General features: G+C 45.0%; 1 protein-coding gene and 2 long non-coding RNA genes across 4 annotated transcripts; 2 read left to right on the top strand and 1 right to left on the bottom strand.

Moving 5' to 3' along the window:
• Positions 1-17,373: 17,373 nt before the first annotated feature.
• LOC140185215 (uncharacterized) lies at positions 17,374-18,603 on the bottom strand. Its single transcript, XR_011882530.1, has 2 exons — positions 18,469-18,603; positions 17,374-17,531 (listed from the first exon to the last, which is right to left on the bottom strand). It is a non-coding gene; the product is annotated as an uncharacterized lncRNA (long non-coding RNA).
• A 15,623-nt stretch (positions 18,604-34,226) lies between these two features.
• On the top strand, positions 34,227-41,119 carry LOC140185218 (uncharacterized). The gene is made up of 3 exons (XR_011882533.1): positions 34,227-34,302; positions 36,673-37,107; positions 40,805-41,119. It is a non-coding gene; the product is annotated as an uncharacterized lncRNA (long non-coding RNA).
• A 13,589-nt stretch (positions 41,120-54,708) lies between these two features.
• On the top strand, positions 54,709-62,292 carry LOC140185183 (zinc-binding protein A33-like). 2 transcript variants are annotated; one of them, XM_072238581.1, is made up of 6 exons: positions 54,709-55,124; positions 55,804-55,899; positions 56,317-56,550; positions 57,905-57,927; positions 58,015-58,133; positions 61,654-62,292. In XM_072238581.1, the coding sequence occupies exons 1-6, from the start codon at positions 54,714-54,716 to the stop codon at positions 62,205-62,207; spliced, it is 1,437 nt and encodes a 478-aa protein (XP_072094682.1). In that variant the 5' UTR covers positions 54,709-54,713; the 3' UTR covers positions 62,208-62,292. The 2 variants fall into 2 exon arrangements, with proteins under 2 accessions (XP_072094682.1, XP_072094684.1); XM_072238583.1 differs by lacking the exon at positions 55,804-55,899.
• The last annotated feature ends 9,797 nt before the right edge of the window (positions 62,293-72,089 follow it).

The raw sequence follows: 72,089 nt of genomic DNA, 5'->3' as shown, positions 1-72,089 counted from the left end.
CCCAAACATCGACTCCATTCCCCTCAATAGATGCTGCCAGACTTGCCAAAGTTCTTGAAAAGTTGCATTCAGTTCCGTTTAGCATTCTGTATGAAGGATGTTTTGTGCTGGAAGACTGCAGAGGAGATTCATCATGATTGACGGGGTTTGTGTCCATAAGACCATAAAACATAGGAGCAGAATTAGGCCATTCAGCCCATCGAGTCTGCTGCCTTTCTGTCATGGCTGATCCCGGATCACACTCAATTCCATATACCTGACCTCTCGCCATATCCTTTGATGCCCTGACCGATCAGGAAACGATCAACTTCCGCCTTAAATATACCCACAGACTTGGCCTCTACCGCAGTCTGTGCAGATCATTCCACAGATCCAATACTCCCTGGCTGATAAAAAAAAAAAATCCTTAACTCTGTTTGGAAAGGTGGCCGCTCATTTTTGTGGATGTGCCCTCTAGATCTTGATAGGCCCACCGTCAGAAACATCCTCTCCACATCCACCCTATTTGTTCCTTTCAACATTCAGCAGGTTTTAATGAGATCCCCTCTGTGTTCTTCAGAATCCCTGTGAGTACAGGGTCAAAGCTGCAAATGCTTCTCATATGTTAACCCCTTCATTCCCAAAATCATCCTTCTGAGCCTCCATTCGACTCTCTCGAATGACAACACATCCTTTCTGAGATATAGGACACAACACTGTTGACAATACTCCTAGTGTGGCCTGACTATAAAGGCTCAGCATTATCCCCTTGCGGTTATATTCATGGGTCGGGATTGGACAGTATTGATCTACAGAGGGAGCTTGGAATCCGAGTTCACAACTCCAGATACTGGTTCCAGTGTCAGGCAGTTATGTTGCATCTGGAGAATTGCATTCTAATATAGCAATAATGCGGTGGTTTTGGGTGGTGATTAGAAGAGGCTTAACAGGATGCTGCCTGGATAAAGGGGACTGGTCAATCTCGGGTAATCTCCGGCAGAGGCTGAGGGAGGTCTGCCAGACGTTTACAGAATCGTGGGAGGCACAGACTGAGCGGACAACCGGTACTTTTTTTCCCTAAGGAGGAAATGTCCAATAGCAGAGGGCATGCACTTCAGGAGAAAGGGGAAAAACTACCTCATTGGTCCTTTTTGCACTATTTAAGTATTTTGTAATTTAGTGTAATTTTGTATCTTGTCTCTGCATAGCTGCTGTTAAAAAAAGCAGTTACAAAAGACAATGATTTTAAAAACCTGACTCAGAATGTTGGAAGGAGATTTGCGTTTCAAGTTTTGTTTTTCATACCCATCGTGGTGAGTGTCTGGAGTGAATGCCAGGGGTGGTGGTGGAGGCAGATGTGATAGAGGCTATTAGATACCACATGAATGTGAGGAGAATGGAGTGATGTGGACTTTGTGTAGGCAGAGGGATTGGTTTAGTAAGCCATGAAATGTCCGGTTCATTTGGTTCAGAACAACACAAGGAGCAGAAGGGCCTGTTATGGACAAGTATAGCAAGCAGAGCAGGTAAACTGGATAAAGTGTTCCCAGTCAGAGCACAGACTGTGACGTCAGTGGATATGCCAGCATCACAGTTCTCCCACCAAAGAGACTTTACTGCCGGATAAAATGAAGTTTGTGATGTTTATAACCGATGTGGTGAATTGTACTGCTCAGGCATCTCATCCTACTGAGTAAATTAAAATTATTGTGAAAGCTGCAGAAAGGTATCTTGGTCTAACTGGTGTTTTGTGGGAAGCCTTAAAAACTGAAGTTTTGTTGGGTGGGGTGTCTGTATCCCAGTCTACTTGTGAACGTACATAACAGGATTAAAATATTGCAATGAAATGCGAGAACTCTGATTTATAGTGGTCAAGACTTTAAGAAGTTTACTTGTGATTTGTCAAATTTTTCCGATGTTATATCTGTTCAGGAAACCTGCACATTTTAAGTTTTTATTCCTATGTAGGACTATATTGTCGTTCGGCTTGACAGGTTAGTTGGCAGAGGGGTGGGGTTGCCAGTTTTATAAGGAAAAGGGCAGGGTATAGAGTTGTGAATGGGAACAAAATGTGTGAGGAACTTTTAGAAGAAATTCTTGATTCAACAGGTATGTACCAAATTTCCTTTTTTTGAAAATATTAACATTTTGAATCGTATTTTGAGGTTTGGCCATCTACTTTTCTCATGGAAAATGGTTATAGTAGTGCCCATTCTAATACCTGGAGCTCCCCGTCTGATCCTCCCTGTTATAGGCCAATATCAATAACGTCTCCTTTGTGTAAACATGTGGAATGTATGGTATTCGAGTGTTTAAAAACATAGAAACTTAGAAAACCTACAGCACAATACAGGCCTTTCCACCCTCAAAGTTGTGCCGAAAATGTCTCTACCTTGAAATTACCAGGCTTACCCATAGCCCTCTATTTTCTAAGCTCCATGTACCATTATGTTTTCGATAGGAGAGGTGACTTCACGTTTTATCAGACGGGAATTGGGAAGATTAGAATAACATTGCAATCAGTTTTAGGTTTGGAAGATCACATTAGGCAAGCACAGCTAAATAAAGGTGTTGTAATAGCAATATTTTTTAATCTTGAAAAAAATGATATTTATTGAAGGACGGACTTTTGATTAATATTTGGAAATGCAATTGAGGGGGCTATTGTACATTTTTTTTTCTAATAGTTTTTATTTGGACATCTTACATAGAAACACTGAAAACCTACCGCACAATACAGGCCCTTCGGCCCACAAAGTTGTGCCGAACAAGTCTCTACCTTAGAAATTACTAGACTTCCCCATAGCCCTCTATTTTTCACAACTCCATGTACCTATCCAAAAGTCTCTTAAAAGACCCTATCATATCCGCATCCACCACCGTTGCCGGCAGCCCATTCCACGCACACGCCATTCTCTGCGTAAAAAACTTACCCCTGACATCTCCTCTGTACCTACTCCCCAGCACATTAAACCTGTGCCCTCTTGTGGCAACAATTTGAGCCCTGGGAAAAAGCCTCTGACTAGCCACACAATCAATGCCTCTCATCATCTTACACACCTCTATCAGGTCACTTCTCATCCTCCGTCGCTCCAAGGAGAAAAGGCTGAGTTCACTTAACCTGTTTTCATGAGGCACGCTCCCCAATGCAGGCAACATCATTGTAAATCTACTCCGCAACCTTTCTATGGTTTCCACATCCTTTCTGTAGTGAGGCGACCAGAACTGAGCACGGTACTCCAAGTGAGGTCTGACCAGTGTCCTATAGAGCTGCAACATTACCTCTCGGCTCCTAAGTTCTGTTGATGAAGGAGAATACACCGTATACCTTCTTAACAGCAGAGTCAACCTGCGCAGCTGCCTTGTGTGTCCTATGGATTCGGACCCCAAGATCCCAATGATCCTCCACACTGCCAAGAGTCTTTCCATTAATACTATATTCTGCCATCATATTTGACCTACCAAAATGAACCACCTCACACTTATCTGAGTTCAACTCCATCTTCCACTTCTCAGCCCAGTTTTACATCCTATCAATGTCCCGCTATAACCTCTGATAGTCTTGTAAAGGTATGGGTGGGCAAGTACGACATTGAATTTGTTTTTATGTTTGGAAGATGATATTAGGAAAACACAGTTAAATATAGATGATGTAACAGCTGTATTTTTACTATTCAAAAGGAAGATGGTATTTATGGAAGGAAAGACTTTTTATGAAATTGTGGAAATGAGGATTATCTAACTTTTTCTAAGTTTTTTTTTAATTGTATGTCTTGTGTCAGGTACGGGTGTGCAAGTTATATTCAGGTTGTTATGAGATAGAAATTGGGATCCCACAAGGCAGTATTTATTATTTCATGTTTCAATTAATAATATTTTTTATGAGATAGGTTTAGAGTGCGTAAATCACTATATGCAGATGATGGAGGTTTATGGATTCGAGGTAGCAATTTCAATTTTACTGTATATAGGATGCACTAGCAATTAATAAGGTTTAAAAGTCGGCAAATAGATGGGATTTAAGTTTTCGGTAGCTACAAGACAATTTATGTGTTTAACAAACAGGATGAATGGACCTCCACTTGATTTGAAATGATATGGTCAAACTCCTTAAAATGCTTTTGTGGTAAGATATCCAGGTATGTGGATGGATAATAACCTGACATGGAAGCACCGGATCAGAAAATAATTGAGAAATATAAAGAAACATTAAATACTCTCAGTTATCTCTGTGGGTATTCTGGAGCGTTACATGAAAATAGTTTTTGACCAATTTCTTTCTTTCTTTCTTTTTAAATCTTTTTTATTGAATTAGTACACAAAAGGTAAAACATATAGCAACCAATACATTGTTAAGATATAAATATACAAGTAATATTAATACAAAAAAATGCAAACAATGTAAGTTAGTTATAAAATAACAAGGTAATATCGCTGTATACTAATTTTCCATATATATCAATAGAACGAGAAAAAAAAGCCAAAAAAAAAACCTACCGTGCAACTAACCTACAAAGCAAAGCAATGGGCTAACTAGGTAAATAGTAGACTTGAACAAATTAAACAATCACGTCCTCAAACCCGACCTCCGCTAATAACAGATAAATCCGCGAAGGGAATGTATGTATGATCAGAGAGAGAAAAAAAAGTTACATTAAATGAAAATATTGAATAAAAGATCTCCAGGTCTGTTCAAATTTAACTGAAGTATCATAAAGATTACTTCTGATTTTTTCCAAATTTAGACACAGTATCGTTTGAGAGAACTGAAAAAACGTAGTCGAGGCATTAATCTCCTTCCAATGTTGTAGAATAAATCTTTTCGCCATTAAAGTAAGAAATGCAATCATTCTGCGCGCTGAGGGGGATAAATTACTAGAAGTTTTAGGTAATCCAAAGATAGCAGTAATAGGATGGGGAGAAATATAACTATTCAAAACCTTTGAGATAATATTAAAAATGTCTTTCCAAAACGTTTCCAGAGTAGGACAAGCCCAAAACAAGTGGGTCAAGGAAGCTATCTCCCCATGACATCTATCACAAAGAGGGTTAATATGAGAGTAAAAACCAGCTAATTTATCTTTAGACATGTGTGCTCTATGGACAACTTTAAATTGAATTAAGGAGTGTTTGGGACAGATAGTGGAAGCATTAACAAGTTGTAAAATATGAGCCCGGTCATCAGTCGGGATAGTAAGGTCCAATTACTTTTCCCAGTCAGTCCTAATCTTATCGAATGGAGCTTTCCTAAGTTTCATGATAGTATTATAAAGGAATGATAGTGTTATGGAGGTAAAGGAATCCCTTGGAAGTAGTGATCATAATATGATTGCGTTCAGTTTCAAATTTGAAAAGGAGAAGCTGGTATCAGGTGTATGGATATTTCAGTGGAACAGGGGGAATTACAGTGGTATGAGAGAGGAACTGGCCCAAGTCGATTGGAAAAGTCAGCTAAATGGAGGGACGGCAGAGCAGAATTGGATGAAATTCCTACAAGAAATAAGGAAAATGCAGGAAAAATATATTCCAAGAAAAAAGAAAATCATGAATGGAAAAGTGGCGCAAATGTGGCTAACGAGAGAGGTTAAAGCAAAAATAAAAGCAAAAGAAACGGCGTACAAGGAAGCAAAAATTAGTGGGGTTATATGTGGTGACTTATATGTACTCTGATAATTAAATTTACTTTTAACTTTTAGCTTCGGGGAACTTGCATTGATTCTGAGAACAAACTGTGACTGACAGCTCCAGCTCCCCGCAGCAGCCCGCCCTCAGACACACACACAGCCAATCAGCGAGTCCCGCTGGGAGAATGTTGCTCCCATTGGCTGAGGAGTGTCAGTGGGCGGGACGGTGTGCGCTCGGAGCAGACTGGGGAGAAGCCGGAGATAGGGAGCTGCAGCTCGGGTAAAGGCTGCAACACCGGCCGGGGCCTTGAACCCTTCCGATGGCAGAGGTGAACAGACTGGCGGGAATTCAGTGAGATGTTTCAGCCACACAGAGGGTTCCCGGCCGTTCCCGCCGTGGATCAGGGCCTGTTGTCTGGAGCTGCCTCCCAGACCCGACCCCTGCTGCTGGGAGACGGGAGCTGCCCCGCAGCGGCTGCCGATGGATGTCCGGTGCTCTCAGCGCTCCGCTGTGCAATCCGACTGGCTCTTTGAATTCAGAAACCTTGTGGAGCAAATTCCAAAGATTCACTGCACTCTGGGTGAGGAAATTTCTCCTCATCTCAGTCCTGCTGAGCTGATCTCAGATTTTGTGACCCCTGGTTCCTCACCCCAGCCAGGGGAAACATCATTCCTGCCTCTACCCTATCAATAATCTGTGAGACTCTGTCTGTCTCAGTCAGACCACCTTTTATTTCTCTAATTTTGAGACAGGCCCAGTCAGTGTAATCTCTCTGAGGATGCTACCTCAGCCCCCAAATCAATCTGGGAAACGTTGTCTTCATTCCCTTCATCCCACAGGCTGAGTCTGGGAGGGAGACCAGACCTGTGCACAGTGTTCCATGTACACTCTCACCAGGACCCCATATACCTTCAGAGGAGATCTTTATTCTGTTTGAGATCCTTAATATCGATCTAAAACAGTGAACAGATACAACACTCCCTCAGTCATGAATTTAAAGGGCAGGTGTTGCAACAGTTTGAGCTTCATACCGGGGGCCACGGAGCAAGCAAGGAGTCACAAAGGGAGGAATGTGGGAGTGTTGTGTGTCTGAGCCCAGCTGTGTGTGTTTGTGTATCAGAATCAGGTTTCATATCACCGGCATATGTGGTGAAATTTGTTGTTTTGTGACAGCAGTACATTGCAACACATAGTAATAAAAACTATAAATTACAATCAGTATTTATAAAATTAGATTTAAAAAGTAGTGCAAAAAGAGGGGGAGAATGCTGGGGAAGTGTTCATGGGTTGATTGTCCATTCAGAAATCTGATGGCGGAGGGGAAGAAGCTGTTTCTGAAATGCTGAGTGTGTTTCCAGGGTCCTGTACATCCTCCTTGATGTTATCAATGAGAAGACGGCCTGTCCTGGGTGATGGGGTCCTTAATGATGGATGCCACCTTTTTGTGGCATCATCTTTTGACTGTGTCCTGGATGCTGTGGAGTCCAGTGTCCATGAAGGAGCTGGCTGAGTTTACAACTTTCTGCAGCATTTTCCGATCCTGTGCAGTGGCCTCTCCACACCAGGCAGTGATGCAACCAGTTTGAATGCTCTCCACAGTACATCTGTAGAAATTTGCAAGTGTCTTTAGTGACAGACCGATTCCCCTCAATCTCTGAATGAAATATAGCTGATGTTGTGCCTTCATTGTAACTGCAACAATATGTTGGGCCCAGGATAGTTCCTCAGAGATGTTGACAGGCAGGAAATGGAAACTGATCACCCTTTTCACTTCTGATCCCACAATGAGGACTGACTTCCCCTCGACTTCCCCTTCCTGAATCCACAATCAATTCCTTTGTCTTAATGATGTTGAGTGCAAGATTGTTGCTGTGACACCACTCAACTTGCTGATCAACCTCACTCCTGTCCTCCTCCTCGTCATCATCTGAAATTCCACCAACAATAGTTGTGTCATCGGCAAGTTTATAGATGAGCCTAGCCACACAGACGTGGGTGTAGAGAGAGCAGAGCAGTGGGCTGAGCACGCATCGTTGAGGTGTGCCAGTGTTGATTGTCAGCAAGGAGGAGATGTTATTTCTGATCCACACAGACTGTGGTCTCCTGGTGAGGATCCAGTTGCAGAAGGAGGTACAGAGGCCCAGGATTTGGAGCTTGTTGATTACAATTGAGGGTCTGATTGTGTTGAACGCTGAGCTGTAATCAGCAGCCTGACTTGTGTATTGCTATTGTCCTGGTGATCTTAGGCTGAGTGGAGAGACAGTGAGATTGCATCTGCTGTAGACAGATTGTGGCGATCGGCAAATTGCAGTGGGTTCAGGTCCATGCACAGACAGGAGTTGATTCTAGTCATGACCAACCCCTCAAAGCACTTCATCACAGTAGATGTGAGCAGCACTGGGCGATAGTCGTTGAGGCAGTTCACTGTGCCTTTGTTGATCACTGGTGAGATTGTCACCCATTTGAAACAGCTGTGTGTGTGTGTGTTTGCGTGCTTGAAACAGTGAGATGGAGAATCTGAGGCTTCCCAGTTTGATTCACGATTCTATCCAGTAACTGGGGTGCCTCGAAAGAGGGGTCACTGTTGTCAACGGTGATCAACCTGATGTAATGAAACAAGTACTTGCCACCTTTTCCACCTTTATTAGTAGCAGCTCTGAGTGAGAACCTGCCTTCTGCACTCAAACCGAGTCAGCCACGGAAATCTCTCTGTCAAAACACAGAGATACAGGCTATTCCACACTACGCCGGATAATTTTTAAAATGCTGGTTTCGAGTAAAAACGACAGGCGTCCACACTAAGCATTTTTCAATATATCTCTGTCCGCATTAGAATGGATATTTGGGTGAATCTCCTCCTACTGGGCATGCACAGGACACACAGAAAACAAGCGAAGAGGAAACGGTATACTTGGTGTGCATTTGTCCAGTTGCAGAGTAGAAAAACTTACAAGGAATTGCTCTTGGCTCTTGCGCAGGAGGACTTAAAACTAATAAAAAAAACAAATACTGGAGCGTATGGAGGCAACCGACAGGGAGTTCAGGGACAGTGTGACCCGGCTGACGACGAACATTGAAAAACTGACTGACTCTGTTGCATTAATAAAGCACCTTGTTAAATGTATAAAATATGACTGCGTCAGTGTTATCTTGTGTTTCCATACAATGTTACCTTCGGCTGGTACACATCTATTGTCAGAGAAGTACTTACATAAATAGGTAAATCACCTTCATACAAGCAAGGATAGAAAACGGCACAGTGAGTATACTTATTTATTCAGTAAGCTATGGGTCAAAGAATTTGGTGAGTACATTTCTAACTCTCCTGGTCAGTCTCGTTGCTGTCTGTTCTGAAATTGTTCGGATCTGTGAAGCGCAGAATCAAATATCGCTGTGATGATTGTACACTCTAGTATCAATTGTTTGGCGGCAATAAAGTAATAATAAGAAGAAGAAGAAGGAGAAAACAATGAAACACCACGCTGCCGCGATCTGTTCCGGCACATCATGACAGGGGTTTTAAAAACCTCCGGTTACCATGTCCACACTGCAACCGATATTCAGGATTTTCAGATTTATTAACTCTGGAGACTATTTCTGAAAATCTCCATTTTCAGGGGATGAAAACGCCGTTTTAGTGTAGACAGAGGGTCAAAACAAAGAGAAAAGGCTTTGTTTTCAAAATTATCCAGCGTATTGTGGACAGAGCCACAGTTTTTTTATATTATCCTTGTCATGAAAGCCTAACAAAAGTGATAGTCTAAAACAAATGCCACTTAATCACTTAAAACAGAGGTAAACGTATTTGACCAGGAATATTTAATCACATCAGGCGGAGGTAAACAGAGAACAGAGTGTAATTAATTCTCACATCCTGCATGCCCTTGTCTGGACACTCAGCATTTACATGTTAGCAGGACAGATTGATCCTTTAACATCTCAATACAAAAAAAACAGTCTGATCAATGGATAATCCAGTTACTCCAATACAGCAGAAGTTAATAATTTTGAGAAGAGACTCTACCGGAATTAGGAAAGGAATGGCAGGAAGGTCCTGCCTTATCTCCACCCTTTGTCAAAACCAAAATGTGTGAAAACCCGGAGATGTCTTTTGTGGGTCTGTATGAGTTCTAACCCCTATCTTGCTCCACAGAAGCAGCTGTGAGACATTATTTAAATTATGTGAGACATTATCTATACTGCAGTTAGAGACATAGTTGGTACTTAACCCAAAGTTGAAATTTAAACACGAAACCAAAAGGTGTGAAAAGTCAGGAGACAACAGCTGCTCAAACTGCAGCCGTTCTCAAACCAGAATACACAGACTCAACCTTACCCATTATTTACAGGAATCTGAGAATCCCCCAATTCCCTTAAAACTTTATCACAGTGATGGGACGACCATTCAGATCAGAACAAAATAATTCACCTAGCAGGTGGTGAACCTTCAGAGCTCACAACCCATTCCAGTGTTTGAGAGAGACATTCACAAATTCAAATGTACAATTTAAAATCTACAAAGTGAAGTTATTATCGAAGTATATGGACGTCGCCATGTACAATCCTGAGATTCTTTTTTCTCTCTGTGGGTGAACTCCATAAATCCAAGAACAATAACAGTGTCAGTGAAAGACCGCACCCAACAGGATGGGTAAAAAATGTGCAAATTACAACAAACTGCAAATACAAAAGAGGGAAACTAAACAAATAAGAAATAAGTATCAAGGACATGAAATAAAGAGTCCTTGAAAGTGATTCCATGAAGGTGTGGGAACAGTTCAGTGACAGTGCGAGAGAATTTGTGTAAAATTATCGCATCTGGTTGAAGGGTTTGATGGCTGAGGGGTAATAACTGTTCATGAACTTGGTGGTGTGAGTCCTGAGGATCAGACAGCTTCTTCCTGACGGTAGCAGTGAAAGTAGAGGATGTCTTGTGTGGTGACGGTCCTTGATGATGGATGCTGCTTTCCTGTGACAGCCCTCCAGAGAGATCAGAATCAGAATCAGGTTTATTATCACCAGCACGTGACGCGAGATTTGTTAACGTAGCAGCAGCAGTTCAATAAAATGCATAATCTAGCACAGAGAGAATAATAATAATAAATAAAATAAAATATAGTCATAAATGACGTATTACGTATATTGAATAGATTTTTTTTAATGTGGAAAAACAGAAACACTGTATATTTAAAATAGTGAGGTAGTGTTCACAGGTTCAATGTCCACTTAGGAATCGGATGGCAGAGCGGAAGAAGCTGTTTGAGAATCACTCAGTGTGTGTCTTCAGGCCCCTACCTGATGGTAACAATGAGAAAATGGCATGTCCTGGGTGCTGGAGATCCTTAATAATAGGCACTGCCTTTCTGAGACACTGCTTCCTAAAGATGTCTTGAGTACTTTGTAGGCTAGTGTCCAAGATGGAGCTGACTAGATTTACAACCTCTGCAGCTTCTTTCGATCCTGTGCAGTAGTCCCTCCATACCAGACAGTGATGCAGCCTGTCAGAGTGCTCACCACAGTACATCTGTAGAAGTTTTTGAGTATATTTGTTGACATGCCTAATCTCTTCAAGCTCCTAATAAAGTATAGCCGTTGTCTTGACTTCTTTATGACTACATCAATATGTTGGGACCAGGTTAGATCCTCAGAGATCTTGACACCCAGAAACTTGAAGCCGCTCACTATCTCAACTTCTGATCCCTCTCTGAGGGATGTGCTCCTTCGTCTTACCCTTCCTGAAGTCCAATCAGCTCTTCCGTCTTTCTGATGTTGAGTGCCAGGTTATTGCTGTGGCACCATTCCACTAGTTGGCATATCTCACTCCTTGAATACTCCCGCTAGTTGGTTAGCTCAGCTTTTCAGAGCCTTTACAGGTAATCCATCAGGAACTTCTGCCCTGCGAGGGTTCACTCTCCTTAAAGACAGTTTAAACTCAGCCTCTGAGACGGAGATCACAGGGTCATCAGGTGCACCAGGGATCTTCACAGCTGTAGTTGTGTTCTCCCGTTCAAAGCATGCATAGAAGGCATTGAGTTCATCTGGTAGCGAAGCATCGCTGCCATTCATACTGTTGGTTTTTGCTTTGTGGGACGTAATGTCTGACAGTCCATGCCAGAGTAGTCGTGCATCTGATATCACCTCCAACCACGTTGAAAATTGCCTTTTTTGCCCTTGAAATGTGCTCAGTGCCTAACCCCTCCCTGCTTCCACTCCCCCACCCCTTTATCTTTCCCCTTACCGGTTTTTCACCTGGAACCTTCCAGCCTTCTCCTTCGCACCCTCCCCCCACCTTCTTTATAGGGCCTCCGCCCCTTCCCTCTTCAGTCCTGATGAAGGGTTCCGGCCGGAAACTTTGACTGATCGTTTCCACGGATGATGCCTGACCTGCTGAGTTCCTCCAGCTTGATGTGAGTGTTGCCTCTGTTGGTAAACAAGCTACCTCATCTCAGCACTATCACTCCGGTTCCCATCCCTCTGCCAAATGATTCTAAACCCACTGAGCAACACTATCCAACCTGCCCTGTTGCATCAGGCAGATACGGTCACAGCGGGGTTATGAGTTTTCCCAGATTTATGACATCTAAAAGTGAAGAGTGCTCCTTAAGATCAAAACTAATACAATGGGTAAAGCTGAGAGAGAAACTTTAACTGGAATTTTAATCGCTTACGTAAGCGATGCAGATAAAGTTGATACATTTAACCTTGACGCAGTTGGTAAAGAACTACGGAGGGACTGTACTGTCGATGCTCAGTCTGATGAGAACAGGCTTGTCAGTGATGTTGAAGCGCTGTGTTGTAAAATCAAAAAGATGTGATGGGGAACTAAAACGACAGCTTGGACACGGGTGACTTTAACGGAGCTACGAAGCCGCAAGCGTATTGAGTTACAGATGCTGATCGATACTTTGAACCGTGAGCTCGCTGATTTAGAAAAAAAACACATAGCGTGGTAAAAGAGCAGGATGAAAAAGGATAATAAGTCAGGAATAAACACAGATCCGGGCATTGACGGAACAGGTTAAAAGGCAGCATGCAAATGATGTCCGCACTCAAAACCTCGATCCGATGTTGCAGCAGATCTGGTTCTGTCCACTGATTGCTCCTCATCCATTCAGAGAGGAATTAGAATGGCTGGTCGGGCTGTTGTGCCGGAAAATAAACAGGAAACATGGGCCCGGGTACCTCGGCTCAACAGGCTTGAAAGCTTTATTTCAAGCCTGCAGCTCAGCAGAAGGAAGGTCGGCTAATACCTACACGGAGCTTCGATAAGCTCTCCAAGTGGTTCATGACTTTGGAAATTTATGGAGACAAAGAGGATTTCTTACAGCTGTAGGAACTCCAATCAAGAATGGCGAACGGACACGATAACTTATGGAAATCAAGCCACTACCATCAGAAGCCGCAGTGTTAAATTGTAAATGTCACTCTAAAATACGCACCGTGAAAATCCGTGGAAATGCATTTGCGGACAAAACTGTGAAAACGGCAGCAGAGAAGGAATAAAGAGAAACGCAGAAATGGAAGAAAACCCGATAACTGAGACCAAGTAAACACCGTGTCACAGATGAACGTGTGAGATATTCAAGAAATGCAGGATCAGTGCTCAACTGAAGAGAAGTGATACTGGATGGAAAATGGTGGGTTATTAAATGACAATGGGTTTGGAGATGTGGTATACTCATAGTCTGGTAGTTCCAGCTGAGCTGCTTCCTCATCTGGCACAGCTAATACACTCCTGAGGACACAGTCGAGAACAAAAGGTGATTGACAGATTTTCCCAATGGAGGTGAAATCCATAGTTCCTGATGCAAGCCTGACTCACAGTTGAGAGATGTTCCCCGGATTCATGGAGAAGCTACCCCAGGTAAGCGCCCCTGCACCATCTGGTCTATTTTTACATCTACATGGACAACATTACCAAAGTGCCAAGGATATTCATAAGTGTCAGTAATAGTGGACATATTTTCAGGATGGGTGGAAGCCATCCCAGAAAGAAAAACTATTGCCACACACACAGCCAGAAATCTGATTAAGGACTGTATTCCTCGATGGGATGGCCATGTCCCATTGAATTTAAACAAGGAAAACACTTCACTCAAATTGTTTGTTAAGAATTATGTTGGATGTTCAACATTGAATGCATTGAGGGATCTCTGACCATAGGAGATCATGAGACATACGATCAGAATCCGGCCATTTGGCTTGTGATGGAGAGCGCTCGGTAAACACACTCCTTACACACACAGACATTGTCTTGTCATTCTGTTGAATGTATGCATTTCAATGTCCTCCCCGGTGTATTTTCACTGGGTGGATACGCTCGGGTTGGCTTTGTGGTGCCTTTCCCAACAGACATGGCGGAATATTGAATGTCTGGTGATGGCGATGTGTAAATGTGTATATGTTGTTTGTACACTGGATACAGATAGATAATTCTGTTTAGTTTGTAATATGATTGTAGCTACATTGTTGGGTGCATCATATCCTAACGTGTAGTTTCAATTTAACTTTGTGGGTAATTAATGATGGTGTGTCCTGTTGCTCAATAAATGAGGCTTGAAGGTGTTGCATAAATGTGAGAAGCGATTCAGCCTTTTTTTATTAAAATGCTGAAAGGGAAGGTGAGAGGGAGAACCTTCACTCAGGAAGTGAGTGTGTGGAATGAGCTGCCAGGGCAAGTGGTGAAAATGGATTTGATTTCAACATTTTTTTTAATAGAAAATAGGTGCAGGAGTAGGCCATTCAGCCCATCGAGCCTGCACCGCCACTCAGCATGATCATGGCTGATCATCCAACTCAGAACCCTGCACTAGCCTTCCCTCCATACCCCCTGATCCCTTTAGCCACAAGGGCCATTTCTAACTCCCTCTTAAATATAGCCAATGAACTGGCCTCAACTGTTTCCTGTGGCAGAGAATTCCACAGATTCACCACTCTCTGTGTGAAGAAGTTTTCCTAATCTTGGTCCTAAAAGGCTTCCCCTTTATCCTCAAACTGTGACCCCTCATTCTGGACTTCCCCAACATCGGGAACAATCTTCCTGCATCTAGCCTGTCCAATCCCTTTAGGATTTTATACGTTTCAATCAGATCCCCCCTCAATCTTCTAAATTCCAACGAGTATAAGCCTAGTTCATCCAGTCTTTCATCATATGGAAGTCCTGCCATCCCAGGAATCAATCTGGTGAACCTTCTTTGTACTCCCTCTATGGCAAGGATGTCTTTCCTCAGATTAGGGGACCAAAACTGCACACAATACTCCAGGTGTGGTCTCACCAAGGCCTTGTATGACTGCAGTAGTACCTCCCTGCTCCTGTACTCGAATCCTCTTGCTATAAATGCCAGCATACCATTTGCCTTTTTCACCGCCTGCATTACCTGCATGCCCACTTTCAATGACTGGTGTATAATGACACCCAGGTCTCGCTGAACCTCTCCTTTTCCTAATCAGCCACCATTCAGATAATAATCTGTTTTCCTGTTTTTGCCACCAAAGTGGATAACTTCACATTTATCCACATTAAATTTCATCTGCCATGAATTTGACCACTCACCTAACCTATCCAAGTCACCCTGCATCCTCTTAGCATCCTCCTCACAGCTAACACTGTCGCCCAGCTTCGTGTCATCCGCAAACTTGGAGATGCTGCATTTAATTCCCTCATCCAAGTCATTAATATATATTGTAAACAACTGGCGTCCCAGCACTGAGCCTTGCGGTACCCCACTAGTCACTGCTTGCCATTCTGAAAAGGTCCCATTTATCCCCACTCTTTGCTTCCTGTCTGCCAACCAATTCTCTATCCACATCAATACCTTACCCCCAATACCGTGTGATTTAAGTTTGCACACTAATCTCCTGTGTGGGACCTTGTCAAAAGCCTTTTGAAAATCCAAATATACCACATCCACTGGTTCTCCCCTATCCACTCTACTAGTTGCGTCCTCAAAAAATTCTATGAGATTCGTCAGACATGAGTTTCCTTTCACAAGTCCATGCTGACTTTGTCCGATGATTTCACCGCTTTCCAAATGTTCAGTTATCACATCTTTGATAACTGACTCTAGCAGTTTCCCCACCACCGATGTTAGGCTAACCGGTCTATAATTCCCTGGTCTCTCTCTCCCTTTTTTAAAAAGTGGGGTTACATTGGCCACCCTCCAATCCTCAGGAACTAGTCCAGAATCTAAAGAGTTTTGAAAAATTATCACTAATGCATCCACTATTTCTTGGGCTACTTCCTTAAGCACTCTGGGATGCAGACCATCTGGCCCTGGGGATTTATCTGCCTTTAATCCGTTCAATTTACCTAACACCACTTCCCTACTAACATGTATTTCCCTCAGTTCCTCCATCTCACTGGACCCTCTGTCCCCTACTATTTCCGGAAGATTATTTATGTCCTCCTTAGTGAAGACTGAACCAAAGTAATTATTCAATTGGTCTGCCATGTCCTTGCTCCCCATAATCAATTCACCTGTTTCTGTCTGTAGGGGACCTACATTTGTCTTAACCAATCTTTTTCTTTTCACATATCTATAAAAGCTTTTTCAGTCAGTTTTTATGTTCCCCGCCAGTTTTCTCTCATAATCTTTTTTCCCCCTTCCTAATTAAGCCCTTTGTCCTCCTCTGCTGAACACTGAATTTCTCCCAGTCCTCAGGTGAGCCACTTTTTCTGGCTAATCTGTATGCTTCTTCTTTGGAATTGATACTATCCTTAATTTCCTTTGTCAGCCACGGGTGCACTACCTTCCTTGATTTATTCTTTTGCCAAACTGGGATGAACAATTGTTGTAGTTCATCCATGCGATCTTTAAATGCTTGCCATTGCATATCCACCGTCAACCCTTTAAGTGTCATTTGCCAATCTATCTTAGGTAATTCACGTGTCATACCTTCAAAGTTACCCTTCTTTAAGTTCAGAACCTTTGTTTCTGAATTAACTATGTCACTCTCCATTTTAATGAAGAATTCCACCATATTATGGTCACTCTTACCCAAAGGGCCTCTCACGATAAGATTGCTAATTAACCCTTCCTCATTGCTCAATACCCAGTCCAGAATGGCCTGCTCTCTAGTTGGTTCCTCGACATGTTGGTTCAAAAAACCATCCCGCATACATTCCAAGAAATCCTCTTCCTCAGCACCTTTACCAATTTGGTTCACCCAATCTACATGTAGATTGAAGTCACCCATTATAACTGCTGTTCCTTTATTGCACACATTTCTAATTTTCTGTTTAATACCATCCCCAACCTCACTACTACTGTTAGGTGGCCTGTACACAACTCCCACCAGTGTTTTCTGCCCCTTAGTGTTACGCAGCTCTACCCATATCGATTCCACATCTTCCCGGCTTATGTCCTTTCTTTCTATCGCGTTAATCTCCGCTCTAACCAGCAACGCCACCCCACCTACTTTTCTTTCATGTCTATCCCTCCTGAATATTGTATATTTAGGAGTAATCTGCACAGGTACATGGATGGGAGGTGCTTGGAGAGTTACGGATCGGATCATTGGGTCTAGTCAACATGGTAGATTGGCACAAGATAGATGGGCTGAATGGCCTGCTTCAGTTCACAGTCAGCAGCAGCTCTGTAACAGTAGGTCCCACAGTTCTGTCCTCTCTCGGTGATTTGCCCGATGTAAAGCCGACATGAATCAGTGACCAACAGTTGGAATTATTTCAGCTATGTTTATTTACATTTTATTTTGTGGTTTTACCATTTAAACAAGTCATGTGGCTCTTACATCAGGATGGTAGGATGGCTGCTGATGATCAGTCGTCCACGCTGACTGTGCCTAGTCTCACAGGTAACAACAATCAAGCTCATTATCACAGAAGCTTTTGTCCACAGCATCGCTACATGGACAGGGTCCCATGGTACAGAATCATTCAATGTCTTCACATTCAGATGTGTCGGAATCTGCCGAGGGAGAAAGGAGGGTTAATGTAGAGATGGCTCGTCTACGGTGAGGCCTCTTACATTCCAACAGCCTTTCCTGACCGCTTCAACTAAAAATTCCAGTTTACCGTGATTCAGCCGTACACCAGCATACAGCTAAAATGAAACAATATCCTGGTAAATTTCATATCCACCCTGTATGAAACTTCCATATCTTTCCTATCAGGAGGAGACCAGAACTGAACACAAAATTCTCAACATCGTCTATTTAGAGTTTTAGAGAGCTGCAACTGATCTTGTGGCTCTTGAGATAAAAGCCCCGACGAGTGAAGGCCAACACATTAAATGCATTCTTAAAGACCATAAGACAAAGGAGCAGAAGTTGGCCATTCGGCCCATCGAGTCTGCTCCGCCATTTTATCATGAGCTGATCCATTCTCCCATTTAGTCCCACTCCCCCGCTGTCTCACCATAACCTTTGATGCCCTGGATACTCAGATACCTATCAATCTCTGCCTTAAATACACCCAATGACTTGGCCTCCACTGCTGCCCGTGGCAACAAATTCCATAGATTCACCAACCTCTGACTAAAAACAATTCTTCGCATTTCTGTTCTGAATGGGCACCCTTCAATCCTTAAGTCATGCCCTCTCATACTAGACTCCCCCATCATGGGAAACAACTTTACCACATCCACTCTGTCCATGCCTTTCAACATTCGAAATATTTCTATGAGGTCACCCCTTTTCTTGAAGACCCAATCAGCTTCATTGTAAGGATGTAATTATGCAGACAGTGGGAAACATATCACTCAAGTGTTTGTCGATCTATGACTGGAAATTCCCTATCACTTCACCCTGCCACTTTGTTTTGGCCCACGCCTTTATTATCCAGGTACCCCACGCCTTTATTCGGATCTTCCTCCTCGAGAAACTCATTTTAAAGTTGAAAGTTACCTGTACGTTCAGGTGGTGGGGTTATTAATTATGGACTGGGAGAGCCTCCACAGTTTCACCCTGTCCTGAGGCTTTCTCAAGTGAATCTGCTGTTTGACCCTCGGACAGGCTCCGTTTAAAGTTGTGATTCTGTGCCTCCCTCTCCCGGAGTATTCTGCCCAACCCCCAACAGTCCTCAGCATTGTTTTACCAAACCTGTTTGTCTGCCTCGTCTGCAGTCCTTACTGTTGCTAGGATACCGGCCTGCTGTGTTTGCTTAGGCTGCTTAGAGAGATTCTGCTGATATTTGAAATCCAGGCAACCACACAAGATTCTGGAGAAACTCAGGGGGCCAAAAAGCACCTATGGAAAAAAAATACAGTCGACGTTTTGTGCCGACATTTGGCAGGACTGGGGACTCGGAAGGGTATTTCTAAACCCCAATTCCTTTTAGGACACTATTCTGTAAGAGGGTAGGGTTCAGAAATACAATTGGACAGGATGTTAGTGAGGCTGAATTTTAAAATTGATTGTGGTTCAGAACCCCCTTTGTAAGAAAGAGATCAGTACCTTAACATTGAATACGATCCAACAGAGATTAATTCTTTACAAACAAAAAAAAACAATTGACAAACAACTGAGAATCTGTAGATGCTGTAAATCTGGAGGAACTCAGCAGGCCAGGCAACATCTATGGTAAAGAGTACAGCCGACATTTTGGGACTTCATTGCTGGATCAGCTCCCAGTAACACATTCAGAAACACAAAGACAAACAAGGCATGTCCCAGCATTGTCAGAAGTCTATGAAATCACCATGCAAGTATGGCCAGGTCGTCGGTAACCCCATGTTTCCAGAGCTCAGTGAGCTGAGACCAACTGTTGGTATGTCAAAGAACGCTGATGTGTTGATCTCGTAGTTCCCTCGAAACTGTTGATTAGAGTGTTAGAAAATCTGCATGAAAGACACCTGGTACAGTCAAGATGAAGACTCCAGCCTGAGTTTATGTGTGATGGCCGGGAATAGATTGACAAATTGAAGACTTGGCCAAAAGCTCTTTGGGATGCCGTAAAATTCAAAATGTACCCCCTGAGGCACTGTTACACCCGTGGGAATGGCCGTCTTCATCATGGAAAAGTGTACTCATTGACTTCATGAACTCCATATTTCTGATTCCTGTGGATGTTCATTCTAATTGACCAGAGGTCATATCAATGAAGTCGACCATTCTGCTCTGTCTCCGCTCTGAAAACTACCCTCTCCAGAAATAGCTTTTTTGAACAATTTGTTAGTGACAATGGACCACAATACACGTCAGAAGAGTTTAGACTATTCACAAAGGAAACTGGCATAAAATATTTCAAATCATGTTCCCACCACCCAGAAATGAATTGGTTAGTTGAAATGTTTATCCAAACATTCAAGAAGTCAAATAGAAATCTTTTGGGGAAGATTTGGGACCTCCAGATCAGATGGGTTGCACCTGAACTCGAGGGGGAGCAATATCGTTGCAGGTAGGTTTGTTACCATGGTTCGCGAGGGTTTAATCTAATTTGCAAGGGGGATGGGACCCGGAGTGATAGAGCAGGAAAGAAGAGCATGGACTAAAGCTAGATCTAACATATAGAGAGGCTTTGAGGAAAGAGAAGCAGAGTAAAGGTAGTAAGGTAGAAGGGCTAATGTGTGTGTACTTCAATGCAAGAAGCATCAGGAACAAAGGTGATGAACTGAGAGCTTGGTTACATACATGGAATTATGATGTAGTGGCCATTCCGGAGACTTGGCTGGCACCAGGGCAGGAATGGATTCTCAATATTCCTGGATTTCAGTGCATTAAAAGGGATAGAGAGGGGGGAAAAAGGGGAGGAGGGTGGCATTACTAGTCAGGTATACAATTACTGCAACAGAAAGGGTGGGTAATGTAGGAGGATCCTCTTCTGAGTCAGTATGGGTAGAAGTCAGGAACAGGAAGGGAGCAGTTACTCTATTGGGAGTATTCTACAGGCCCTCTGGTAGCAGCAGAGATACCGAGGAGCAGATTGGGATGCGGATTTTGGAAAGGTGCAAAAATAACAGGGTTGTTATCATGGCTGACTTTAACTTCCCTAATATTGATTGCTACGTGATTAGCTCCAAGTGTTTAGACGGGGCAGAGTTTGTTAAGTGTATCCAGGACATATTCCTGTCACAGTATGTTGACACACCGACAAGGGGAAGTGTTATACTAGCTATAGTATTAGGTAACAAACCGGGTCAGGTCACAGATCTCTCAGTGAATGAGCATCTGAGGGATAGTGACCATCGCTCCCTGGCCTTTATCATTATCATGGAAAAGGAGAGAATCAGAGAGGACAGGAAATTTTTTAATTGGGGAAGGGCAAATTACAAGGCTATAAGGCTAGAACTTGCGGGTGTGAATTGGGATGATGTTTTTGCAGGGAAATATACTATGGACATGTGGTCGATGTTTAGGGATCTCTTCCAGGATGTTAAGGATCTCTTCCAGGATGTTAAGGATAAATTTGTCCTGGTAAAGAAGATAAAGAATCGAAGGGTGAAGGAACCATGGGTGACAAGTGAGGTGGAAAATTTAGTCAGGTGGCAGCAGGCAGCATACATGAGGTTTAGGAAGCAAGGATCAGATGGATCTATTGAGGAATATAGGGGAGCAAGAAAGGAGCTTAAGAGCCAGCTGAGGAGAGCAAGAAGGGGGCATGAGAAGGCCTTGGTGAATAGGGTAAAGGAAAACCCCAAGGCATTCTTCAATTATGTGAAGAACAAAAGGATGACAGGAGTGAAGGTAGGACCAATTAGAGATAAAGGTGGGAAGATGTGCCTGGAGGCTGTGGAAGTGAGTGAGGTCCTCAATGAATACTTCTCTTCGTATTCAATAATGAGAGGGCACTTGATGATGATGAGGACAATATGAGTGAGGTTGATGTTCTGGAGCATGTTGATATTAAGGGAGAGGAGGTGTTGGAGTTGTTAAAATACATTACGACGGATAAGTCCCTGGGGCCTGACAAAATATTCCTGAGGCTGCTCCATGAGGTGATGGAAGAGATTGCTGAGCCTCTGGCTAGGATCTTTATGTCCTCGTTGTTGATGGGGATGGTACCGGAGGATTACAGGGAGGCGAATGTTGTCCCCTTGTTCAAAAAAGGTAGTAGCGGTAGTCCGGGTAATTATAGACCAGTGAGCCTCATGTCTGTGCTGGGAAAGCTGTTGGAAAAGATTCTTAGAGATATGATCTATGTGCATTTAGAGAATTGTGGTCTGATCAGGGACAGTCAGCATGGCTTTGTGAAGGACAGATTGTGTCTAACAAGCCTGATAGAGTTCTTTGAGGAGGTGACCAGGCATATAGATGAGGGTAGTGCAGTGGATGTGATCTATATGGATTTTAGTAAGGCATTTGACAAGGTTCCACACGGTAGGCTTATTCAGAAAGTCAGAAGGCATGGGATCCAGGGAAGTTTGGCCAGGTGGATTCAGAATTGGCTTGCCTGCAGAAGGCAGAGGGTCGTGGTGGAGGGAGTACATTCAGATTGGAGGATTGTGACTAGTGGTGTCCCACAAGGATCTGTTCTGGGACCTCTACGTTTTGTGATTTTTATTAATGACCTGGAAGTGGGGGTAGAAGGGTGGGTTGGCAAGTTTGCAGATGACACAAAGGTTGGTGGTGTTGTATGTAGTGTAGAGGATTGTCAAAGGTTGCAGAGAGACATTGATAGGATGCAGAAGTGGGCCGAGAAGTGGCAGATGGAGTTCAACCAGGAGAAGTGTGAGGTGGTACAGTTTGGAAGGACAAACTCCAAGGCAGAGTACAAAGTAAATGGCAGGATACTTGGTAGTGTGGAGGAGCAGAGGGATCTGGGGGTACGTGTCCACAGATCCCTGAAAGTTGCCTCACAGGTGGTTAGGGTAGTTAAGAAAACTTATGGGGTGTTAGCTTTCATAAGTTGAGGGATGGAGTTTAAGAATCACGAGGTAATGATGCAGCTCTATAAAACTCTGGTTAGGCCACACTTGGAGAACTGTGTCCATTTCTGGTCACCTCACTATAGGAATGATGTGGAAATATTGAAAAGAGTACAGAGGAGATTTACCAGGATGCTGCCTGGTTTAGAGAGTATGGATTATGATCAGAGATTAAGTGAGCTAGGGCTTTACTCTTTGGAGAGAAGGAGGATGGGAGGAAACATGATAGAGGTATACGAGATATTAAGAGGAATAGGTAGAGTGGTTAGCCAGCGCCTCTTCCCTCGGGCACCACTGCTCAATACAAGAGGACATGGCTTTCAGGTAAGGGGTGGGAAGTTCAAGGGGGATATTAGAGGAAGGATTTTTACTCAGAGAGTGGTTGGTGCGTGGAATGCACTGCCTGAGTCAGTGGTGGATGCAGATACACTAGTGAAGTTTAAGAGACTACTAAACAGGTATATGGAGGAATTTAAGGTGGGGGGGGTGGTTAAATGAGAGACAGGCTTTGATGGTTGGCACAACAAGGGCCTGTACTTTGCTGAAGAAAAGAAAAAACAACTATCGACAAGAAGGACATTTCTCTGAAGCACACGGTGGAAAGCTTTCTTTTTTGTGCATTCAAGCTCTGTTCATGCGACAACAAATCAAATACCTGCAATGCTGCTCATGAACACGAATCTGTTAACTTGCATAGACCTCCTGAAAACAGATCTATGGAGGGAAGTGCAGAATAAACTGTTCAGCCAGTTTGAAGTAGATTGGCTAGGTACTTTGAGGTTGGACAGGAGGTTCTCGCACGTGATTACTGAGAAGACAACTGACAGTGTGATGCAAGAGGAACTCAGCAGATCAGGCAGATGAATAATGAGTCGATGGTTCTGGTCGAGACAGTTCTTGCAATCTAGAAAGGAAGGGGGCAGAAGCGAGAATAAGAATGGTGTGGGAGGGGATGGATTACAAACGGGCAGGCAGTAGGTGAGGGGAAGGTGAGTGGGTGGACGAAGGGGACTGAAGTAAGAAGCTGAGAGCTGATAGTGTGAAGAGATCATGGAAAGGCTTTTGACAAGGCCCCACACGGGAGATCAGTCTGCACACTTGCAGCACACGGGATTGGGGGTAAGGTATTGATGTGGATAGAGAACTGGCTGGCAGACAGGAAGCAAAGAGTGGGAGTAAACGGGACCTTTTCAGAATGGCAGGCAGTGACTAGTGGGGTACCACAAGGCTCAGTGCTGGGACCCCAGTTGTTTACAATATATATTAATGACTTGGATGAAGGAATTAAATGCTGCATCTCCAAGCTTGCGGATGACAGGAAGCTGGGCGGCAGTGTTAGCTGTGAGGAGGATGCTAAGAGGATGCAGGGTGACTTGGATAGGTTAGGTGAGTGGGCAAATTCATGGCAGATTCAATTCACTGTGGATAAATGTAAGGTTATCCACTTTGGTGGCAAAAATAGGAAAACGGATTATTATCTGAATAGTGGCCATTTAGGAAAAGGGGAGGTGCAATCAGACGTGGGTGTCATTATACACCAGTCATTGAAAGTGGGCATGCAGGTACAGCAGGCGGTGAAAAAGGCAAATGGTATGCTGGCATTCATAGCAAGAGGGATTTGAGTACAGGAGCAGGGAGGTACTACTGCAGTTGTACAAGGCCTTGGTGAGACCACACCTGGAGTATTGTGTGCAGTTTTGGTCCCCTAATCTGAGGAAAGACATCCTTGCCATAGAGGGAGTACAAAGAAGGTTCACCAGATTGATTCCTGGGATGGCAGGACTTTCATATGATGAAAGACTGGATCGACTAGGCTTATACTCTCTGGAATTCAGAAGATTGGGGGTGATCTTATTGAAACATATAAAATCCTAAAAGGATTGGACAGGCTAGATGTAGGAAGATTGTTCCCGATGTTGGGGAAGTCCAGAACGAGGGGTCACAGTTTAAGAATAAAGGGGAAGCCTTTTAGGACAGAGATGAAGGAAAACTTCTTCACACAGAGAGTGGTGAATCTGTGGAATTCTCTGCCACAGGAAACAGTTGAGGCCAGTTCATTGGCTATATTTAAGAGGGAGTTAGATATGGCCCTTGTGGCTACGGGGGTCAGGGGGTATGAAGAGAAGGCAAGTACAGGGTTCTGAGTTGGATGATCAGCCATGATCGTACTGAATGGCGGTGCAGGCTCGAAGGACCGAATGGCATACTCCTGCACCTATTTTCTTTGTTACTATGAAAGATGGTAAGGAGGAGAGGTACCAGAGGAAGGTGATGGAGATGTGAGGAGAAGACAGGAGGTGAGAGGGGAGCCAGAATGGGGAGTGGAAGAAGGGTGGGGGGAAAAAATCCTGAATGTTGGAAACTCAGTGTTCATGCCGTCAGGTTGGGGCTAGGCACCCAGAGTATGATGTTACTCCTCCAACCAAGGAGTAGTTTCATCATGGCAGGAGGGGAGGCCTTGGACAGGCGTGTTGGAAGGGGAATGGGGATTGGAATTACAATGGATAGCCAACAGCAGATCCTGGCCTTAAGACCACAAGACATAGGAACAGAATTAGGCCATTCAGCCCATCGAGACTTCTCTGCCATTCCATCATGGCGGATCCTGGATATCACTCAACACCATACAACTGACTGCTCGCCATATCCCTTGACGTCCTGCCAGTCAGGAAACTATCAAATTCCACTTTAAATCTACCCATAGATTTGGACTCCACCACATTCCACAGAGCATTCCACAGATTCATTACTCTCTGATTGAAAAAAGCCCTCCTTACCTCCGTTCTAGAAGGACTCCCCTAAATTTTGTGGCTGTGTCCTTTAGTTCTGGATACCTGCACCATAGGAAACATCCTCCCATATTCACCTTATTTAATCTTTCAGCATTCGGTAGGTTTCAATGAGATCACCCCGCATTCTTCTAAATTCCAGTGAGCAGATGCCCAAAGCTGCCAAACACTCCTCATATGTAACCCCTTCATTCCCGTTAATATCCCCGTGAACTCGGAATCATCTGTGGTGTTGGATATAGCAAAAGTTCTCAACAACGCAGTTCCCCTGTAATTGACAGGTCTGGTCACTACAGAGGAGACTGGAAACAGTCGGTAGCCCCGACAAACTCACAGGTGAAATGCCGCCTCCCTTGAGGGGGGTGTTTAGGACCTTCAATATTGGTATGTGAGGAGGTGAATGGGCAGGTGTGGCACATGTTGAGACCCAACGCAGATTATAAAGAGAGATTGGACAAACATTTATTTCATTCTCTGGAGCAGTGAAGGTTGAGGGAAGATTTAACAAATGTTAGTAAGACTACAGAGGCACAGATAGAATAGACAATTGGTTTTGTTTTCTCAGAGATTAGAGACTAGGTGGAATGCATTTCCGCTGGGAGGGGTTCAGATGAAAGGGTATATGCAGTATAAGCTTTTGTTGACACATTTTGGTGGGTGCATGAAATGCCTCTCCAGGGGTGATGGTCGAGGCAAATATGACAGAGAGGATCACGAGGCTCTTAAATAGGTACATGAATGTGCAGAAAATGGGCAAGCAGGGATATTACTGGCAGATTATATTAGTTAGGTGGGGCATTAAATGATCAATTAATGACATGTTTCTGGACTGTATTGTTCAGTGCTCGATGTTCATCAGAATGTTGTTCCACCCTTGGACTGGATCCAGCAAATCTGGCTGATTATATCAGTTCTTGTGAAATCTTCATGACCATCCACACCCTTATAGCAATAAATCAAACCTACAATCCTCACTTGACAGTTCCAGGTAAATTTATTTATATATCTGTATTTGTCTCCATCTATCTTTCTGTATCTCGCTGTATCTATTTATCTTTATCTGTCTCTAACTCTGCAGTTCTTGTCCCATTAGAGTCAGTTACGGTCACTACAGCACTGGAACAGCCCTTTGGCCCATCATCACACTGTTCCTCTCCCGGTAGAGACAGACACAGACACCACAGCAAATAGAAAGGCTCTCTGACACATAATCCGGCTGCACCTGTTCTGCCAGAGTCAGTCACGGACATGACAGCACAGAAACAGACCATTCAACACATCATTCTGCTGTTCCTGTCCTGCTGGACTGACTCACAGATGCGATAGTGCAGAAACAATCGCTTCAGCCCATCTCCATGCCATTCCAATCCAGTTAGAGTCTTCACAGACACGGCAGCAGAGGAAATGACCCGTCGGCCCATTATCTCGACGTTCCTCTCCCGCTAGTTATTCCCAGTCATGATTGGAAAGAAAAAGGCTCTTCGGCCCATCACCCTGGCTGACCTGTCCTGTTAGAGTCAGTCACTGACATGGCAGTAGAGGAAAATACCCATCGACCCATCATCTTACATTCCTTTTCCATTAGTCAGTCCCAGACATGACCGGAAAGATAAAGGCTCTTCAGCCCATCATCCAGCTGAACCTGTTCATCTAGAGTGAGTCACAGACACTACAGCACAGAAACAAACTGCTCGGTCCATCATTCTACTGTTCCTGTCCGATTACAGTGAGTCACAGACAGTACATCACATAACCAAACCTTTTGGCCCATCATACTGGATAGTCCTCTCCTGTTAATCAGTCCCAGACACCATTGCAAAGAAAAAAGACTCTTTGGCCCATCATCCTGCCGTTCCTGTCCCATTAGAGTGTGACAGGGACACCACCACACAGGAGCAGGCCTTTCGGCCTATCATCCTGCCGTTCCTGTCCCATTAGAGTGAGACACAGACACCACCACATAGGAACAGGCCGTTCGGCCCAACAGGCTGCTGTTTGCGGCACTTTACAGTCAGTGATAGACAACTGAGCAGAGAAACCGAACCTTTGGCCATCATCCTGCTGTGCTGTTCCTGTAAGAACCAGTCAAAGACACAACACCACAGAAACAGACCCTTCAGCCCATCACCATGCCGTTCCTGTTCCTTCAGAGTTAGTTACAGACACAAGACTACGGAAACAGACCTTTTGCCCCATCATTCTGTTGTACCATAAGACCAAAAGATAAATGAGCAGAAGCTTTTCCTTCTCAAATTGTGGGGTGAATTCCATCATATTTTGATCACATTCCCCTAAAAGTTTCTGTACCTTAAACTCTCTAATAAATTCCGGTTCATTGTACAACGCACAATGCAGGATAATACTATCACTTCTTATCTGGATGGTGTGAGTGTGCACACGTCGCTGTACAAATTATGGTCATTCTTGCACTACCAAATCATCAGTGTGAAATTGGAAGTCTTGTCATCTTTCACCTGGAAGCCTCGTACATCTTATTTTTAAGGGAACATATTTTTTACTCTTCTTTACATCTCTTCTACTATTTGTATATCAGTGCACTGGTAATGCCACTGTGATACTTAAATTGTTTTGGGGATCAATGAAGTATTTCTCTCTCTATCTCCCTTTATTTCTCTCCCCCTCTCTATCTGTCTAATGGTATCTCTCTCCATGTCTCACTATCTCTCTCCCTATCTCCATCTCACCATCTCTCTCTTTTTAAATCTCGCTCTCTCTCTCTCTCCCCTCGCCCCCGCACCTTCACTGTTTACAAACGAATGGCCTCTTCTTCAGCGGGGTCACTCCGGTTCCCACTCTCCTGCCAAAATATTTTAAACCCACCCGAACTCCTGCCGATCTGGCCCGATGTTTCAGACGGATGGATGTTTCTTTGGTTGTAATCTGATATCTTCACCGCTGTGTTGTTAGTTTTCGTAGGTATCTGACGTGTAAAAGAAAGAAATACTCGTTGCGGTCGAAACCAATACAATGGCTAGAGCTGAGAGAGAAACGTTAACTGGAGTTTTAAGCGCTTACTTAAGTGATACATTTAAACTTGACACCGTTGGTAAAGAGACACGGAAGGAATGTGTTATCGATGCTCGGTCTGGTGAGGACGGGCTTATCAGTGATGTTGGAGCGGTATGTTGTAAAATCAGAAGGATGTGGTGGGTAACTAAAACGACAGCTTGGGCCCGGGCGACTTTAGCGGAGCTACGAAGCCGAGAATGAATTGAGTTACTAATCGAAACTTTGAAACGAGAACTTACTGATTTAGAAAAAAACTACTCAGAATATTCCAAAAGAGCAGGATGGAAAACACAACAGGTCAGCAGAAAAACAAATGTTTGTATTGACGGAACATATTAATAGGCAGAAATCAAATTATGTCCGCACGCAATAGCTCTATTCGGAGCGCAAAGTGGAATGAGGCGAATCTGCGCGGCAGATGGTGGGCGGATCAGCCGTCCAGGTGGGAGGGGTTAACGGTGATGTCAATCATGTTGATAGGCAGCAAACACTGACTCGATCCCAGACAATGGTAGGAGATTGATTCGAAGCTGTTAATCAACCTGACCGATTTCTGCCACAGTTATCACGGTTACAATGAATAGCTAACTCAGTGGCTCAACGTACCTGTGAGACAAGTACAAGATCATGGGCTGAACGTGAAAATTGAAATTCTTAAAGGGAATATGAAGGTGACCGTCTTCACTCAGTGGGTGATAGGTGTGTGGAACGAGCTAACAGCACAAGTGGTGGGCGTGGCTTCGGTTTCAACAGGTAACAGTAATGTGGACAGGTACATGGATGGGAGAGGTTCGAATACTTACACACCGGGTCGATGGGACTAGGCAGCATGGTAGGTCAGCACCGAGTAGATGGACCGAATGGCCTGTTTCGTTTCTATGATTCTATGGTCACCACAGCTAGCAGCAGCTCTGTATCAGTGTGTTCGCGTATCTGCCTTCTCTCGGTGATTTGCGCAGGTTAAAGCGGATATAAATCAGTGACCAACATGTAGAGGCGATCTGGCTGTTTTTATTTGCTTTTTACTTTGTGTTTTCGTCATTCAAACATGTCGTGTGGCTCCTACATCAGGATGGTGGGCTGTCTGCTGATGGTCAGTGCCCACCCTGAGTGTGGCCAGTCTCTCTTATTTCCCCCCCTTTCTTTCTTTCTCTTTTTTCTCCCTCTGTCCCTCTCACTATATTTTCCTCTGGACTCCCCTCCCCCTTTCTTTCTCCCCAGGCCTCTCGTCCCATGATCCTCTCCCTTCTCCAGACTGGTATCCCTTTTGCCAATCAACTTTCCAGCTCTTAGCTCCATCCCTCCCCTTCCTGTGTTCTCCTATCATTTCGGATATCCCCCTCCCCCGCCCACTTTCAAATCTCTTACCATCTCTTCTTTCAGTTGAGGAAGGGTCTCTTTGTGAGTGTTGCTTTGACCCCAGCATGTGCAGAGTACTTTGTGTTTACGATTCACTACTCCGCTGCGAAGTCTCTTCAATGTATGCCTACCCTGAAGAAGTTTAAATCTTCCCTTCGACGGGAGTTCAGTGAGACCCTCTCTCACTGCTCACCCTCTGTGATCTCAACTATACCTCTTCCCACCCTGCAACATGCAAAAATGTCATTCCCTATTCCCAGTTCCTCCATCTCCGCTGCATCTGCTCCCAGGATGAGGCTTTCCGTTCCAGGACACCTCAAATGTCCTCTTTCTTTAAGGATTGTGGTTTCCCTTCTGCTGTCATCAATGATGCCCTCACTCGCATCTCCTCCATTTCCCGCACTTCGGCCCTCACCCCATCCTCTTGTCACCACAACAGGGACAGAGTTTCCCTTTTCCTCACCTACCACCCCACCAGCCTCCAGATGCAGTACATTATCCTCTGCAACTTCTGCCTCTTTCAACAGGACCCCACCACTAAGCACATCTTTCCCTCTCCACCCATCTCCGCTTTCCGCAGGGATCATTCCCTCTGCGACTCCCTGGTCCACATGCCCCTCCCCACAAAATCTCCCACCCGGCACTTATCCCTGTAAGCGTAATTGCTACACCTGTCCCTACACCTCCTCTCTTGCCACCATTCAGGGCCCCAAACAGTTCTTCCAGGTGAGCCAACACTTCACTTGTGAGTCTGTTGAGGTCATCTATTGCATCCTGTGCTCCCGGTGTGGCCTCCTCTACATCGGTGAAACCCGACACAGATTGGGGGACCACTTCGTCGAGCACCTCTGCTCTGTCTGCCACAAACAGGATCTCCCGGTCGCCACCCACTTCAACTCTGCTTCCCATTCCCATTCGGTTATGTCCATACATGGCCTCCTCTGCTGCCTTGATGAGGCTAAACTCAGGTTGGAGGAGCAACACCTCATATACCGTCTGGGTAGTCTCCAGCCCCTTGGTATGAACATTGAATTCTCCAACTTCCAGTAATTCCTTCCCCCATCCCAGTTTCGCTCTGCCCCCTCCCCCAGCTGCCTATCACCTCCCTCATGGTTCCGCCTCCTTCTACTACCGACTGGGCTTTCCCCGATTCCTTCTTCACCGTTCCTGCCTATCACCTCCCTGCTTCCCCTCCCCCACCCCTTTGTCTTTCTCTTTACTGGTTTTTCACCTGGAACCTCCCAGCCTTCTCCTTCTCACCCTCCCCCCCCCCACCTTCTTTATTGGACCTCTGCCCCTTCCCGCTTCAGTCCTGATGAAGGGTTCCGGCCCGAAACGTTGACTGATCATTTCCATGGATGCTGCCCGACCTGCTGAGTTCCTCCAGCGTGTTGTGAGTGTTGCTTTGACCCCAGCATCTGCAGATTATTTCAGGTTGAACCTATCACCCCTTGCTTCCATCTCCCCTCACCACCACCCCTCCCCCCACACATATTTTAATTCTACCCCTCAGCTTTTTTTTGTCCTGTCCTGCCGATGGGTTTTGGCCTGATATGTTGAATATACGTTGCACTGTAGATTTCCTCGTTGCTGCCTGGCCTGCTGAGTTCCTCCAGCATTTTGTGTGCGCAGCATGAAGTTCAAGTTCCAGTTTACCGTGATGGAGCCGCACACCAGCACACAGCTGTACCGACACAATACCCTGGTCAATTCGCTACGCACCCGATCCAAAACATCCAGCTCTTTCCCAGCAGGAGGATCTCAGTGTCGTCTAACTAGACTTTTACAAAGCGACAACATTATCTCCATAAAAGCCCCGACCAATGAAGCCAAAACGTTCCACACCTTCTTAAACTCCCGACCAGCTTCATTTTAAGGATGTGATTGTGCAGGCAGCGGGGAAACTTCCCTCCAGTGTTTGTCGATCTCGTACTGCAGATTCCGTATCACTTCACGCTGCCACTTTGTTTTGACCCACGTCTTCATTATGCAGGTTGCCCACATAATGCCTTTATTCAGATCTTCCTCCTCGTGAAACCCACTTTAAAGTTTAAAGTTACTGTACCAGTATGTTCAGGTGTTGTGGTTATTACTTATGGACTGGGAGAGCCCCCACAGTCTTGCCCTGTCCTGAGGCTTTCTCAAGGGAATCTGCTTTTCGACCCTCAGACGGGCTCAGTTTAAAATTAGCATTCTGTGCCTCCCCCTCCCGGAGTGATCTGCCCAACCCCCAACAGTCCTCCGCATTGTTTTACCAAACCTGTTTGTCTGCCTCGGCTGCAAATATTTACTGTTGCTGGGTTACCGGCCTGCTGTGTTTGCTTAGTCCGCTCCAGGTATGTAAGGCGTTCGGGTTTAGAAATACAATTGGACAGGGTGTTGGTGAGGCTGAATCTTAATATTGATTGTGGTTCACGTGTCCGGATCCCCCGTGTAAGAAAGTGAACAGTACATTAACTATAGTCATAGCCATACTTTATTAATCATGGGGGAAATTGGTTTTCGTTACAGTTGCTCCATAAATAATAAATAGTAATAGAACCATAAATAGTTAAATAGTAATATGTAAATTATGCCAGTAAATTATGAAATAAGTCCAGGACCAGCCTATTGGCTCAAGGTGTCTGACCCTCCAAGGGAGGAGTTGTAAAGTTTGATGGCCACAGGCAGGAATGACTTCCTATGACGCTCTGTGTTGCATCTCGGTGGAATGAGTCTCTGGCTGAATGTACTCCTGTGCCCACACAGTACATTATGTAGTGGATAGGAGACATTGACCAAGATGGCAGTTCCATCCCCACAACATCACTGGCCTTATGAATGAGTTTGTTGATTCTGTTGGTGTCTGCTACCCTCAGCCTGCTGCCCCAGCACACAATATCAAACATGATCGCACTGGCCACCACAGACTCATAGAACATCCTCAGCATCGTCTGGCAGATATTAAACGACCTCCGTCTCCTCAGGAAATAGAGATGGCTCTGACCCTTCTTGTAGACAGCCTCAGTGTTCTTTGACCAGTCCAGTTTATTGTCAATTCATATCTCCAGGTATTTGTAATCCTCCACCATGTCCACACTGACCCCCTGGATGGAAACAGGGGTCACCGGTACCTTAGCTCTCCTCAGGTCTACCACCAGCTCCTTAGACTTTTTCACATTAAGCTGCAGATAATTCTGCTCACATCATGTGACAAAGTTTCCTACCGTAGCCCTGTACTCAGCCTCATCTCCCTTGCTGACGCATCCAACTATGGCAGAGTCATCAGAAAACTTCTGAAGATGACAAGACTCTGTGCAGTAGTTGAAGTGCGAGGTGTAAATGGTGAAGAGAAAGGGAGACAAGACAGTCGCCTGTGGAGCCCCAGTGCTGCTGATCGCTCTGTCGGACACACAGTGCCGCAAGCACACGTACTGTGGTCTGCCAGTCAGGTGTCATTCACCACGTGACGGGGATAAAGAACCAGCTGAAATAGAAACCACTCTGGAGTCTCGTATTGCTAACAACTAATAATATTTATTAGTCACTACGCAATACAGTAATATCAAAGTAAATAATTCACACAGGTTAGCAATGAATATATATATATATAAGTACGCAAGTCAGTAAGTGTGGAAATATATATATGAAAACCAAATTTCTTTAAGTCTAGGGGTAAAAAGATACAGTCTTATGATGTTGAGTAAAGTTCAGTTCAGTTCAGTTCAGTTCATGGTATGTTGTTGAGTAGCGGTGGAGAGAGAGAGAGAGAGAGAGAGAGAGAGAGTTGATTCTTCAGGTGAGCTGATGCCGTTGATCTTCTCGTCATCCTCCAAACTCCTTTACAAGTCACCGACTGTGACTTTAACCAGGGGACCGGTTTTCCTGCGGTGGAGTTATCACCCCAGCAAGGGTGGACACATAGACAACTCCCCACCAATGAACCCCTTCTCCTTCACTGGGATAGCAATTTGGAATCGATCCGCCTAATCGATCCTCCAAAACCCACTTTCTCTGTGGGCACAACAACGCTCATTCAGTGTCCAGATCATGTGTCTGAGGTCTGTATCATCTGACCTCCCATTTATCCCACCAGGCTGAACATCACCTGTCATTCAAAGTGTCCCTCCTTCCTTTGTCTGTAAAGGAATGCGAGCAGGCAACAAGTCCTTGGAAGTAACATCAATAATGTCCTGTTAGTCACCATAGCAACCTTCGAGCTGTTCAGTTTTTATCTCCGAAGTAAAACTCCAAAGTTAACTCCCATGTCGATCCAACCGTCAATCTTCGTCTCTCTCTCTCCTTTCCAAACAAACCATCAATGATGAATGTCTCTCTCTGTCTCTCTTCAAACAGTTAATAGGGGCCCTCCTGGATCCCCTCACACTTCCCTTCCTCAGGGAAAAAAAAAATTGTTGAAGAAGATTTTTTAAAAATGTCCATCACAGGTTTTTAAACAATACAGGGAAGAACATCAGATGACAAGGCAAAAAGAGTTACAGTTTCCAGCTTAACATCTGGATAAGCAATCAGCTATGACGTTATCAGTACCTTTTACATGTTTGATTATCAAATCAAATTCCTGCAGTACTAGACTCCAATTTAACAACCTCCTATTTTTATCCTTCATCTTATTTAGAAACATCAACGGATTAAAACCCATGTAAACCACAAGTGGTCTCTGAGCAACAGAAAGGTTTTGAGGTCCCCTCACACAGGTAATCAAGAATCCATGACACCAGGAAAGCATCCACCTGCATCGCTGTCAGCTTCTCCCCCAGCAGAGCAGGGTGGATGTTGTTGAACGCACTGGAGAAGTCAAAAAACATGACCCTCACAGTGCTCGCTGGCTTGTCCAAGTGGACATAGATACGGTTCAGCAAGTAGACGATGGCATCCTCAACTCCTAGTCGGGGCTGGTAGACAAACTGGAGGGGATCTAAGTGTGGCCTGACCATAGGCCGGAGCAGCTCCAGAACAATTTGTTATTTCCTCAACAAATTCCAGCAGATTTGTCAGGCAAGGTTTTCCCTTAAGGAAACTGTGCAGTTCTTTGGCCCATTTCCTAATGTGCCTCCAAGTACCCAGAAACCTCATCCTTACTAATCGACTCCAACATCTTCCCAACCACTCAGCTCAAGCTACCGACTCCTTCCCTTCTTGAGGAGTGGAGTGACATTTGCAATTCTAGACTTTGAGACTTTTTATCAACTCCCAACTCCCTTTCCACATCTGATCTCTCAATTTGCTCCACGTTATGCTATTCCTGGGCAACGTCCTGTCAAATTTACTTCAATAACCCAGTGAAGAAAAAGTGTTGGGAAAGTGGTGGATACAGCCAATCCATCACAGGCAAAGCTCTCCACTCCATTGAATACATTCTCATGCACCACTGCCACAAGACAGCAGCATCTATCCTAAAGGATGCCCAGCATTCAGGATATGCCCTCTTCTCACCACGACCTCAGGGAGAGGGATACTGGACCTTTTTGGTCTGATATCACCAGGTTCAGGAACATTTGTTACCCTACAACCATCAAGCTCTGAACCTATGTAGATAATTTAAATCACCAATAAATCTAAAAGGATTCCACAACCTGCAGACTAACTTTCAAGGAGTCTACAACTCAATGTCTTCATCGTATTTTTTTATTTGCAAACTTTACTTTCCCTGCACATTGCTTGTTTCTCCATTTTTGTCTCTTCCTGCGTAGTTTTTAAATAAATTCTGTTGTGTTTTTTTTTCCTTCTAAACAGCTTCAATAAATTGTACCTCCATGAAGTATGAGGTAATGTATGTGTGTTTTGATCATAAATTGACCTGGAACTGTCAAGAAAGAATTTATTGCTGTGTGGGTGTGGATGGTGATGAATATTTCTCAAGAACTGACATATTCATCCGGATTTGCTGTATCCAGTCCAAGGGTGGAACAACATTCCAATGAACATCAAGTGCTGAACAATACATTCCAGAAACATGTCTGTAATTTATCATTAAATGCCCCACTGAACTAATGCTATCTGCCAATATAATATCTTCGCTTGTCCATTCCCTGCACATTCTCGTACATATTTTAGAGCCTCTTGATCCTCTCTGTTACATTTGCCTCAAGTATCACCCCTGGAAGGGCAATTCATGCACCCACCACAATGTGTCACAAACCAGGCCCCACACATCTCCTTTCAACTCAACCGCTCTCAGCGTAAATACATGCCCCCTAGTCTGTGATATTTCAATCCTGGGACAACAAAACCAATTGTCTATTCTGTCTATAACTTTGTAAACTTGCAAACATTTGTTAAATCTTTCTTCAGCCTCCACAGCTCCAGAGCAAATAACACAAGTTTGTCTAAGCTCTGCTACTATTCTCCATTGGGTCACAGCAATTGCTACTCCTGCCCATTCACCTCCTCACATACCGATATTCACTGTCCAGAACAGCCCACCCAGATGAAGTGACACTTCACTTGTGAGTCCGTCGGGGTCACAGACAGTAACCACTCTCCTCTGCAGTAGCAACACCTGGCACTGATTTGGGAACTGCTTTGTTGAGTACTTTTGCTCTAACCATCACAACAAATGATTCTGGTTTTAAGAGGATGATTCCAGGAATGAAGGGGATAACATATGAGGAGTGGTTGGCAGCTTTTGGTCCGTACTCACTGGAATTTAGAAAAATGCAGGGTCTTAATGGCCTAATTCTGTTCCTTTGTCTTATTCCTCTGTCTATTCCACTCAGTATTCCCATTCCAATATGCATGCCATGGACACCCCCACTGCCACGATGACAATAATCTCGGGTTGGAGGAGTAACACATCAAAGTATGGCTGCCTAGCCACTAATCTGATGCCATGAACGTTGACTTCCTCAAGTGCTGGGAATTTCTGCCCCCTCTCCTTTCTCCCCTTTCCATTCTGGCTCCCCTCTCACCTCTTGTCTTCTCACATACCTTCCTTATGTACCCCTCCTCCTTCCCGTTCTCCCATGGTCCGCACTCCTGTCCTATCAGATTCCTTCTTCAGCTGTTTATCTCTTCTCCCTGTCACCTCCCAGCTTCTTACTTCATCCCTCCGGTTGTTTTTTCAGACATTTATCAGTGGCATTCTGGAGGAACGTTCATGTTTGTGTACCTCGATGACATTCTGATTTTCTGAAACACTTCTGGGGAGCACGTAAGTCCAATTCTTCAGTTCCTGTTGAAGAATTGCCTGTATGTGAAATTAGAGAAGAGTGGGTTTCACATCCGCAATTGGGATTTTTCATCTCCCAAAGAAATCTTCTTATGGACCCTGAAAAAACGTGTTCTGTGTGGGACTGGCTACGACCTACGGCCAATGACACTGGAATGTGATATTTGAATTGGTAACAAATGAACGTAAAAGCAGATGCTTCAAGTGTGTGGTTGGAGGTAACTCTGTAGGAGAACAACTATCACGATGTGAGGTGCCGTTCGGACATGAGGATATACAAAACGGGACGGGGAGGAACATCCGGCTGGCAGCAGAAACTCCTTTTGAACTGGTATTTTAATTTCTCTTCTTTGACTATGCATGCAAGGTCAGGAAATCTTAGTTGATATGTACTCCCCTTGATCATTGTCACAAGGGGTGAATCTTGTAACACCTTCTTCCTCAGTTCTGCCTGCCTGTCTGTCTGTCCTCATATCATCTGGAAAGTTGGCTGCAAAGCCAAAAATTCCCTCATCTAAACCACTGACATATAACATAAATGAATCGGTCCCAACACTGACTCCTGGGGAACACCATTAGTCACTGGCAGTCAATCAGCAAAGGCTCCATTTATTCCCACTCTTTGCCTCCTGCCACTGGCCAATGCTTTATCCATGGTCCACTCTCTTCTCCTATCCTTCTTCACATGTTTACCTTAAATACACCCAATGACAAGGCTGCCACAGCCCCCTTTGGGAATGGATTCCATAAATTTATCATACTCTTGGTGCAGAAAATCCAACGCATTTCCAATGCAATGGGATGTCCCTGCATACTGAGGCTGTCTTGTCTCGTCATAGGCTGCCACACTACAAACATCCTCTCTACATCCACTGTAGGCCTTTTAATATTGAGTAGGATTGAATTAGCACCTCCCTGATTTTTCTTCTAAATTCCAGTGAATACAGGACAAGTGCCTTCAGACTTTCTTCTTATAAGCCTTTTATGTCCAAATCAGTTTTGTGAAACTCCTTTGAGCCCTCCCCAATGTCAGCACGTTCTTCGCTATATGTTGAGACCAAAGCTTCTTACAAAACTCCAAGTGAGGCATCACCAGCACCTTAAAAATCATTAGCAATACATACTTGCGTTTATATCCTACTTGAAATAAATGCTCACAATGCATTGACCTTCCTCACCATAACTCAAACTGTATGTTCACCTTTAGGGACACACAGACACACAGGTCCTTTCGCACCATGGATTTTAAAATTTCATCACTATTTAGAAAAAATAGTCTGCACTATTATTCCTTCCAACAAAATTCATGGTCCTGTGCTTTTGAACACCGTATTACATCTGCCACTGCTTTGCACATATTCCTAATCTATCCAGTTCCTTCTATAGCTCCCCTGCTTCCTCAACACTACCTGCCCCTCCACCTACCTTCATATTCTCCACAAACATTGCCACCGAGGCATTAAATCCATCATTCAGATCATTGACACAACACGGAAAAGAAGAGGACCAACCCTGATCCCTGAGGAATACCACTGGTCACTGCAGACAACCAGGAAAGGCTCCCACTCTTTGCTGCCAAACAGCCAATGCTTTGTCCATGCCCGTATCATTCCTGTAATACCTGCACTCTTATCTTGTTTAGCAGCCTCACTTTGTCAAAGACCTTCTGAAAATCAAAGTTCACAACATCCACCGATACTACCTTCTCCATCTTGCTTGTTATTTCCTCAACAAATTCCAACAGATTTGTCAGGCAAGGTTTTCCCTTAAGGAAACTGTGCAGTTCTTTGGCCCATTTTCTATTGTGCCTCCAAGTACCCAGAAACCTAGTCCTTACTAATCGACTCCAACATCTTCCCAACCACTCAGCTCAAGCTACCGACTCCTTCCCTTCTTGAGGAGTGGAGTAACATATGCAATTTTACATTTTCAGATTTTAATCAAATCCAAACTCCCTTTGCACAGCTAATCTCTCAATTTGCCCCACCATATGTTATTCCTGGACTTCCCTTCCTCCACCATCAACTCTGCTCTCAAACGCATCTCTCCTATTTCACGCACATCTGCTCTCACCCCATCCTCCTGCCACCCCACTAGGAATAGGGTTCCCCTTGTCCTCACCTACAACCCCACCAGCCTCCGGGACCAACATATAATTCTCCTTAACTTCCACCACCTCCAACGGGATACCACCACTAAGCACATCTTTCCCTCCTCCCCTCGCTCTGCTTTCTGCAGGGATCACTCGCTACGTGACTCCTTTGTCCATTCGTCCCCCACACCCCCATCCCTCCCCACTGATCTCCCTCCTGGCACTTATCCTTATAAGCGGAACATGTGCTACACATACCCTTACACTTCCTCCCTTACCACCATTCAGGGCCCCAGACAATCCTTCCAGGTGAGGCGACACTTCACCTGCGAGTCGGCTGGGGTGATATACTGCATCCGGTGCTCCCGATGTGGCCTTCTATATATTGGCGAGACCCGACGCAGACTGGGAGACCACTTTGCTGAACACCTACGCTCTGTCCGCCGGAGAAAGCAGGATCTCCCAGTGGCCACACATTTTAATTCCACATCCCATTCCCATTCTGACATGTCTATCCACGGCTTCCTCTACTGTAAAGATGAAGCCACACTCAGGTTGCAGGAACAACACCTTATATTCCGTCTGGGTAGCCTCCAACCTGATGGCATGAACATTGACTTCTCTAAGTTCTGTTCATGCTCCTCCTCCCCTTCGTACCCCATCCCTTATTTATTCATTTATTATTATTATTATTTAATTTTTTTCCTTTTTTCTCTCTTTCTTTCTCTTTTTCTCCCCCTGTCCCTCTCACTATAACTCCTTGCTTGCTCTCCATCCTCTGGGCTCCCCTCCCCGCTTTTCTTTCTCCCTAGGTTCCCTGTTCCATGAGCCTCTCCCTTCTGCTGCCTCATATCCCTTTTGCCAATCAACTTTCCAGATCTTAGCTCCATCCCTCCCCCTCCTGTCTTCATCTATCATTTTGGATCTCCCCCTTCCCCTCCCACTTTCAAATCTCTTACGATCTCTTCTTTCAGTTAGTCATGACAAAGGGTCTCAGCTGAAACATCGACCGTACCTCTTCCTACAGATGCTGCCTAGCCTGCTGTGTTTACCCAAACACGAGGAAATCTGCAGATGCTGGAATTTCAAGCAACACACATGAAAGTTGCTGGTGAATGCAGCAGGCTGGGCAGCATCTCTAGGAGGAGGTACAGTTGACTGATATGTCTATCCATGGCCTCCTGTACTGTAAAGATGAAGCCACACTCAGGTTGGAGGAACAACACCTTGTATTCCATCTGGGTAGCCTCCAACCTGACGGCATGAACATTGACTTCTCAAACTTCCACTAATGCTGCACCTCCCCCTCGTACCCCATCCCTTATTTATTTATACATACACATTCTTTTTCCCCTCTCCTTTTTCTCCCTCTGTCCCTCTCACTATACCCCTTGCCCATCCTCTGGGCTTTTTCCCCCTCTCCCCCTTTTCTTTCTCCCTAGGCCTCCTGTCTCATGATCCTCTCATATCCCTTTTGCCAATCAACTGTCCAGCTCTTGGCTCCATCCCTCCCCCTCCTGTCTTCTCCTATCATTTTGGATCTCCCCCTCCCCGTACCCACTTTCAAATCTCTTACTAGCTCTTCTTTCAGTTAGTCCTGACGAAGGGTCTCGGCCCGAAATGTCGACTGTACCTCTTACTAGAGATGCCGCCTGACCTGCTGCGTTCTCCAGCCACGTTGATGTGTGCTGCTGTGTTTACCAGCACTTTTTGTGTGTGTTGTGTCAGTGCTGGTCTCCTCCTGGTGGGTGTTTTTCGAGTGGGAGCATCAGAAACTGAGCAGGATATTGTTTGGTTTTAGCTGTGTGTGGCTGTTCGGCTGAATCACGGCAAACTGGAACTTCAACTTCAAACAGTCAGGGAAAGGCTGCTGGAACGTCACAGGACTCACCGTAGGCGGGCCAGTTCCACACTAACCCTCCGTCTCCCACTCCAGATTCCAACACTCCTGAATGTGAAGACACTGGAGGATTCTGTACCATGGGGCTGAGTCCATATAATGATTCTCCGGACAGAAGCTTCTGCGATAATGAGCTGGATTGTTGTTCCCTGTGAGACTGGCCACACTCAGTGTGGAGGACTGATCATCAGCAGACATCCCACCATCGTGATGTAGGGGCCACACGACATGTTTAAATGACGAAAACACAAAGCAGAAAGGAAATAAAAATAGATGTGGAAGTTTTAACGGGTGGGGTTGTGTATAGAAAATTTACAAGAGTGTTGTTTCTTTTAGCTGTATGCTGGTATATGGCGGGCGGTCAGTGTTGGAACTGCTGCTTTTTACGATATATGTCAATGATTTCGAGTATGGGATTGATGGATTTGTGGCTAAATTGCTAAAGATACTAAGATAGGTGGAGGAGTTGGTGGTGTTCAGGTAACAGAGAACCTGGAGAGAGACTTAGATAGTTTAGGGGAATGGGCAAAGAGGTGGCAAATGAAATACAATGTTGGAAAGTGTACAGTCATGCACTTTGGTGGAAGAAATAAACGGGCATACTATTATTTAGATGGGGAGAGAATTGATAATGCAGAAATGCAAAGGGACTTGGGAGTCCCTAAAGGTTAACCTCCAGGTTGAGTCATTGGTGAAGAAGCCAAATGGAATGTTAGCATTCATTTCTCGAGGAAAAGAATGTAAGAGCAGGATGTGATGTTGAGGCTCTATATGGCACTCATGAGACCACACCTGGAGTATTCTGTGCAGTTTTGGGCTCTTTATTTTAGAAAGGATATACTAACATTGGAGGGGGTTTAGAGAAGATTCATGAAAATGATTCCAGGAATGAAAGGGTTACCTTATGAGGAACGTCTGGCAGCTCTTAGGCTGTATTCCCTGGAGTTCAGGAAAACCTGGTGAATCTCATAGAAACATTCTGAATGTTAAAAGGCCAGAAAACATTGGATATGGCAAAGCTATTTCCCATGGTAGGGGAGTATATGAGAAGCAGACAAGATTTCAGGATTCAAGGACGTCCACTTAGAACAGAGATGTGGAGGAATTACTGTAGTCAGAGAGTGCGAAGTCTGTGCAATTTGTTGCTATGAGCCACTGTGGGGGCCATCACTGGGTGTATTTAATGCAGAGATGGATCGGTTCTTGATTAGCCGGGGCATTAAAGGATATGGTGTGAAAGCAGGGGAGTGGGGATGAGTGGAAGAGTTGGATCAGCCCTGAATGCCGGAGCAGAATAGATGGTCCGAATGGCCCACTTCTGTTCCTATATCTTATGGTTTTATGCCGCCTCGCATACAGGAGTCTGGTTGAATGACAACTACACTTGAATGTGACGACCATAAGTACCGGCCATAAGTCGGACAGCGGGGTGTTTCCACGTTGTCTATTTCTGCAGCTGAATCTCTCCGTCTGCTCACACTCATATCCCAGTGGGATATTGTACAGCTCAGTAAAATGGGCAAACCTTCTTCTAAACGACCAACGAATCTGGAGCTAATTGTTTCAGTTGTTTTTGTCTATGAAGAATGAATATCTGTTTGACCTTATTCAGTGTTAATATACTGATCACTTTCTTACACAGGGGTCCTGACCCACAATCAATATCACGATTCAGCCTCAGCAACACCCTGTCCAATTGTATTTCTAAACCCGAACCCCTTACAGTACTTCGAGAAGGATAAACACACACACAGGCCGGTATCCCAGCAACAGTAAGGACTTGCCGCCGAGGCAGACAAACAGGTTTGGTAAAACAATGCCGGGACTGTTGGGGGTTGGGCAGATCACTCCGGGAGGGCGAGGCACAGAATGCTAATTTTAAACTGAGCCCGTCTGAGGCCCGAACAGCTGATTCCCTTGAGAAAGCCTCAGAACAGGGCGAAACTGTGGAGGCTCTCCTAGTCCATGAGCAATAACCCCTCCACCTGAACATACTGGTAACTTTAAACTTTAAAATGGGTTTCACGAGGAGGAAGATCCCAATAAAGGCAAGTAGGGAACCTGGATAATGAAGATGTGGGCCAAAGCAAAGTGGTAGCGTGAAGTGATATGGAATCGCCAGTAAGAGATCGACAAACACCGAAGGGAAATTTTCCCCATTGCCCGCACAAACACCTCATTGCAATAAAGCTGGTCGGGTGTTTAAAAAGGCGTAAGGTCTTCATTAGTCGGGGATATTATCGAGATAATGTTACAGATCTCTGAAAGTCTAGTTAGACAGCACAGCACAGTTCTGGTCGCTTCCTGATGGGAAAGATGTGGAAGTTTTAGAGAGGGCGGTTTGGAAATTTACCGGGGTGTTGTTCAGTTTTAGCTCTATACCGGGGTACGGCTGAATCACGGTAAACTGGAATTTGAACTTGACGCAGCACGCAGACAAAATGCCGGAGGAACCCAGCTGGCCAGGCAGCAACTAGGAAAAGAGAACCGTCCACATTTCAGGCCAAAACCCTTCAGCGGGACCGGGGGGAAAAGAGCTGAGGAGTGGATTTAAACACAAACAACAGGAATTCTGCAGATGCTGGAAATTCAAGCAACACACATAAAAGTTTTTATGCGTGTTGCGAGGATTAGATTTAAAAGGAGGGGGGAGGGGATAGAGAAACACCAGGTGACAGGAGAAACCTGAAGGGTGGGGGGATGAAGTAAAGAGCTGGGAAGTAAATTGCTGAAACAGATAGATGGCCGTGGGAGAAAGAAAAGGTGGGGGAAGGGAGCACCAGAGGGAGGTAAGTGGGGAGGGGGCAAGGGGATAAGGTGAGAGAGTGGAAAGGGAATGGGAAATGGTGAAGGAGAGGTGGGATGAGGGGCATTACCAGAACTTAAAGCCTTCCGGGAAAGGCTGATTGACTGTAACAGGCCTCACTGTAGACAAGCCAGCTCTACATTAACCCTCCTTCTCCCTGGGCAGATCCCAACAGTTGTGAATATGAAGACATTTGAGGATTCTGTACCATGGGGCCGTGTCCGTATAGTGACGGTGTGGAAAAAGTCCTCTGCGATAATGAGCTGGATTGTTGTTCCCTGTGAGACTGGCCACACTCAGGGTGGAGGACTGATCTTCAGCAGACATCCCACCATCCTGATGTAGGAGCCACACGACAAGTAAAACATAAATAAAAATAGCTGAAATAGTTGGTCACTGATTTATATCCGCTTTACCTTGGGCAAATCACCGTGAGAGGGCGGAACTGCGGGATCCACTGTTAGAGAGCTGCTACTGACCGTTAACATAAAATCATAGAACCCGAACAGGCCACTCAGCCCATCTATCTGGTGCCAAACTGCCATTCTGCCTTGACCCATCGACACCCGTACCTATTCAAACCCCTCCCCTCCATGTATCTGTGCAGATTACTCTGAAATGTTGATCGAAGCCACATCAACCATTTGCTCTGGCAGCTCGTTCACACTCTCACTAACTGAGTGAAGGTTCCCATCTCACCTTCCCATTCAGCATTTTATTGGGCACAGGACGCACCGTTTTTAATTAGCCATAAAGTTAACGTAAAATCACACATGTTAGAATATGATGCACCAAACAATACAGTGACAATGATATTACAAAATAAACAGAAATATCTATCTGCATCCAGTATACAAACAACAGGTACACATTTACTCATCCCCACCACCAGAGACATCGAATATTCCACTGTGTATGATGGGGAAAGGCTCCAGAAAGTCATATCAACCTGGTGAAAATACCGGGGAAGACAATTAAGTGCATATATTCAGCCGATCGACAACAGTACAACAAGACAATGTCTGTGTGTGTAAGGAGTGTATTTACCGAGCGCTCTCCAAATTCTGCACCTGTATCTTATGGTCTTCTCTGGTCATAGATCCCTCAAGGCAGCCGCGCAAGTTGATGGAACGAAAGACCATGAGACACAGGAGCATAATTAGGCCATTAGGCCCATCGAGCCTGCCATGACATCCCTTCATGACTGATTTCTTCTCCTGTTGCAACTCTGTTCAATTTCTGATCCTTTGGGCTCTCTCGGGAGTCAAAAATAACGAGTGACCTTAATTCCAAGATTTCAGTTTATCTCAGAGTACAAAGAAATGGACAAATAATAAACAAACTGGACAAAGAGCTGAGAAACAATGCCGAGGGGGATTAATGCTCTGAAGTCTGAGGCAAAGAAATTAAAGAGAGCGCTTCTGTAAGATCTATCACTTTTATAACATAAGCAAAATTATCTCGATAATGATGAATGAATTAATAAACTAATAAATTCCTCTCCTGATTCCAGGTGGGCGCAGGTATTGATTTTAACTGATGTTTCGATTAGAAACTCTGCCATCTTCAATGCAGATGATGCCTGGGCATGTCTAGTCCAGTGGTATATATATCCCCGTAAACCATCCAGATTAGACAGTGCAGAACCTACTCTGTCCTTGGCATTAAGGGGACTGCAAAGAGAAGAGCCATCAGGACCATTACAGAGGCTGCGGAATGAGCCTCCAAATGGCTGAGGATCAAGAAGTGTGAGCTGTGACCAATGTGCCTGGGACACAAACTTGGGTCTGATCAACTCTGGCTGGGTGGCCTGGGTAAGGGTGTCTAATACTGAAAAAACGAAAACACCCGGTAGATTCAGTTTACATCACCTCCAATATGTCCCAGCTCATCCTCGGATGTCTATCAGCACCAAGTCACACAACTGTTGGATTGAATGAAAAATCTGAACGGTAGATTTGGCCATCACAATGAACAGTACAAAGTATTCTGAAAGGAAAAAAAATGCATAAATAATATTAGGCTTACTATTATACCAAACTATTATGCATTAAAACGACTTTTACATTACCATCTTTAAATTCAATTGCCAGGAAAGTTGTCCCTTTAAATTGGCACTTCTGAAATATGGATCTATTGAGTTAAATAGAACAAATTTCAGAAACAGGCAAAACTGCCAGAATTTGGTACATTTAGCACAACTAACTGGATGTGAAACCTGTAGTAAATACCTCCAGTATACTGGAACAGCTCCCTGAATTTTGACTCACACAGTGTCTCAGCATGTCAAAACATGTCAGACATTCCTTCTGAGTGTTCTGCTTATAGGCATCTAGTCGCAACTCATCCCTGCTGCTTCCACTTTTAAAATTCTTGTCCTGACCCATGAAATTCATTCTACTTTCTCATTTTATTTGCCTGTACAAGTTATTCAGCCTTGGAACCACTTTATACCTTCTAGTTCACTAACTGCAGACTGAACTTGTGATATAGTTTTCCTGCCCCCCTTTCACATCAAGCCTTCTTCATTCGGAATCAGAGTCAGGTTTACTACCACCAGCATACATTGTTTAATTAGATTCTGAAGCGTTTAGTGTGTGTCTTCAATCTCCTTGATGGCAGCAATGAGAAGAGGGTGTTGGGGGTCTTTGCAGATGCTCTCAATGCTGGGGAGGCTCGTGCTTCTAATGGAGCCGACAGAGTTTTAAATGATCACCTGCAGCTTTTGCTAATTTTGTACAATACCCATCCATACCAGACAGTGACGCAAATAGTTGGAATACTCTACAGGGTAAATTTGAAAATTTCTGAGTTCTTCGGTGACATTCCAATTCCCCTCAAACTCCAAATGAAGTATAACCGCTGTCATGTGTTCTTTGTAGCTGCATCAAGATGTTAGGCCCAGGTTAGACCTTCAGGTATATTGACACCTCAGGAACTTGAAATGGCTCACCCTTTCCATTGCTGATCTCTGGACAAGGCCTGGTCTGTGTTCCCTCGACTTTCCCTTCCTTAAGTCTACAATTAGTTCTTTGGTCCTGCTGACGTTCACTGCAATGGTTATTGTTGTTACACCACTCAACTAACTGATCTATCTTGTTCCTGTACACCTCCCTGTCACCATCTGAAATTTTGCCAACAGTACATTGAGTTATTGGCAACTTTATATATGGCACTTAAGTTGTGCTTAGCCACGTAGTCATGTGCGGAGAGAGTAGAGCAGCGGGCTAAGGATGCATCCCTGAGGTGCGTCGGTGTTGCCTCTCAGCACTGACTTCTCTGAATTCTACATGGACCATATCTCACCCCTTACAAACCAGACTTTTTCCACTTTCGAGAACAGAATGATCCTCCAGAGAATGCTCCCTATAGAGTCAAAAAGATCTAACAATAAAGGATGAAGAGGGGAAATCAAGACAATGCTGAATATTGAGCTCATAATTCAGATGGTGATGAAGAGGAGGACAGGAGTGAGATCGATCAGCAAGTTGAGTGGTGTCACAGCAACAACCTTGCACTCAACATCATTAAGACAAAGGAATTGATTGTGGATTCAGGAAGGGGAAGTCGAGGGAACACACACCAGTCCTCATCGTGGGATCAGAAGTTAAAAAAGGGTGAGCAGTTTCCATTTCCTGCCTGTCAACATCTCTGAGGAACTATCCTGGGCCCAACATACTGATGCAGTTAAAATGAAGGCACAACATCGGCTATATTTCATTCGGAGATTGAGGGGAATCGGTCTGTCACTAAAGACACTTGCAAATGTCTACAGATGTACTGTGGAGAGCATTCTAACTGGTTGCATCACTGCCTGGTGTGGAGAGGCCACTGCACAGGATCGGAAAATGCTGCAGAAAGTTGTAAACTCAGCCAGCTCCTTCATGGACACTGGACTCCACAGCATCCAGGACACAGTCAAAAGGTGATGCCAGAAAAAAAGTGGCATCCTTCATTAAGGACCCCATCGCCCAGGACATGCTTTCGTCTCATTGCTACCATCAAGGTCGATGCACAGGACCCTGAAGACACACTCAACATTTCAGCAAGAGCGTCATTCCCTCCAGCATCAGAGGTCTGAATGGGCAAAGAACCCATGAAATCTTTCAAACCAATTGGTTTAATTGTAAAGCTATTTCTGTTCCTAGCTCCTGGGCAACCTTTGGATTCCAGAGAGACATGAAAGGATACCTGAATAGAAATGAGAATACAGGTACATGAGAGATCGGAACAGAGCAGGCTATTTAGACATAAGAACATAAGATATAGAAGCAGAAATAGGCCATTCGGCCCATCAAGACTGCTCCACCGTTCAATCATGGGCTGATCCAATTCTTCCTGGTATCTCCACTCCCATGCCTTCACCCCATACCCTCTGACGCCCTGCCTAATGAAGAGCCTATCAATCTCTGCCTTAAACCCACCCAATGACTTCGCCTCCACAGTCACTCGTGGCAACAAATTCAACAGATTTACCACCCTCTGACTGAAGTAATTTCTCCCCAACTCTGTTCTAAATGGATGTCCTTCAATTCTGAAGTCGTGCCCTCTTGTCCTAGACTCCCCTATCCAGTGAGCTTGCGCAGCTATTCAATAAGAGACCATGTGATCTTCTTGATCCATCTTCCTTCAGTACCAAATTAATCTCTTATCAAGTATCTAAAGCACGGTTCTCAGCCTGGAGTCCACAGAGCCCATGCTTAATGGTAATGGCCAATGGCATCAGAAAATTTTGGGAAACCCTGCTCTAAGGGATCTAGATTAGAACAAGTTCAGAAATTCCACTGATCAAATAAATATGTTTTCTCGGACATAAATAGTCAGCTCGTTATTCTTGTTTCCTAGTTGTACATCTTTTTGCTGAATATGCTGTTTATGTTGACTCTTTTATATTCATCCTTCTCTGCAGGCAGAAGTTTTTTTGACATGTTTTTTTTTGCACGTTGGGTATTAAATGATTCCTTTGAACAAATTCCACCGTGTTTCCTTCTTTCGTGGCTGTCAATGGGAAGGCGAATCTCAGGGTTGTACATCAATAATAAATGTACTTTGAACTTTGATTTTCTTCACAAACATTGTTCAATCTTGTCACCAGGTTTTGCAGGCAGGTAAATTATATTTCTACTCCCACATGTTAGTCCTGAAGAATTTCATTTTTTAAAGGGTTATCTATCAGTCCTCCAAAATTCGGACTTCAAAAAAATAGTCACTGTTCCATCGCTGTCATCAGGTCTATATCTTGGAACTCTCTTCCCATTTACGTTTTGAGTGTACCTTCATCACAAGGACTACATGGCTTCAAGATGAGACAACACCAAGACCACAAGACACAGGAATTAGTCCTTTGGCAAAGATTGTGCCCTGTCATTCAATCATGGCTGATTTACGTTGAACATAGCATTTTAAAACATATCCTTCAGTATATAAAGTTGTGCTGAATCAATTAAATTAGGAATAAAATAGTCAAGTATACTAATCTCTTCTGTCCACATCCTTCCATCTCCTTCATATCCATGTGCTTATGTAAATATCTCTTAAAGATCTATGTTTCTGCCTGTACCCCCATCCCAGACAGGACATTCCAAGCGCCCACCACTCTCTTCAAAAGCTTGCTCCTCATAACTCCTTTGAAAATAACCACTTCTCAACTTAATACATGCCCTCTGATATTATACATTACAACCCTTGGAGAAATACACTGCTCCCAAGTGCAATCTGACAGGCAGAAGGCCAAGGAAGAACAAGGTGCGGAAAATAAGAAACAGGAGTAAGCGTGGCCATTCGGCCCCTTGTGCCGGTTCTGCTCTTCTCTCAGAACATGCCTGATATTTGACCTCAGCACCACTGTCCTGCAATGTTACAAACATTGCAAAGCCCCGACTTGCGTTTTGAATTTAGAAACCTTTTGCAGCAAATTGAAAAGATTCGTCACGTTCCAAGTCAGGAAATTTCTCCTCATCTCAGTCCTGTTGATGTGATCACAGATTTCGAGTCTGTGACACCTGGTTCCCCACCCAGCCAGGTGAAACATCATTCTTGCCCCTACCCTGTGAGATGGTGTCTGTTTCAGTCAGACTGTCTCATATTTCTCAAGTTTTGAAACAGGCCCAGTCAGTGTAACCTCTGCGAGGACACGACCTCACCCCCCAAATCAATCTGGGGAATCTTCTCTTCATTCCCTTTATGCCACAGGCTGACTCTGGAAGGGTGACCAGTCCTGTGCAGAGTGTATGTACGCTCTCAGCAGGACCCCGTATTGTCACCACGGTTCGGATATGGCCAAGGTGCGGGGTGAGAGACACTGAAGCAGGTCGATAGTTCACAGACTTTTATTCGAGAAAAGGAAAATTAAACAATAAACGAAAGGTCAAACAGGGCTGTTAACTAAAACTCTCAGAGGGAAACGAAGCCTATACTGCGGCCGAAAAGAATATCTAAACATTAAACGAATACCGCTAGTCTTCAGAGTGAGTTGCTTTTAAAAGTCTAATGGCTCAGGGAAGGCGGAATGAAAAACAGCAGCGAAGCTTTGCTATGTTCTGTCCAAATCTCGACAAGAACTACGACGACAAGAATGTAGTTAAATACTATCACGATTAAATAATAATTACCTGGCACGTGCAAATTCACAAGCGCAATTGCCGTATCTACTGCGCTGTCGAATTCGTGGTTGTGACAAGGTCAGGACCTGCACCTTCATCACATGAGGTGTGAGGGCAGTTGGTCTGTAGTCATTAAGTTCAGATGGAGTTGCCGGATTGGGTGAAGGAACCAAGAAGGAAGTCTTCCCCAGCACCGGTATCTTTTCCCGACCCAGTCTCAGATTGTAAAGGTGCGACAAAATCCCAGAGACCGGGATCGTACAGGCCTTCAGTGCTGGGGCTGATACCGACAGGGTCAACAGATGTAGTCTCTCCCCCTGTCTCCTACCCTGACCTACAGTCACTGTCAGACGGGTCAGCAGATGTAGTCTCTCCCCCTGTCTCCTACACAGACCTGCAGTCACTGTCAGACGGGTCAGCAGATGTAGTCTCTCCCCCTGTCTCCTAGCCTGACCTGCAGTCACTGTCAGACGGGACAGCAGATGTAGTCTCTCCCCCTGTCTCCTACCCTGACCTACAGTCACTGTCAGATGGGTCAGCAGATGTAGTCTCCCCCTGTCTCCTACCCTGACCTACAGTCACTGTCAGACGGGACAGCAGATGTAGTCTCTCCCCCTGTCTCCTACCCTGACCTGCAGTCACTGTCAGACGGATCAGCAGATGTAGTCTCTCCCCCTGTCTCCTACCCTGACCTACAGTCACTGTCAGACGGGTCAGCAGATGTCTCTCCCCCTGTCTCCTACCCTGACCTACAGTCACTGTCAGACGGGTCAGCAGATGTAGTCTCTCCCCCTGTCTCCTAGCCTGACCTGCAGTCACTGTCAGACGGGACAGCAGATATAGTTTCTCCCCCTGTCTCCTACACTGACCTGCAGTCACTGTCAGACGGGACAGCAGATGTAGTCTCTCCCCCTGTCTCCTACCCTGACCTGCAGTCACTGTCAGACGGGTCAGCAGATGTAGTCTCCCCCTGTCTCCTACCCTGACCTGCAGTCACTGTCAGACGGGACAGCAGATGTAGTCTCTCCTCCTGTCGCCTACCATGACCTGCAGTCACTGTCAGACGGGACAGCAGATGTAGTCTCTCCCCCTGTCTCCTACCCTGACCTGCAGTCACTGTCAGACGGGACAGCAGATATAGTTTCTCCCCCTGTCTCCTACACTGACTTGCAGTCACTGTCAGACGGGAGAGCAGATGTAGTCTCTCCCCTTGTCTCCTACCCTGACCTACAGTGACTGTCAGACGGATCAGCAGATGTAGTCTCCTACCCTGACCTGCAGTCACTGTCAGACGGGACAGCAGATGTAGTCTCTCCTCCTGTCGCCTACCATGACCTGCAGTCACTGTCAGACGGGACAGCAGATGTAGTCTCTCCCCCTGTCTCCTACCCTGACCTGCAGTCACTGTCAGACGGGACAGCAGATGTAGTCTCTCCCCTGTCTCCTACCATGACCTGCAGTCACTGTCAGACGGGACAGCAGATGTAGTCTCTCCCCCTGTCTCCTACCCTGACCTGCAGTCACTGTCAGACGGGACAGCAGATGTATTCTCTCCTGTTCTGACACATATACCTTCAGACGAGATCTTTATTCTTGTACTTAAACCTTTTTTCCCATTCAATGTTCTTCATTTAAAATAGAACTCAAACAGTGAACAGATACAACACCCTCAGACATGAATTTAAAGGGCAGGTGTGGTAACAGCTTGAGCTTCATACCGGGGGCCACAGAGCAAGCAGGGAGTCAGAAAAGGAGGGATGTGGGAGTGTTGTGTGTCTGAGCCCAACTGTGTGTGTTTGTGTATCAGAATCAGGTTTAATATGACGGGCATATGTGGTGAAATTTGTTGTTTTGTGACAGCAGTACATTGCAATACATAGTAATAAAAACTATAAATTAAAATAATATGCATCAGAATTAAATTTGAAATGTGGTGCAAAAAGAGGGAGAATACCGAGGAAGTGTGATCACTGGTTGTGGGAACATCCCAGTGGATGGGCGAGTGAGTGTAGTTATCAGCTACTGGTGAAGCGCCTGATCGTTGAGGGGCAGTAACTGTTTCCTGAACCTGGTGTTGCGAGTCCTGAGGCTCTTGTACCTTCTACCTGATTGCAGCAGCGAGAAAAGATCCTGGCCTGGGTGGTGAGCATCTCTGATGATGGATGCTGCTTTGCTACGACAGGGCTTCATGTAGATGTGCTCAATGGTTGGGAGGACTCCACCCGTGATATACTGGGTCGGATCCAATACTTTGTGTAGGGTCATCACGAGGGAAATGCACTGCTTTGTTCATCGCGCTCCTGATGTGAACCTTGTGTTAATGAAGTTGTTTACAGTTCTTTCAGAGGGAGATGCACTGCTTTATTCATCGCGCTCTCGATGTGAACCTTGTTTTAATGAAGTTGTTTACAGTTCTTTCAGAGGGAGATGTACTGCATTGTTCATCGCGCTGTCGATGTGAACCTTGCCTTAATGAAGTTAGTTACAGTTCTTTCAGAGGGAGATGTACTGCTTTGTTCATCGCGCTCCTGATGTGAACCTTGTGTTAATGAAGTTGGTTACAGTTCTTTCAGACCAGCAGCTTTGACCACAAGAACTTCAGACAGTGGTCAGCATGGAATGTCCTGCAGTTACTGCAGGAGAAGGACTGGATGGACACAGTGGAATGGTTCCCTGAGCAGATGGCCCAGACCATCTGGCAGAATGCCTCATCATCTGATCTCAACAACAGGCACCAAGACCTTACCTGGCTGGCGGCGAGAGGGGCCCTCCCAATCTGATCCTTGCTGCATGCCCGGAGATCACTCCCACAGCGCGCTGCCCCGAGATTACTGCAGTGGAGACGAGACGGTCACTCGCCTCTTTGCGGACTGTGGGCTGGTGAAGATGTGTGGAGAAAGATGCAAGGGCCTGTGTCACAGCAGCTGTGTGACAGATGCTCACTGATCCTCGGGCTGTTCCCAGGACGCACAGGAAAACGGACAGCAAGAGCTGCTGGAAGATCATCAGCTCGATGAAAGACGCCCGAAACTTGTTGGTGTGCCAGCATAGCGAGATGTCCGGAGAGCAGGGGTTCACAACCTGGGCACCACGGTTAATGGTATGAAACCATTGCCATTGGTCCATGGTATACAAATGGTTTGGGAACCCCTGTCGTACAGGAATGCTGCCGACTGGCACATTCCAGGCTGCATGGACACCATGGGAACTATTGGGATCCTCTACTGCTGGACAGGGAGGGGCCGGGTTGGCTGAGGAAGCCTCTCAGTTATTGTAGTTGTGAACCATCCCAGGGGGCCACATGAGCGACAACAGTCCTATTGGTCTTAACGAATGTAAAATAGCACTAAATACCGCATTGACAATGACTGTAAATTCACTGGGTAAAGGCATTGCATCTTTTATCCTTGTGAATATTGTTATGGCGAATAAAGTTCATTGTGACCAGCGTGAGGGAGCCCGGGCCTACCATTGGAGTCGGGACGGACATGGCTGAAGTCGGGGTGTTTCTTCACAGGAAGGACAGCGGAAATCAGGACTTCACCGGAAAAATAATAATGTTTTCCGCCCTATGACGTAGAATGTCCAGTCCTGTGCTTTTTCCTGCCGCCACGGGTTGGTCATCATCTGTCTCCTCACAGCAAGATATTCTCTCACATCCCCAGTTTCGTGGCATGAACAGATGTAATAGCTGCTTTCAATATTTACTTAACCCCGGTCTTACACCCCAGTCTGTCACTCTTAAACCTGGAGAAAAACAAAATGGGGCGGCTGGGGGAACTGAGCGGGTCAGGCAGCATCTGTGGAGGGAAATGGACAATCGACATTTCAGAATGAGACAGTCCAGATGAAGGATCTCGACCCGGAAAGTCGATTGTACATTTCTCTCCACAGACGCTGCCTGACCCGTTCAGCTCCTCCAGCATCATATTTTTGACTCGAGATTCCAGCATCTGCAGTCTCTTGTGCCTCTCTTTTCAGAACTTGCCCCTTTCAGTCCTGCCTCAGACTGAACCAGGCTTTTCCCTCCGGCTTCATTTCTGTTCTGTTTCTTCTTTAGCCCATCACGCCTACCGGGGCACAGGCCGCCAACTGCAGGTCGCCAATTTGCTCTGTCAAGGGATGAGGGTTGATCGGCCCTGTGGCTTTTACTTTCTCCACACGTCTTCAATCGTCTTCCACTGAAAGGTCCTTCCGATCCTGGGGATGAGGCTGTTGTAGATTCAGTTGATGTTTCTGTGGCACTGGATTTTTAAGGGGATGAGTTTGCTAGACCCATGCCCGACCCTCCTCCTTTCTTAGTCGGGCTTGGCCAGCCCGTGGCCGAGTTTTCATTTCTGTTAGGACCCATTTAATGTGTTCCTGATCCCACCCTGATATGGAAACGGCCATAATTATTTCCCACTGAACATAGGCAGCGACATGATGTTCATTCCCCGCGTCTGCAGCGCGTGTAGTGGACAATCGCGGTACTGCAGGGGATTAGCAGCTCCCCGAAAGCGAAAGCGTTCTGAATCAGGAGGTGCCGGGAGTTAACATGGCTTTGAAAAGAAAGGCCGAGAGTTGGACCGAAGAGACAATTTGTCCCGTCTGCCTGGATTTCTTCACCGATCCGGTTATACTGGAGTGTGGGCACAACTTCTGTCGCTCTTGTATCACACGGTGTTGGAAAAGGGAGGAGAGAAACTCCTGCCCGGAATGTAGAGAGGTGTTTGCTGACCGCACCCTCAGAGTCAATCGGGCCTTAGCAAATCTGGCTGAAAAAGCTCGAAATCTAAACCTGAATCCGAAAGGGAAGGAAAGTAAACTTCACTGCGAGGAACATGAGGAAGAACTGAAGCTGTTTTGTGAAACGGACAAGACACTGATCTGTCTGATCTGTAGAGTTGCGCAGGAACACCGAGAGCACCGCTTCCTGCCGATTAAAGAAGCCGTTAAAATCTACAAGGTAAAACTAAACAGAACTTGATTCTCTCTCTACCGGATCACCACAGCAGCCTCAGTAACCAACGTATTCTCCACACCTTTCACTATCCCCGACAGGATTCTACCACCAATCACATCGTTCCCTCCCTCAGTCCAACCCCACCCCTCCTCAAAACTCTTCGCTCTTTGCGGGGATCGTTCTCTACGTATCTCCATTATCCACTCGCTCCTCCCCACTGATCTCCCTCCTGGCACTGATACCTGCAAGCGGGGCAAGTGCTACACCTGACTTCTACACCTCTTGCCTCGTCACCATTCAGGCCCCAAACAGCCCCAGTTCCTTCCGTTTCTTCCATGGTCCATTGCTGTCTCGTATCAGAATCCTTCTTCAGCTCTTTTCCTCTTCCACCTGTCGCCTCTCAGCTTCTTTCTTCATCATCCTCCCTCACGTTCCCCCTCACGTTGTCTCACCCGTCACCTGTCAGCTGGTTCTCATCCCCAACCTTTTTATTCAGGCTTCTGCTCCATTCCTTCCCAGTCCTAATGAAGGGTCACATCCCGAAACACCGACCGTTTATTTCCCCTGCATAGATGCTGCCTGACTCACTGAGTTCCTCCGGCATTTTGTGCGATAATCGGTTTGATCACCTGTTTCTTTTGTTGTATCTTTGTTTCGATTTCCATTGCTCTCTGACTTCCAGGATCAGTTGAAATCTTCCTTAGACTCTCTCACAAAAAAGAACTCAGACTTCCAGGAAAAGGAGCAGCAACAGAAAAGGAAGATTTCTGGAGTTCGGGTGAGGCTTCCTGAGCGGAATTTCTGATATTACTGTATAGTTTTGCTCCCTTTAATGCGGAACAGCAGAGTATCACAGCTCCAGTAACCTGGGTTCGATCCTGACCCCTGGTGCTGTCTGTGTGGAGTTTGCATGATCTCCCCGTGGCCGCAACAGTTTCAGACACATCCCAAGGGCATGCTGGAAAAATGGTTAATTACAATTAACCCTGTGAGGTTTGGGGATGCTGTATGTGAAACAGGTGGGAGTTAATGGGTCAATGAGGGAGAATAGGTTTCATGAAAACATAAGGGAATGGGGTTGACTGGAATGCTCTCAGAACTAGCATGGTCTTCAATGGACCGAATGGTCACCTTAATGTCATAAGGAAATACACACAGCAACATAGTAAATTTATCTTCACCTTTCATTTGACAGAAACAATCCAATAGCGTACAGACCCACATCACATCCCAGTTTGCTGAACTGCGCCAGATTATCAATGAGAAAGAGCAGAATTTACTCAGGGATCTCGGGGAGAAAGAGGCGAGGATTCTAAATCCAATGGAGAAAAATCTTCGAGAGATTCAAAAGAATATAAGGAGTATTCAGGAGGAAATCTCAAAGATAAAGGAACAGATGGATCAAAAAGACAGTGTGATATTTCTCAAGGTGAGGGATTATATTTCAATTTATTTCTGTCAAAGGACACAAGATGAACAGTGGAATATTTGAAGTAAACATTGGTCATTTCTAACAAATCAATTGCCGCTGCTGGCGACCTCGCACAGTTTGTTATACTTGTATGTTGCACCTCCCGATCACTCCAATAATCATGTTCCAAAATGTCGAAGATATGTATTCGATCCTTCATTAGCAACATACAATCTTGAAACAATGAAAATTAAGCGTAATTAATCATAAATTAAACTGCAAAGAATTGGTGAACAAAAGGTATGCCATCCATCTGTCCGCAGCTCAGAACAGCCCAGAACAAAGTACCAGTACCTCACCTTTTCCTTTTACCACACCCCACTCACGTGACTAGTTACCATAATAACCATGTAACTCAGAATACAATGCAGAGAGAAAACAGATGCGTTGCTCCTACACACAACATTTACAAACGGCAGTAAACTCTCTCACCAGACAATTGATACAACCATTCAGTGCTACTATTGTCCCAAAACTGGACTTCCACAACTTCTGTACATCCCAGGACAGAATCCAATCTTCTCTGAAATGATTTACTCTAATTATAACGCAGAGCTACTGATTGTATCCTTGATTGTCGCATTAAATATTCTCTAAGTCTCACATTAACATCCTGTTCCAGTCACAGGCTGTGAGTGTGTCTGGTGCGGTGGGTGTGAGGATCTCTCTGTCAATCACTGAGAACAAAGAATGTGACCCACACATCAGACTTATCCTCTATATCCGGTTTCCGTCAGATTGCAGAAACATTCACAGACTCTTTGCTCTTTCATATAAATTTCACATGGGATTATATTCCATTTTTCCATCATTAACAGGCCGTTCTGCCCATATTCTGCTATCAATTTCCCTGCTTCACAAGCCTCCTCCCACCTACCTACCACATCCAGCAACAGTGCTCTGAACTCCACGGTCCCTCATCTGTTTATCTAGTTTACCCATGACATTCAATCTCTGCTGTTCCGCTTCAACCACTCCTGTGCCAGTGAGTTCCATATCCTCTTCACTAAATTTCTAATCGGATTTGTTGTCAAATCCATCACTAATTTGAGTTCCTTCATCTCATCATTCTAACACCTTATCCAGATGAAAATTCACAACTTATCCTGTCTTCCTTGCAAGTTTCATCCTCTCAGTAATGGCCTAGCTTTCAGAAACCTTTCCTGTAATTTAACCCCTGGTTCTGTATTGTCTGTGTGTGTGAGTGACTGCGAGAGTGGGAATTTTCAACACCTTGTAATAACTTGGATGAAATTCAGGATGTGGACAGTAAGTCCAAGTCTAATCAGATTTGTGTTTTTATTTATTTCAGGAGGAAGTTCGTCGGAACAGGAGGTAGGACATGCTCTTTACTGAAACCTTGTACGGATTTGTAAAATTGTTCAAATTTGCAGTTTATAACCAGCAGTTAAATATTTACAGGATTAATGATGATGTCCAGGAATTGACAGTGACAGATGTGACTCTACTGGTTGAAGAACTCTATCGCCCCTTTTTGTTGAACACAGTGCTGAGAGAAACTCTTGCTGTCACTAATCAAGGTAACACTTACAAAGATTCATTTTTCCCTGTTCATGAGACTCAGTTTCGTCCCAATTTGAGGCAAAGATTGTCCGTAATACTGGGCTGAAGAGGTACTGAAGTTTGTACCACATCAACCCCACCGACTGGGAGGCATCACTGTCACATGGTCAGCTGGAGATGTCAGACCCCTGAACACACCAGCACAGGGTCACAATACAACCAATACACAGGACTGGCAGATGAGCCACTGTGTCCTGATCCCAGGCCACTCCACTAACACGCCAGGACATGAGTTTGAATCCTACCACAGGAGCTGGGAAATTAATACTGATTTTATGATATTGTAGGGTGTTAAAGGAAATAACACCGTAACATACACAAACCATCAGAGTGTGACACACGGTCAAAGAGACAGGTTAAAATTCCTATTCCGGAATGAAATCTGCCGTCCTTACCCAGTCTGTCTGTTCTGTGCACTGAGCTGCTTCACAGACAGACTCCGGGGTGAGATTCCTCAGGAGGATGATCTGGGAGGGGTTTGACAGATGTTGAACCCACGGCCCACTTCATCCATCTGCTAGACTAAGATGTTTTCTTTGGCTTCTCCGATTTGTGAGTGTCTGTCCCATATCCCTCTGTGTACTGTCTAAATGTATTTTAAAATATTTTAATTACACCTGTTTCTACAGCTTCCGCTGGCAGCAACTTCCATCTGCCAACCTCCCTTTCCCTTTATTTGAGAAAGTTACCCCATAGATCGCCTCTCACCTTAAATCTAAGCCCTCTGGTTCTCTACTCTTAAGTCCTGGGTAAACAGACTCTCACTTTATCTCGGCCTCCTATGGTTTTATAGAGTTGGATAAGGGGTCATTCCTTGACATCCTACACTACAGGGAATTACCCCGAGCACATCCAATCTCTCTCTTTTTAACCCGAGCCTCCCAGTCCTTGTAACCCCACCCTCCCCATCCTGAAGCTTCCTGTCCAGTGTAATCACACCCCTCCCAGAGTCGGGGCAGCAGAAATGCAGACAATACCCCCAGTGTGGTCTTTCATCAACATCAAAGACCTTGCTTAAGTTCCTGTGGACAGTGTCGAATAGGCTGATGAATACAGGACTGAAGGTGTTATATTTGAATGCTCCAGTATACGGAATAAGGTTGATGATGTTGTAGCACAGGTAGAGATTGGCAGGTATAACGTTGTTGGCGTCACTGAGTTGTGGCTGAAAGGAGATGCTGGTTGAAGCCCAACATCCAGGGATACACCTTGTATTCAAAGGACAGGCAGGTAGGCAGAGGGGCTGGGGAGGCTCTGTTGGTAAAAAATGAAATCAAATCCTTAGAGAGAGGTGACATCAGATTGGAAGATGTAGAATCTTTGTGGGTACCTGCGCTACAGCATCAATAAGAAACGGTAAGGGTACGAAGACCCTGATGCGGGTTATATACAAATAGTGACCTGGATACAAAAGGGATACAAATTACACCAGGACATGGAAAAGGCACGTGAAAAGGGCAGGGTGTACCAGGAATGGGGAATTTCAATATGTAGGTAGATTGGGAAAATCAGGTTGGTGCTGCATCCCAAGAGAGGGAATTTGCAGACTGCCTCTGCCCCTTCCCTCTACAGTCCTGACGTAGCGTTCCAGCCCAAAACGTCGACTCATCGTTTCCACGGATGCTGCTCGACCTGCTGAGATTCTCCTGCGTGTTGTGATTGTTGCTTTGATCCCAGCATCTGTAGATTATTTTGTGTTGTTAACGCAAGCAACACAGGTCCCGATGAATGGTATCGGCCTGATCTCTCGGAAACCTATCTGGAGAGAGATGATGTTGGGAGGATGTTTCCTTTCGTGGGTTGGTCGAGAACAGAAGGCACAGCCTCCGATTAGAGAATGTCCATTTAGAATAGAGATGAGGAGGAATTTCCTTTAGCCACAGAATAGTGAATCTGCCACAGGCAGGTGCGCAGGCCAATTAATTGAGTATATTTAAAGTAGAAGAACACACACACAAAATCTTGGAGGAACTCAGCAGGTCAGGAAGCATCGATGGAAAAGAGTAAACAGTCGACAGTTCAGACTGAAACACTTCATCAGGACATGTGTTGCTTAAGGGTCCCTGAAAATTCCTCCCGTTTCCTCTTGAGGGGCTGTGGGTGATGGGGTTGTGAGAAAGGGGACGAAGGGATCCTCATCTCCATCTTTGTCCCCTGCCACCTTCTTGTTACGTCTAAACACACAGTTCACCCACAGGCTTTCCACCCCTCCCTCACCTGGTTCTGGTTCAATCTGCCGTTTATCTCTCCCCTGCTGGTTCCCATTATCAACTCCTTTACTGTCTCGAACCTTCACACTCACAAATGAATGTTAACATTGAATGAAGGGCCTGTCCCTGTGCAGTACTGTTCTATGTTCTCTGTTCCCTGTTCAGAAGAATGAGTCGAGATCTCAGGGAAACACAACATTCTTTCAGGGCTCAAAAGGCAGGATCCAGAAAGGATGTTTCCCTGTCTGAGGAGTCAAGGGTCAGGGGTCACTGTCTGTTTGGAATTCTCAGCACCCGTACGGGGAGGGGGGGTTTGGGGGTTCTTATCCATTCAGTGATTTGGGTGCGAATGTCGGTGGCATAGTTGGTAGATTTGTGGGTGACACTAAAAGTCATGGTATAGTGGACAGGGAAGAGGGTTATCTCTGTTTACACCGGGCCCTTGACCAACTGCAGAAATGGGTACAGTCACAATGTTTCTAAATTCATCTTGGCAGGGACGTGGATCTGTTTAAATACATTCACTCACCCCCTTCCCATCTTAATCCACTCCTTTCCAGCACTCGTTCGCTGTCTATTTCTGTTCTTGAGGGAAGATGTCGACCTGAACCGTAGACTGTCCATCTCTCTCCACACCTCCTATCTGACCCGCTCGGCTCCTCCAGCATTTTGTGTCTGTTTGATCGGGAAATCTCTGCTCTCCGTCCTGCGCAAAACCCTTGGGGAGACATTAGTTGTCCATCCGCCTTTGTCGGGTCAAATCACGGGAAAGGTTCGTGTCGGCCACCCGACCGCGCCTGAGGCCCCGCGGACTTCCCCCGATCCCCGGGTCAGCGCTGCCCGAGTCTCCCCCCCAATCCCGGGGCCGCGGTGCCCGAGTCTCCCCCGATCCCCGGGGCCGCGCTGCCCGAGTCTCCCCCTGATCCCCGGGGCCGCGCTGCCCGAGTCTCCCCCCGATCCCCGGGGCCGCGCTCCCCGAGTTTCTCCCCGATCCCCGGGGCCGCGCTGCCCGAGTCTCCCCCGATCCCCGGGGCCGCGGTGCCCGAGTCTCCCCCCGATCCCCGGGGCCGCGCTGGCCGAGTCTCCCCCCGATCCCCGGGGCCGCGCTGCCCGAGTCTCCCCACGATCCCCGGGGCCGCGCTGCCCGAGTCTCCCCCCGATCCCCGGGGCCGCGCTGCCCGAGTCTCCCCCCCAATCCCCGGGGCCGCGCTGCCCGAGTCTCCCCCCGATCCCCGGGGACTCTCTAATTCTCTGCTTCTCCCCCCAGTCTCTGTCACCCTGGATGTGGAAACGGCGAGTCGGTGGCTCGAGGTGTCTGAGGATCGGAAGGGCGTGAGACGGACCCGGACCCGGAGGCATCTCCCTGATACCGGGAAGAGATTCACAGACTGGGAATGTGTGCTGGGATCGGAGGGATTCACATCGGGGAGACATTACTGGGAGGTGGAGGTGACGGGGAATGGGGTCTGGTATCTGGGAGTCGCCTCAGAGTCTGTGGAGAGGGAGGGATTGTTCAGACTGACTCCGGAGACCGGATTCTGGGTCATCGGGCGGGATGGTGACGTGTTACATCGGAATTGTGACATGTTCTTTGGTCTCATCTCCCCTTTGTTCCATCTCCCTGCCGGTCCCATCCCCGGGAGTGTAGGAGTTTATCTCAGTTACCAGTCCGGGACAGTTTCATTTTACAATGCGGAGACCAAGTCCCATCTCCACACCTTCACTGGGAATAAATTCACGGGGAAACTTTATCCTTTCTTCTGGCCTCGGGATGAAAACCAGTGGCTGAGAATCTGCTCCGGTTCCGCTCCGCGTCTGTAAACGGGTCGGGTCCCGGGACCGGCGTCAGGAGTAAAGTGTCTGTAAATATAAATGTGCGGAGAGTGAAATAAACACGAGATGAGAATTATCGATCTGTTAATTTTAACTCGTTCACCACATCCAACAACAGAACAGAAACACTGCGGATTCAGCAGCAGCCGCGGGCGGCGGGTCCTGAGCTCCCCCGGGTCCTAAAGTCCACGCGCACTGTGCCAGGTTAAATGAGACAGGTGGGGGGTGGTGCTGACTGGGAGAGGGGGGTCAGGTTGATCAAACCATAACACACAGGAGCAGAATTAGGCCGTTCAGCCCATCGACTCCGTTCCGCCATTCCATCATGGCTGATCCTGGATCCTACTCAACCCCATACACCTGCCTTGTCACCATGTCCTTTGATGGACTGATCAGGAAATAATCAACTTCCGCCTTAAATACACCCACAGACTTCGCCTCCACCGCAGTCTGTAATAGAGTATTCCACAGGGTCACTACTCTCTTGCTAAAAATATTCCTCCTGACCTCTGTTCAAAAGACCCCCACTCAATGTTGAGACTGTGCCCTCTAGTCTGGATATCCCAGCCACATGAAACAACCTCTCCACATCCACCCTATCTAGTCCTTTCAACACTCGGCAGGTTTCAATGAGACTCCCCGTTCCTTTCTGAAATATGGGACCCAAAACATTGACAAAACTCCAAGTACGGCCTAACTTGTGTCTTATAAAGGCTCAGCATTGTCTCCTTGCTTAAATATTTTATTCCCCTTCAAAGAAAAGCCAACATTGCATTTCCCTTCTTTACCACAGACTCAAAATCTGAAATAACCTTCTGGGACTCTTGCAGGAGAACTCCTAAGCCCCCTGCACCTGTGAATTTTCTGTCTATTTAACTAATACTGAGCAATACTATTCCTTGGACCAAAATGCATGATCAGATATTTCCCAACACTGTATTTAATCTGCCACGTTTTATATTATTGGCTGGTTTGCCTCATATTTCATCTTTAACATTCTTATCGCTTTTTAGTTGCCTTTTGTTGCATGTTCAAAGCATCCACTAATCGAGCAACCCACTTACTTTTGCTGCCTTATGTGCCATTTCCTCAGATTTTATGCAGTCCTAAACTTCCCTTGTCAGCCACGGGTCTCAACCCCCGCCATTTGAGAACTTCATCTATGTGCCAAACATACGCTAATACAATTTAAAGTAGTGCATGGGGCCCATATGTCTAAAGATAAATTAGCCCATTTTTATTCCCATATAAACCCTATTTGTAACAGATGTCACTCTGAGGTGGCTTCTTTAACTCATATATTTTGGTCCTGTCCTCTTTTGGAAAAAATTTGGAAAGATATATTTGATATTATTTCAACAGTTTTGCATTTTGATTAACAACCTCATCCTATTAGGCAATTTTTGGTTTGCCAATGATAGAACATAGATTTTTATCCTCTTCAGTCTGTCGGATGATCGCATTTGTTACTTTAATGGCCAGAAGATCCATTTTACTGAACTGGAAGGAGACCAAACCTCCTACCACATTTCAATGGTTTTCCCAAACTACAGCATGTTTAAATTTAGAAAAAATCAGAAGTGAAATTTTTGATCCTTCGGTTAAATTTGAAGAGACTTGGAAACCATTTATACAACATTTTCATGTGATGTAATTTGACCTTTCCGAATCCATCTTATTAACTTAAAATATATGAACAGAGGAGCGGAGTTGACGACATTACTGAACGTGTTCGATTTAAGATATTGGTCCAGCCTTGTTTTGTTCCGTTTGCTTTTTTTGGGGGTTTAGTATTTAGTTTTTTTTGGGGGGGAGTTCCTTTATATTCTTCTTCTTTTTATTTATTTCTTCTTTATAATTAAATATATTAAGGGTTTGGAAGTCTATTATACCTGTATTATTCAAAATCTTTTTTTGTACATGCGTATCAACAATAAGATTATTCCAATCTCTCTGCATCAATATTGTTATTCTGTTTATAATTTTGGAAAATTAATAAAAAGATTTAAAAAGAAAGAAAGAAAGAAATTCTTCTGTGGGACATGTCTATCCTGCACCTTGCAAACTATTCCCAGATACTCAGCCACCTCTGCACACTGTCACCCCACCAGTATCCTCCTCCAATTCACCTGGGCAAGTTCCTCTCTCATGCCTCTGCAATTCCCTTTATTCCATTGTGAGACTGATACATGTGACTTAGGCTTCTCCCATGAAATTGCAGTATGAGTTCAATTATATTATGATCACTGCCTCTGACGGGTTCCTTTACTTTAAGCTCCTGAATAAGGTCAGGGTGATTGTACAACACCCACTGAAGGATGACCTTTCCCCAGGTCGGCCCAAGCTCAAACTGCTCTGAAAAGCCATCTCATAGGCATTCAACAAATTCCCTCTCTTGTGATCCAACACCAACCTGATTTTCCCAATCCCCTTGCATATTGAAATCCCTCATTACAATTGTGACATTACCATTATTACTTGCCTTTTCCCACTAAATGCTGTGAATTAATTTAAAGTCACTCCCAGAAGTTAATAAGGTTTTTATCTGAAAACTATCTACCGTGCAAAGATTGTACTGAGACCGCAATTGCTTTTTCAGCCTTATATGCTGCACACTGAAATAGTTTCTGTTTAACAGTTTCATAATGTCAAAATGTACATGACACAGAATGAAGTTTTCCGATTAGATACAAGGTAAAATTAAGCATAGTGTGGGCAATTCTAAGTTGTGTCAATATAATTTCTTCCCTTCTTGTTTTAAGGCCTTCTTCTATAAACCCAACAGGTTTATGTATTGTGTAAAGGTGTCTGTCCTTATGTCCATTATCCTACAAGTCTTGACATAAGCCACTAATTCTTAATCCTTAGATTCTGATTTGCTAAGTGGAAGGTCTTTATCCACAGTTGAACTTTTAACAGGTTGTTTTGCTAAACAGTCAGCCTGATCATTTCCCTCAACAGTGCGATGTGCAGGGTCCATAATGTGCAGACATATGAACCAAAGTTTCTATATGAAATACTCTTCGCTGAGTTTCTAACAGCAAATCTGACCTACTGCTAGAATGACCTGTTTTACGTCTTATCAAACCCGAAAACGATTCTGAGCAAATTACAAATTTGCACGGACCAATTTCCTCCACCCACTGTAAGCCTAAAAGGATGTCAATGAATTATGCTTCATTTACTGATTAGTGGCTGGTAAGCCATTTCTTTATCATTACCTGAAATTCAAACACAAACAAAGAAAACAGTCACACCAACATTCCCAGTTAAATTATCATTTCAACCATCTGTACAAATGGTTACCGTATGATAATAACTTTCATTAATATACCGATGAACCAGCAGACTCTCAGGAAGAACATAATCATATTGTGTTACCTAAAATCAGCCGAAGTCATTGGAAAAAACAAGGTGGTGCTACAGAGAAAGCTACAGTGGGACATGTTGTATCATCCAATACACCCATATTCCCAGCTTGATAAGAACCCAGCCACCCAAAACTAAAAACATTCTTCTTGTGATGTTCCCAACAGTCCTCTAGCACACCTTTAACATGACGATATTTCCTTACCCCTCAAATTAATCCAGTATGTTTACAGCAACTTCACCCTCTGTCATTGTGAGGGCAATTGTCCCATTTCAACCAGTAAAACCGAAACAGGAGACGACCTTACTGCACCACAACACAGTCTTAAAGCCTTTGGTGGTATCACATCCAAACAGAATAAAGTTGAAGATGAAGCTGATCCTTAAGCCACACAGCCAGAATCAAGAACAGATCGAATTAAACAAATATAAACAATCAACAAAGATTTTCATGTTGCACCCCAGAATACCCACACATATCAATTATTTTACTGATATGGTGCTTCCATGTCAGTTTATTATCCATCTGCATGCCTGGAAAACTTACCAATGACTATTTCTCAAGAGTTTAATCATATAATTTCAAATCATGTGCAGGTCTATTAATCCTGTTTGTAAAACACATAACGTGTTTTAGCAACTGAAAGCTTAAAATCTTTATCCATTTCCCCACTGTTTGACCTATTAATTGTAAATCGCATCCTATTTACAGAAACATTGAAATACCACCTCTAATGTATAAAGTTACATCATCTGCATATAGTGATTTACCCACCAGAGTACCATCCTCAGAGAAAATAACATTAATGATAATATTAAATAATGAAGGGCTACAAATACTGCCTTGTGGGATCCCATTCTCTATCTCGTAGAAACACAAACATAACATGCCCACCCATTCCTGCACAGCCCGTCCAAATAAAAAACTCAGATAAATTATGCAATCTACACTCATTCCTAATCTCCAAAATTTAATCAAAAGTCCTTCGGTCCATAACATATCATATGTGTTTACAATAGCAAATAATACTGCTATTACAACATCTTTATTTAACTGTCCTTTCCTAATATCATCTTCCAAATCTAAAACTGAATCTAATGTTATTCTCCCCTTCCAAAATCCACTCTGATAAAATGCTATATCATCTCTCTTTTCCAAAATATAACTCAAGCACTCGATTACTATACATTCCATCAGCTTACATGAATGAGACATTAACGATATAGGCCCAAAACGAGAAGGATCAGACTGGGATCTCCCAGGTTTCAGAACAGGCACAATTGCTGCCATATTCCATGAGGGAGGAAGATCGCCTCATCTCCAAACAGAATTCAAACATTTAATATTTGCACGAGAGAGAATTACAATTACATATATCACCATTCCCTGGGGCGCCTGACCTGAATTAATAATAGACTTCTTAAATTCCTACAAAGAAAACTCTACATCAGTGATACTATGACTGGTTTCCAACACATCAGGGTATTTATTTACTGGAAAACATATCCCTGCATTGTTTAACTTCTTCACTTAAATGATCTTGATTATGAATGACAGCAAATGACCCAGCCAGTAACACAACCTCCCCTGTTCCAGTCACAATCATTTGCCCTCATTAATCAACACTGGAATAATATGATCATTTCAAATCCCCGCATTTGCTTAACCACATCGCAAACATCTCCAAGTTTAATATCCCTTCCAATATTATCTCAATATAATTCCAGTAAATCACGGCCTTCCTCATCACGGCCTGTGCCCTTCTATTATTAATAGTGTTACTCGGAGACTGATGCATCATCACATAAAAACTTACATTTCTCCCAATTTGCTTTACCAAACACATTCAAATATATCGGCTGCCTGTCCGCGATATACAGTAAATCCAAACTCAAGCTCGTCAAGACAGAAGGCTGACTGACGTTCATATTAACTAATCACCGTCTGAGTTCTCATTTGACCGACAGGCACTGTAGCCACTGACAGAAAGAGTTAGTGGTGGGTCTGCGCTACGATAGGCTGGTGGAAATCAGCCCCATTTTCGGCCCCTCCTCTTTCGCTCCATCGCCATGGCGAAGTTCAGCGAGTCGTTGCTGTCGATGGTCGCCGGACTCGGCGTTCACAAGGACGGGCGCGGTTCCCCTTCGTCGCCTCAGTCAGTCCGTTCCGGCAAAGCTTGCGGTGGCTGAGGAAAAATGTCTTTGCAGGGAGGAAGCGAGGAGACGAGGGGTATGACTACAACTCCCAGAAGGCCCCGCTGATTACAGACATTTACACCACACGCTGCCCCGCAAAGCTAACAGTATTGTGAAGGGCCCCACGCACCAGTGGCAGGCATTTCTGGCAATAATACAGAAGGTGCAGGGTCAGTTCATTCAAAGAGGAAGAAAGATGCTAAGGGGAGTAAGGGGCGACCGTGGCTGACAAGGGAAGTAAAGGACAGTATAAAAATAAAAGAGGAGAAGTATAACATAGCAAAAATGAGCGGGAAGCCGGAGGATTGGGAAACTTTTAAAGAGCAACAGAAGATAACTAAAAAGACAAAACGAGGAGAAAAGATGAGGTAAGCTAGCCAAGAATATAAAGGAGGATAGTAAAAGCTTCTTTAGGTATGTGAAGAGGAAAACATTGATAAAGACCAAAGTTGGGCCCTTGAAGACAGAAACGGGTGAATTTATTATGGGAACAAAGAAATGGCAGACGAGTTGAACAGGTACTTTGGATCTGACTTCACTGGGGAAGACACAATCTCCCAGATGCAATAATGGCCACAGGACCTAAAGTAACGGAGGAATTGAAGGAAATTCACATTGGGCGGAAAATGGTGTTGGATAGACTGATGGGACTAAAGGGCGATAAATCCCCAGGGTCTGATAGTCTGCTTCCCAGAGTACTTAAGGAGGTGGCTCTAGAAATCGTGGACGCATTGGTAATCATTTTCCAATGTCTTATAGATTCAGGATCAGTTCCTGTGGATTGGAGGGTAGCTAATGTTATCGCACTTTTTAAGAAAGGAGGGAGACAGAAAACGGAATTATAGACCAGTTAATCTGACATCAGTGGTGGGGAAGATGCTGGAGTCAATTATAAAAGATGAAATAGCAGCACATTTGGATAGCAGTAACAGGATCGGTCCGAGTCAGCATGGATTTACGAAGGGGAAATCATGCTTGACTAATCTTCTGGAATTTTTTGAGGATGTAACTATGAAAATGGACAAGGGAGAGCCAGTGGATGTAGTGTACCTGGACTTTCAGAAAGCCTTTGATAAGGTCCCACATAGGAGATTAGTGGGCAAAATTAGAGCACATGGTATTGCTATGGGGGTAGGGTACTGACATGGATAGAAAATTGGTTGGCAGGCAGGAAACAAAGAGTAGGGATTAACTGGTCCTTTTCAGAATGGCAGGCAGTGACTGGTGGGGTACCGCAAAGCTCGGTGCTGGGACCGCAGCTATTTACAATATACATTAATGATTTAGATGAAGGGATTATAAGTAACATTAGCAAATTTTCAGATGACACATTGCTGAGTGGCAGTGTGAAATGTGAGGAGGATGTTATGAGAATGCAGGGTGACTTGGACAGGTTGGGTGAATGGGCAGATGCATGGCAGATGCAATTTAATGTGGATAAATTTGAGGTTATCCACTTTGGTGGCAAGAACAGGAAGGCAGATTATGCTCTGAATGTTGTCAAGTTCGGAAAAAGGAAAGTACAACAAGATCTGGGTGTTCTTGTACATCAGTCACTGAAAGCAAGCATGCAGGACAGCAGGCAGTGAAGAAAGCTAATGGCATGTTGGCCTTCATAACAAGGGGAATTGAGTATAGGAGCAAAGAGGTTCTTCTGCAGTTGTACAGGGCCCCGGTGAGACCACACCTGGACTATTGTGAGCAGTTTTGGTCTCCAAATTTGAGGAAGGACATTCTTGCTGCTGAGGGAGTGCAGCGTAGGTTCACAAAGTTAATTCCCGGTATGGCAGGACTGTCATATGTTGAAAGATTGGAGCGACTGGGCTTGTATACACTAGAATTTAGAAGGATGAGAGGGGATCTGATTGAAACATATAAGATTATTAAGGGATTGGACACAGTAGAGGCAGGAAACATGTTCCCGATGTTGGGGGAGCACAGAACAGGGCCAAAGTTTAAGAATAAGGGGCAGGCCATTTAGAACGGGGTTGAGGAAAAACATTTTCACCCAGAGAGCTGTGGATCTGTGGAATGCTCTGCCCCTGAAGGCAGTGGAGGCCAATTCTCTGGATGCTTTCAAGAAAGAGTTAGGTAGAGCTCTTAATGATAGTGGAGTCAATGGATATGGGGAGAAGGCAGGAACGGGGTACTGATTGTGGCTGATTACCCATGATCACAGTGAATGGCAGTGCTGGCTCGAAGGGCCGAATGGCCTACTCCTGCACCTATTGTCTATTGCACCCCTCATACAAACTCTTCTTCCTCCCGCCATCTGGCAAAAGGTACCGAAGCATTCGGGCTCTCACGACTAGACTGTGCAACAGTTTCTTCCCCGAAGCCATCAGACTCCTCAATACTCAGAGTCTAGGCTGACATCTACATCATTTATTATTATATTGTAATTTGTCCTCTGCTGCACCTATTGTCTTGTTTATTAATTATTGTACTGCCCTGCACTGTATTGTGCACTTTATGTAGTGCTGTGCAGGGCTGTAGTCTAGTGCAGTTTTTATGTTGTTTTTCGTAGCCTCGTGTAGCCTTGTGCTGTTTCACACAGTCTAGTGTAGTTTTGTGTCGTTTCATGTAGCACCAGGGTCCTGGAGGAACGTGGTTTTGTTTCTACTGTGTATTGTACCAGCAGTTTATGGTCAAAATGACAATAAACTTGACTTGACGACTTGATGACACAAAAGTTGGGGGAGTTGTGGACAGTCTGCAGGGTTGTCAGAGATTACAGTGGGAAATAGGATGCAGAACTGGGCTGAGAAGTGGCAGATGGAGTTCAACCCAGATACGTGTGAAGTGGTTCGTTTAAGGAGACATTTATTCCCCACTTGCAGTACTGTGTTCAATTCTGGTCACCTCACTTCAAAAAGAATGTGGATACGAAAGAGGGAGTGAAATGACTAACACGAGGGGTACATAGTTTTAAGGTGCTTGGAAGTCGGTACAAGGGGGATGTCAGGGGTAGGTTTTTCACACAGAGAGTGGATGGTGTGTGGAATGCACTGCCAGCGACAGTGGTAGACCCAGATACAATAGGATATTGTAAGAGACTCTTAGATAGGTACATGGAGCTTAGAAAAATAGAGGGCTATACGATAGGGAAATCCTAGACAGTTTCTAGAGTACTTTACATAGTTGGTACAACATTGTGGGCCGAAGGGCCTGTAATGTGCTGTAGATTTCTATGTTCTATGTCAAAGGCAGGCAGAGGGATTAGTTTAAATGGACACCAGGACAGCATGGAAAGGTTGGGCCGAAGGGCCTGTGTCAGTGCCGTAAGGGACGGGCTCTCTCCCAAACATCGACTCCATTCCCCCCAATAGATGCTGCCTGACTTGCCAAAGTTCTTGAAAAGTTGCTTTCAGTTCTGCTTAGCATTGTGTACAAAGGGTGTTTTGTGCTGGAAGACTGCAGAGGAGATTCATCATGATTGAGGGGGTTTGTGTCCATAAGACCATGAAACATAGGAGCAGAATTAGGCCAATCAGCCCATCGAGTCTGTTGCCTTTCTGTCATGGCTGATCCCGGATCACACTCAATTCCATACATCTGACCTCTCACCATATCCTTTGATGCCCTGACTGATCAGGAAACAATCAACTTCTGCCTTAAATATACCCACAGACTTGGCCTCTACCGCAGTCTGTGCAGAGCATTCCACAGATCCAATACTCCCTGGCTAATATGAAAAAAGAAAATCCGCTTAACCTCTGTTTGAAAAGGTGGCTCCTCATTTTGTAGATGTACCCTCTAGATCTTGATATCCCCGCCATCAGAAACATCCTCTCCACATCCACCTTATCTGATCCTTTCAGCATTCAGCAGGTTTCAATGAGACCTTCTCTGCATTCTTCAGAGTTCCAGGGTGTACATGCTCAAAGTTGCCAAATGCTCCTCATATGTTAACCCCTTCATTCCCAAAATCATCCTTCTGAACCTCCTTTGTACTCTCTCCAACGACAACACATCCTTTCTGAGATATGGGACACAACACTGTTGACAATACTCCTCGTGTGACCTGATTAGCGTTTCATAAAGGCTCAGCATTATCCCCTTGCGGTTATATTCATGGGACGAGATTGGACAGTATTGATCTGCAGAGGCAACTTGGAATCTGAGTTCATAACTCCCAGATAGTGGTTCCAGTGTTACGCAGCTATGTTGCCTTTGGAGAATTGCATTCTAATGTAGGAATAACGCGGAGGTTTTGGATGGTGATTAGAAGAGGCTTAACAGGATGCTGCCTGGATAAAGCAAGACTGGACAATCTCGGGAAATCTCCGGCAGAGGCTCAGGGAG

This window comes from Mobula birostris, chromosome 20 (genome assembly GCF_030028105.1).
Source record: "Mobula birostris isolate sMobBir1 chromosome 20, sMobBir1.hap1, whole genome shotgun sequence".
Lineage (NCBI taxonomy): Eukaryota > Metazoa > Chordata > Chondrichthyes > Myliobatiformes > Myliobatidae > Mobula > Mobula birostris.
Note: the sequence above shows the minus strand (reverse complement) of the source record. Positions and strands in the feature narration are given on the sequence as shown.

Excerpts from the sequence above, each read along its gene's own strand:
- LOC140185183 (XM_072238581.1), top strand. The coding sequence starts at position 54,714 with ATGGCTTTGAAAAGAAAGGCCGAGAGTTGGACCGAAGAGACAATTTGT. Across the intron at positions 56,551-57,904 it reads ACAGTGTGATATTTCTCAAG|GAGGAAGTTCGTCGGAACAG; the intron begins GTGAGGGATTAT and ends TATTTATTTCAG. Across the intron at positions 58,134-61,653 it reads TCTTGCTGTCACTAATCAAG|TCTCTGTCACCCTGGATGTG; the intron begins GTAACACTTACA and ends TTCTCCCCCCAG.